General features: G+C 40.4%; 2 protein-coding genes across 6 annotated transcripts; one reads left to right on the top strand and one right to left on the bottom strand.

Annotated features, from left to right (window-relative positions):
• Positions 1-21,229: 21,229 nt before the first annotated feature.
• On the top strand, positions 21,230-51,570 carry CPM (carboxypeptidase M). 3 transcript variants are annotated; one of them, XM_015628352.3, is made up of 9 exons: positions 21,236-21,317; positions 21,461-21,617; positions 36,826-36,923; positions 44,094-44,266; positions 45,720-45,904; positions 46,155-46,325; positions 47,130-47,282; positions 48,311-48,459; positions 49,107-51,570. In XM_015628352.3, exons 1-9 carry the CDS (start codon positions 21,300-21,302, stop codon positions 49,344-49,346), a joined length of 1,344 nt encoding a protein of 447 aa, XP_015483838.1. In that variant the 5' UTR covers positions 21,236-21,299; the 3' UTR covers positions 49,347-51,570. The 3 variants fall into 3 exon arrangements, with proteins under 3 accessions (XP_033370741.1, XP_015483838.1, XP_033370742.1); XM_033514850.1 differs by lacking the exon at positions 36,826-36,923 and having other exon boundaries at positions 21,230-21,317; XM_033514851.1 differs by lacking the exons at positions 21,236-21,317; positions 36,826-36,923 and having other exon boundaries at positions 21,390-21,617.
• MDM2 (MDM2 proto-oncogene) lies at positions 51,031-69,134 on the bottom strand. Of its 3 annotated transcripts, none has more exons than XM_015628349.2 (11): positions 69,042-69,134; positions 68,447-68,519; positions 65,731-65,805; positions 65,233-65,366; positions 65,024-65,073; positions 63,665-63,732; positions 63,428-63,521; positions 60,721-60,881; positions 59,594-59,749; positions 58,153-58,230; positions 51,031-56,636 (listed from the first exon to the last, which is right to left on the bottom strand). In XM_015628349.2, exons 2-11 carry the CDS (start codon positions 68,513-68,515, stop codon positions 56,067-56,069), a joined length of 1,455 nt encoding a protein of 484 aa, XP_015483835.1. In that variant the 5' UTR covers positions 68,516-68,519; positions 69,042-69,134; the 3' UTR covers positions 51,031-56,066. The 3 variants fall into 3 exon arrangements, with proteins under 3 accessions (XP_015483835.1, XP_015483837.1, XP_015483836.1); XM_015628351.2 differs by having other exon boundaries at positions 60,721-60,878; XM_015628350.2 differs by lacking the exon at positions 69,042-69,134 and adding an exon at positions 68,611-68,704.
• Between the last annotated feature and the right edge of the window lie 2,726 nt (positions 69,135-71,860).

Genomic DNA, 71,860 nt, shown 5'->3' with positions numbered 1-71,860 from the left:
TAGCTTGTACTTCTACCCTTCTACTCTAGAAGCATTCTTAGTACTATATACTGGGAGCTTGCAATTATGATAACTGGAGACACTGAAATAGTTTTCCTTTGCATTCCAGGGTGGCTGGGGAGGAAAGATGACTTTAATGTGTACTTTTAAAGATACTTTGTAAAAACATTTAAACTCTCTGCATCATTAATTGGAGTAGTTAGAATTAATACTGTAACTTCAAGAAAGGCAAGGATATTGGATGGATTTCATTGGTTTATACAACCAGGACTTACAATGTAGCAGTGCGTACATTATTTAATATTTATCCCCAAAGACATTGAAAAAAAAAATTTTATATCTCTCTAACTATCCATTGCATAGTCCTAGAATCCCAGGATTACCCAATAACTGAAACTGGAAGACATGCAAGGAAGTTTCGAGGTTTTAGTTTTAAGGTTTCTTTTTTGTTTCTCATTATCCTACTCTGATCCTACACTGTTAGGTAATAAATTTAATACATTTCCAAAAGTCAAAGCTGTTTTGCCTGAATCTCTACCCACAAGCCTCAGGAGGGGGGTGATGGAGCAGCTTCAGTGGGCACCTGGCATCTAGCCAGGGTCAACCTACCACATGGTGTATGCCAGGGAGCCAGTATTGTTTTCAGGAGGACACACAGGTCAGAAGCATATAAGGCTTCATGTTGATACTTCAAAATATTCATACCAGAATTCCTGAATTATGTCTTTTAGCTGTTCTGTATGTGTGTAAGTATGTATACTTGTGGAAGGATGAAGAGAAGGCAGAGGACTGCTGATTAAACAGAGTGCCTCAAAAATGTCTAGCTGGCCAACATCCAAACCAGATTAATGTCTAAAAAAGGCTATAATCTGTACATTCAGGTGAGTATTTTATGATATGTAATACAAGAAACATCTGTGGCTCCAGCCAGCTGCTCATGAAAGGAAGTTCTGATTACAAAGCTGTCACAGCAGTCTAATGCTAATCTTTATGCTTAATGGAAATTTCAAAGAGAAGAGAACACTGAACAGTTCTTACCCTCTGGAACTGAGAACTGATGTGAATTGCAAGCCTTCCAAACCCCAGAGACCCCAGAACGTGATGATTCACAAGAGTAGTTTAAAAATAGAGGGGGTTAAAAATAGTAAAAGTTCTTTCTGTTGATATGCTGGTTTAAATCCATATAGGTTGCATTTTCTGGCTACATAGGCTTGAAATCTTTTGAAAAATGCAGCTACTTAAAAAGCATATAAATAGCAACTGAGGACATTGTATAATCCCCTAAAATCATGAACTTGGTCTTATACTGATGACCATGGTTTTGACACTGTAGAAGTGCCCTGTTAAGAGTCAGGATCAGGAGTTTTATTCCACCCAGATCAATACCTTCTACAGGAGGATGATAATTAAACCCACAAAAGCTAAGGCATGACTTTCTGCTTTTTATTAACAGGAATCTCAGCTGAGAATAAGGCTGATGGTTTCATCTGAAACACTGAATTCCTGATCGTGCTGTACAAATCATCTCTCTTTCCTAAGTCATGTAAAGGGGCCAGCATGAGAAGATGGATGGGTCTGACATGGACAGCCTTCTGCAGGCTACCCTGCACACCCTGAGAGCTTACCTGATATCAGTGCTGTGTGCTACAACTCCAGTTTGTCCTTGAAATGCCCTTTGCACTGTGATTTGATGGGGTTACTGGAAAACGGTCCTACAGCTGTTTTCCTGAGTGCCTGTCTGTGCTCCAGAAACCTTCTCAGTTACAGAGTGTTTAGGACTCTTCCAAAATACTTTTCTTTCTTTTTCAGGGTGTAAAGGTTTTAGGGTGCCAGTGAAGCTCTTGTGACAAGGCAAATCCTAACATCCTTCTTCAGATGTCATTTAGATTTGACTTAGTCAAAACTCCCACTGACTTCACTGAGCCATTTGAGATTTGGCACTAGGACATTAGCACATTGCAATCAGCTATGAAAGCAGCAACAGAACTGAATCCCATAGAGTCACATCAGAGTAACATACTTTATTTCCATCCAAGTAAAAAGGTCTTCCGTGACTTCCTTTTCAGGCCAAATCTAAATCTAAACACATTATTCATCTGTGCACAAGTCTGTTTGCTTTCCAAGCCAAAACTCACTAGAAAAACAGGAAATAAGATATAAAACTAGGTTGCTCTGCTCTGTTAATTTGTCAAAGCCACAAAATGTGTTTTTCATTAGCTTTCAAGCATGGGGTGCTTGTGTTTAGTGCATGTTTAGTGCATCTGTCTACCCATCCATCCATCCATCCATGCATCTTATTTTTTCTGAGCAGAGCAAAAGTTCAGCACAGTTTTCAGCTATATTGCTTAGCATCTTTTGTTTAGAGAAAGCAGCAGACACCAAAATTTTAATTGTGTTTTGATCTTACAAATTAGTTTGTCCTTGTGAAAGGGGAGCAAAACAAAGTCAAACTTGTGCTCATGGATCTGTTGGTGGCAGTCTCGGTGGTTCAGGAGGCATAGTCCTGCCTAAATGCCTTCCTAAGGGCAGCTGAGAGCAAAGGAAAGTCATCAGAAGAACCCCATCAATTTCTAAGTGCACTGCATCACTCCCTAGAAAACAGTGTTCACCATTTCCATACCCCTTAACCTGCAATTCCTTACCAAACCTCCATGCAGTAAGACATCCCTATATCTCTTCATCTACTGACTGGGTTTCCAGAACTGAATGAAATTATTTGGTGACTGATAACTTCGGGTAAACTCTTAGAGCGGTTGTAAAGGTATGTGTACTGCACCTAAACCTTGGGAGCTTTGGCAGCTTTGGCAGCCTGTGCTGAAAATGGAATTCCATAAATTCAACATAGTTGTTTAATTTTGTAAACTTTTTGTAAACTCCAAAACTGTATAGATGTGGGAAATGCTCATCACCGAGTCTCAATACACCCAAACACTCCAGTTTTAAACAACTAATTTTACTAGAAATATGTGGGGGTGTTTCACTAAGACATCTATAGTCACTGTGTTTGTAAGGACTCTATGTGAGAGGTCAGAAAGTCCCATTTACTTGTAGGTATATTAATCCTAACTATAGACCTAGACACCTCTAATTCAAGTTTTCCTCTTAATTGACTCAGCTGTGTGTTGCTAAATACCATACACTCCAAAGAGTGCCCAAAAGTCTTAAGCAATTCCACTATTCTTCACAGAAGCAGAGTTTCAAGATACAACCCAGGAGCAAAGCCAAAATATGTCCCAAATTGTGCCAAATTTCTGTGGCAGGAACATATTCTTTTAATCGTAATTGAGATGAGTTCAAATGTGGTGTTGTACTTCGCCCTGGATTTTCCAAATCTGAACCATTATTATGATTATCTATTGATGATCACATTTGTTCCTGAGGCTGGTAAACCAGAACCTGTGAAGAACTTTGAACCCATGAACACCAGCACCCAAATTGTTACCCTTCAGACCAGGGCTCAGATATGACCTGATGGGAGGTCTCTAAAATCCTTGGCTTTTCAAAGGTTTTGAAGGTTCAGCCTCTGTACATTTTCAGAAACACTTCAGCTTTCACAGGGCTCAGCAATTTTTCTTCTGTCTCATGCATGAACTTCTTGTACGTCACCAGAATTCAGAAACAAAAGTTTCTGTGCTGAGCTGTGTCTGGTGGTCTGCTCTCAAAGCCTCCTCTCTCATGCACCAGGAGGCACAGTCTTGGCTACTATTCCCACTTAAATCATGCTAACACCATGGACTGTCCCAGAGCTGTACTTCTCTCCTTTGCCTGGGAGCATTAAAAAACTCCTATTTCACATCTCTTTTAGAGACTGCCTAACCACTAATCTGTGACTTACTCCACCTTCCAGTTGTGTTTGTGTCCCTGTGAATATAAGAATTACTCATTTCTGATGCCTAAGAGAATACCCAGACAGAGCCTGGCTTTGTGGGTAGAATGCAACTTGTCTGTCTGTTGGCTGTACATGAGCAGTACAGGAGCCATAAGGCCAGTATGGGAAGGGAACCTGCCCTAGAGGCGACTCCTATGATACTGGAGAGAGCCCAGTTCTCACCAGCTGTTGTTTCTCCAGACAGTGGCTGAGACTTGCCACTGGCAGCAGTGGGACAGCTGGAGAAAGCTGGGAAGAAGGACACTGAGGGGGTGTGGGAGGGTGGGGGGGTGGGCACCAGCACCAATTGGAGACAACTGGAAGGGGCTATAAGGAGGCAGAAAGCGTATCAGAGATATGAGTGTGCCCTCCTTCCTCCCCATCCTCTCTGCTCCTTGCAATCTCTGTGACAAACACAACAGTGTGGCTGGACCTGCTGGCTAGGGAGGAAGGATATCAGAGTTTGCATGTCAAGTAATGCAGCATTGGTGAAAGCCGCTTGCTGCGGCACTGATTAAACCACAAACAGCTTTCTGAGCAGTTTTTGGAGCTGAGGTGGATGCCCACCTGGGCAGCATTCCCCCTTTCCACTGGCATTTTTGCTGCCCTTGGATGTTTCCTGCACCACTGGGTGCTGAGCACTCGGGTGGTGAGCACATTGTGCAAATACATCCACACTTGCCAGGCATGCTCCCTAACTGAGGATGTGTCTGGCCATTATGTTGTCTCTGTGATTTATCATTTTCCAGACTGAATACCCTCATCAACATCCTTGTGTTCTCAGTGAGATGTTATGTGCTGGGGGCGTGGGAGGCTTCATCAGAGTCCTCCTTCCCCATTCTTCATAAGCAGGCAGCCTCTTTCCTTCTGCCATGCAAAGCAAAGGTTCAACTATCAGGGGAAAAATCTAACTTCTGGGACAAATTGTAAACTTGCGCAGCAAAAAGCACGGACAATTAAGTCCAGTGACTGATTCTTTATTATAGACTTTTCACTCCAGGTTCATGCATGGGAGGTCTGGATTCATGTGGTGCATGAAACTGAGCAAAGGAGCATTGAGAATAAGGGATTTAAAGGGAGGCTGGGGTAGTGGAAACTGTGGGAGGGAAGAGCATGTGGGAAGAAAGAAGGGAGGAAGAAAGGGGAGATAGGAAGGTACAGGCAGTTGAAGAATAGAAATAGGTCAGTGGGTGATTGTACAGATGGTGTAAATCATCATGTGCTGATCTCTTCTTCCACTCTGCTGACTGCTGGAGCTATCATTTAACATATTATCATGATGTCTTACTGAAAATAGAAGTAACTCTCCTGTTTCCAGAAGGTGAGCTGTTGAAAGTTAAAAACTAGAAACTAGTAGCTTTTGGAAGCAGCTCCTCATTGATCTGAAAGTAGAAACTTCCTAATGAAGTTTATGTCCTTGCCACCTAACATGTTTCCTGCTTTTTAAAGGGGTGATTACAGTCTCATAATGTGTTTTTCTAAATTGCAGGAAATTATTATTTTTAATGTGTCATCCCCAAAAGAATTCTTTTGACCTCGTTCTATGTTTTTGCTCTCACAATTTGAGGTGTGTAAATATCAGTACATGGTATTTCCAATTGTAGCCAGATGCAGAGCTTTCCCTGATTTAAATTCACCATCTACTAGGCTTCTGAGCACTTTTGTGGAACAGGAACAGGAACAGGAAGACAAGCTTCAAGGGTTTGTCTTTCCTCATGGGCTGCAGGATTTGGCTAGTTCAGAGGATATATCTGTCTGAAGACTTTTCTGGATCTAGACTGGGATCTCTTGTACTTAATTTTCCACCACAAATATCCCCCTTGAGGTTCATTTGTCTGTCCCAGTAGCGTTGCCAAGAAGAACTAATTGAAGTACCGTCTAACAGCATTGTTGGACACTGTGATTTTAATTTCCAAAGTGACTACAGTAATTTTTTTCAGCTGGGCCTTGCTGCTCTTGTTGGCAGCCATCTTGTTTGAAATGATGACTCTTCATTCTTCTTGTTGATGGTCTTTTTAAGTCTTGAGGCACCAGCTGGTCTAGTTTGGAGGATTTAGATGAAATCTCTGGAGGTAAATGGGTATCCAGAGATATCTGACCCTGCAAGGATATGTCTCTCAGGGCCACACAGCCCACGTGGAATCCCTCCAGCTGTGCACGGAACAGAAGGTGGCTTTATTTTGTTTCAGCTGCCAAGTGTAGCAGCAGCCTAAAGGCAGGTTTTACTATGTGATTGTATAATTTCCTATACATTATCATTTAGAGGAAGTTCTTTTGACCTCAGTTTTGTTGATGAACCACCAGAGTCACATCAGGCATTACAAAGAAGAAAAACCCAACTAGATCTGTACCTGTAACATAACCATGTGTTAGAAGGAGCTCTGTATGTACGCTGTATCACCAGGCAAAGCTCCTGTACAAACCCAAACAAGTCAAGCCCACTCAGGTACTGCTGGTAAGGCAGAGCAGAAACAGCCTCCACAGTCTCTGTGTGTCAGATGTACCTCTGTGACTTTGGAATGAAGAGTTCTTGAAACCAAAGAGATGTGTGATCACAGAAGTACAGTTCATGGCAAATTTCCAAATAAAACTAGAAGAATCATCACATTAGACCATTTAAATTCTTTATGTCTTCTTCATCAAGTTAGTTTCTCTAAGAATGAATTATCTGTATCTCATAAAAAAGGATAAATAATTGATAGTCATGATTGGATGGATAATGTTGCATGGGCAGCATTCTCTTGACTCCAACATCAACATGTAGAACTGCTGTAATCCAGACCTGGAACAGTTCAAAAACAGTTTTGTAAACAAAAACAGGCCCTGACTTTGTTCTTGGATTTTAAACCTGATTGCAAATCCTTTTTTTTTTTTTTTTTCTGAATGCTGCTCATCATTCCAGTAAGACTGGAAATCTTAATTTATCAATTGTGATTATCTCCAGGAAACAGTTTCATGCTGTGAAAGTTATTTCCAGGGAACAGTTTCACAGTTTTGCCTGCTGTCAGAAATTTTCAAACTGAAGATGTATCAACTAAAACGATATCATATGTTCCTCATAACTGTGTGTGTTGTGACAAAAAGATAGAAGAGGAAGATTTATTGGAAGAAGATTGCCAGATGCTGTCCAGAGAGTAGAGAAAGCCATTAGCTCTAAACTGGGTGAGTCCCTGTTCTTTACCAAGCCAGTAAAGCCCAGGCATTGTAACAAATGCTGCATGTGTATTTGAAAGTTTGAGTGGGAGACAATGAATAAGAAAATATCTTAATTGGATGGGGATAGAATTAGCTTCAAAAGTCAAAACATAAGGGTTTGGGGGTTTTTGTTAAATTAAGGTACATCTCATTTTTTATATACATATATATACACACACACACACACAAAAGTATCTTCAGCATTCAAATTATATTAAAAATGTGTCTTTTGTAATTTATGGAGGCTGTGAGTTTTAGAAATCTGTTTCCCATTTATCCCCTTGTTGCTGCTGGAATAAACTAGAAACTTTGAGTTCCCAGGTAACAGCTAGGTAGCAATCAGCTAGTGATCAGTACAAGTAGTTCATATGAAAGATCAGGCTTGTTCCTGAGCTGACCAGGCTGCTCTCTTCCACTAAACACACAGACCTTTCAGGACAAGAACATAAATTTTCTACTCCCTATTCTTAGAGTAAAAGGCTCAAGAGAGAAACCGTGTGAGAAACTACCAACAGGAATACGGAAAGCTATATCAGCCTGGAGAAATATGAGCATGTAAAAGAAAACCTCCAGAGAAAGGAATTATCTAGTATTTATAGAAAGAGTCTGCCTGAGGCCTTCACAGTAAAAATTTAGTTGCTGTTAGGTGTTCACCATTCTAGTGGAATTTTGGGGTAAAAAGTGAACAAGAAATTCTTGGAAACTGCTGCATATTAGGATATTTTTTTATTGGCTTCCAGATATTGACTTATCTAGCAGCATGATGAAGAAATCTGGATACAATACATCTATTCTGATCTTAAAAAAAAAATAAAAAATAGTGGTAGATGAAAGAAAGAGAACCATTTACTTTTATTTGGTCTTTTTTTTATCTTTTCATTTGCTGATTTATTTTTGCACTCATAGAATCTATAACATGACTTCCAAAAAGTTTTAGAAGAAAAAGAGAGCAAAAAGTTCCCAGTTGTCAGCAAATTTTAGGCAATTAAAAGGAGGGGTTCAAAGTAATCAAATATGAGAGTTATCACAATAAAAAAAATTGTTCAGGCTTAATGACAGTAGCATTATGAAAATCAGTAATATGTTTTCAATTAAATATGTGAATACATGCATAAAGGAGGTCTGAGAGGAGTGTGTACATCAGCTGCACAATAGCCAGTGGAAAGAAAAGAGAGATATTTAAAATGAGAACCCAAATGAGTTCTGATACTGAAATGATTAAGCGCTGAGAGAACTGTGGAGATAGCACTATGAAAAAGAAAAAATGAATCAGTTAATGATAGAAATGCTTACTATGGAAAAATGTACTTGGTGTAGCATCGTGTGTAGTTTTGTAGCATTGAGGTTAGAAAAGAAAGTCACTTTGTGCAGGGCTATATTGGGATATTTTAAAACTGTTATGGGAGAAAACTGATGGAAAGAAAATATATGATCAAAACCAGAGACTGTGTGTTTGGGAGGGTTTTTGAGGGTTTTGGTTGGTTGATTGTTTAGGTTTGGTTTCTTGGGGTTTTTTTCTCTTTTTTTATTTCTTTGTTTTGTTGTTTGTTTGGCTAAAAGCCTAACTGTTGTTAGAAATGTACAATAATATTAAAAGACATGTTGCCATTGGGGTCATACAACTGAGAATTGACCTGTTTGCTCAGTGTGGTAACCCAAAATATGTACAGTTTTAACCTTGTAGTTTATCTGTCACAATAGATTAGAGCAAGAGAATTTTCTGGATGGTTTTACTACCCAGATATTGCTGTCTTAAATTGCAAATCAGTATAGAATATCTGTCAAGTCCTGTACATACAGCTGTGAGATGATTGCCTGTATTTAACTTAGTCATATATGGCTTTATAGATTGTTTAGAAATGGATGAGTAGTGTATGGCAATCTTTGCAATGAAAAAAGTGACAAGAATTTCTGTATTTGTAGTATAATCTGCATGAATATCATGATTACAATAAGCACAGAAATTACCATCAGACTCCATCAGATAAAGGCAGTTATTTGTTAACTTTAAACTAATGCCTTTAGGTACCTGCTAAACTACTGAGGTATGTGCTAAAACATCCTACCTTTACTGGATTCATCAGCTAGGTACCTTTCCAAAAATGACAGATTGCTCATATTGCAGCCATGGTGGGAATCCCTGGAATCTCTCCTAATGGTGGCTTCCCACAGCTGCAGCCATTTTCAAATGGAGCTTTTTCTTATACAGTTGTCATTTTAATTGTAATAATGACTTTGTTAGCTGTGCAAGTTGTTTTGATGATAAAAACAAAATGCTTAGCAAAATGAGTAGCTGATTTCAATACAGAGAGGCTCTGTCTTTACAAGATAGGAGGAAACAGCAGATAACTCCTAGGACATCCTTTGCTCAGTCCTGATCAGAAGCTTTTAGCTAAAATGATTTTTGCCATATCCTTTCTGTTCTTGTGACAAAGCTACAGTTTGCAGATTACCCGAAGGGGAAGCTTTGGCTGCCCTTACTAACGCTGAGTATGTAACGTTAGAAATAATGGAGGGGGGACAGTGAACCATGTGTCATGGGCTGTCCCTGCAGTGGTTTCACTTGGAGTCACAGACTTCTCTGATCATCCTTGCTTTTCAGAGCAGCAAGTTTGTGATGCAACAGGACAGATTTTGTAGAAAATTCCCTTCAACTTAAAAAAAAAGATTCTAAGGTCAAATTCATGTGTACCAGTATGGAAAGGCAGTGATGGTGGGAAACAGTATCACAAAGCATATAGTCAGAGAAATGGAAACAAAACTGCAGTGTCCCAGACCTCAGGGCAGTCCAGATAACATCAGTGAAAGGACAAGACTGGCTTGGAGTGATGTGCATCCCAGAAAGACAGGACAAAAGCCCTACTGTAGCTTATTTCTGTGAGTACAGAGGACTAACGCAGTAACAGCCCGTACCAGAAGGCAATATTGATGTGCTAGTGGCTTACAGACAATATTAAACCTTTCAGAACATAGATAAATAACCCTGCAAAGCAGGGTGATTTTGAAAAAGCTGCTAGTGAAGGGTAAGGCAGCATGATGTGTCAGTCTTCTCAGGAATTTGTTCAAAATGCTGTTTAGAGAGTCCTCGTCATTACAAAGATATGTAATACCTAGGATCAGCTTGAGGCAGCCCACAAACCACCAGAGATAGAGATGATTACTTTTTGATGAAGGACAACTGTTGTGTGACTCTTCACTCAATGTGTTCATTATTCAGAATTATTTGCACCATAGTTTGCAAGACCCTGGTGTTCCCAAGCTATCTTCAGCAGTCTTAGCATGACATAAGAGTGAATTTAACAATCTGTTTCACAAGGAAATTGAAGGGCCATCTTAAACTTCAGGGTCAGGGCCTTATCCTGTACTACTGGGCAAATAGCCTTCTCAATTGTAACAACACTTTTTGGCAGTTGTAACAATATTTTAAAACTAGTAAATCCTCCTGAATAATATGTTCATACATTTTAAATCCCCTGTCTGCATTTTTCTTTCTTTGCCTTACCTTAAATTTGTGGAGCTACAGCAGCATCAACAGAGCTACAGCATTTACTACAGAATAAAGTGCAGAGTGTCTGTAAGAAAAGATCAAATTGAATACATGGGAGTTTAGGCAAACAGCAGCATTTTCAGCACTCCATGCAGGGCTATAGCAAACTTACTCTATTTTTCTGTGTTTGTTTGCAGGCTGTAACCACAGTCACTATATGCTTCTTGTGTATTATAATTTAGTGTCTCATTTTGCCAAAGCATTGGGCAGATCATTTTGAAATGTTTGTAAAAGATGCCTTTTAAGCAAACAGAGCAATTAAGAGAGCCAAAGGTGAAACAAGGCTGCTTCAAACTCTGTTCTGTGCCCTGGAGCAATCTTACACTAGTGGGATAAGCAATTTATTCGATAATTCAATTTCAAGTATTTTCTGAGTGTAATGAAGTGACAATATAATTCTGTGATAGGAAAGTTTGTTATAGGAAATTTTAATGAAAGCCTCTTTTGTTCTGCCTTTACTATTTGTAAAATCTGCCAATTTACCTCATGCACAACCAGTGTTTTAACTAGAGATGAACCTAATGTTCTGCTTTTTGAATCTTTTTGAAGTAGGATGTACTGAGTTGTCCTTTTTACAGAGAAAAGGATGAGTCAAGATAGCTATTTCCAGGAATGCATTAAGTCTCAAGGTCTGAATTCCATGACTTACCAAAAAAATTTAGTCTATTTGCCTTTGGTTTTAATATTCTAAATTTTTTTCCTTTTTAAAGTATTCTTACTTTAATGTCCTGATAATATAATTTTTCCACATACATCCAGCCATTCTTTATATTCTAGCATTTAGTATAAATACTTTCTACTCCATGTATCTCCCTCTTTCAAAACTTATGCCTAATCTGTTTCAATTTACTTCAGGCCTTACATAAGTGTATGTATGCCTCAGGAACTTGAGGGTTATTGCTTTCATTTGTGGAAATTTGAATTTGACCATCTGCTTTCCTTGCAAATAAGGAATAAATAAAAACAAGGAGTTTAGGCCATTATTCATGAACCATGTCATCACAGAGTGACACTTACCAGAACAAAACACTTGCTCCTTGTTTGAGATTCTTCATGTGGAAACTTAGATTAAAAGTCCCTTCACTAAAAGAGTATCATTGAAAACTAAAGTGTCTATGCAGCCTTTTCCTGGATTTTCCTTCACACTCCACAGGAGTCAGCTCCCAAAGGCTGAGGACTTGTGGCCCTTTGCCAATCGCCTTGTCACTGCCTCCTTCCTTAGAAGGTGATCCCAGCTGCTTGGTTCCCCTGCCCCCTCATTCCAGGCTCATAGCCCTGTCATCAGCCCAGCATCCAAGCAGTCAGGTGATCACCTGGGTGATGGCTGAAATCTTTTTGCATATCCCACAGCTCTCTCAGGGATAGGGATTGAGTGGTTCCCTCTTGTTCTGCCTCTTCCTCCTATTCTTGGGATGGCCCTGCTTTGTTCTCCTTTACTAAACAATCTCCTGTGTCCATTTCTTCTGGTGGGAAGGGGTGACTGACACTGGCAGGGGTTGGTGCTCTGGTTCAGGTGCAGGGCCTGGGGCCAGGGTTGGAGCAGCTGCAGTGCCTGTCACTTTGTCATCAAATCAGGGAGATTCTTTTCCCTTGAGGATCCTGAATAGTGCACGTTGCAGTGATTTGTGTCTCTGGAATTGCCAGGCTGATTGCATCCTTTTTCCAATTATTTTCTTAGTTTTTTGGATCCTGCACTTGTTCAGGGCTAAGTTCCAAAATGCTGGAGGTACCCACTGTCCTAGGCACTTGCCCACACTATCCCACACACCCATCCACTCAGAGCTGTCCAAGCTCAGCGCAGATCTCTGGGTGGTTTTCTTAAGTAGTTGTTCAGCAAGACCTGGAACACAGACAGAGGATGTAGCAATAAAACTTCTGGTTTGAGCATCTCAGGGATATCTGAAATTTACAAGAGCTGTAGTAACTAGCCTGGAGGAGAAGGGAGGTATCTACTCCATGGATTATGTCCCCCACAGTGTGAAGAAGAGGAGAATCAGTAAAAAGGTAAGACTTGTGCATTAAGGGAACAGTTTAGTAGTCGCCATGAAGTAAAAGATAATGATGATGAAAAGGAAGATAAGAAGAGAAAGAGGAATAAATCCCAAGAAAGACAAGTGATGCACAATGCAATTTCTCCCCACCCACTGACCAGTGCCCAGCCAGTCCTCCAGCAATGATCAGCCCCACCTGTCTGATTTCCCCCCACCTTATATACACTGAACAGGACATTCTGTGGTATGGGATTTCCCTTTGACCAGTTCAGGTCAGCTGTCCTGGCCATGCGCCCTCTGGCTCCTTGTGCACCTCTTCACTGGCAGAGCACAGAAAGCTGAAAAGTCCTTGACTTAAAGTAGGAATTAGTCAGAAACAACTAAAACATCTTTGTGGAATCAACAACATTCTCACACTAAATCCAAACCACAACACTGTACCAGCTACTACTTGGCCACGGTCTTTGCAGAATATCAAATGATGGTAGAAATATTCTCTGCAGCCCAATCAGTAAACCACTGCCAAATGTATGGGAAATGCTGATTTATCACTTTTGCACACACTTCAATTACTCTATATGCATAAATGACAACATAGGACAATGCAAAACTGAGTCTAGAGAATCTTGAATGGAGCAAAAGAAAAATCATTCCCAGTTCTTTAATTCTCAAAAGAGATTGGACCAAGATTTTTTTCCATGTTAATCAGTTCTGAATAGAATATAAACAGAGAAAGGAAAAAAATGTTAAAACAAGAGTAAACTATGATATCATATTTTAATCAGATAAAATGTTCCTTTGAGACAGCAAAAGTTTGTAAATCTCTATTGGCCTAGCAATTTATTACAATTTTGTTCCAAAAGAGTATGGGAGAAAATAATGGTGACCAAAATTATGAGCCCAAATCATTAAAAGAAAACACAACAGAAATTACAGATGCTTACATCCAAGGATCATCTCTGTTTTAATATAAAGCTTTGTAAACTCTACAGAATGCAGACCTTTCCAGAACAGTAGAAGCCCTAATTGTGAAAGCTCCCAAGCCTATTCCATCTCCTACAAGATAGTACATATCAGCTGTGACTGAAATAAAGACAGCCTTGGCTTAATAAGTTTAAAGTTTTTGAACATATGCTTGTGTGATTTACTTGCTCAGATTCTCTATTTACAGCTGGGTAAAGGCTGGACAACACATTGAGATAGAGATCTTTTTTGTAATTCTAGATCTAGAAAAAAGTACCAAAATTACCGAGGGTAATCAGGACAAGAGTGGCTGGAGAGGAAGAAATAAATTTTGTTCCTCTTATAAGGAATCATGTCCTAGATATAAACTTATACAAGGGATAATATATTTTGTGTTTTCACATGCAATGAAAAGAAAGAATTCTTTGTTTAAAGACAAAGACAGAAGTGACCGCACATTTTGGTTACATTTAGACTACAAGGCAAAATGCAGAGGTCCAATCTCATAAATTATGAATCTAAGGAAACCAAGAAAATAAAAAAACCTGAGTTTACCTAAATATAACTTACATCATAGGATCAGGGGATGTAAATTCTGTCAACTCAGATTCTCCTTTCAGTCTAGTTTTAAAGATTGCTATAGTTAAAATTAAAACAAGAGCTCTCTTCAATTCACATAAGAACTGGCTAGCATTCCAGTCCTATAAAACATCTATCTGCCACCTCAAATCTCTGTACCATGACTCTGTAAAACAGCAGTCACATTAGGCTTATATTTGTAATTGTGATAGTTACTTTGCTATAATGCCAGTCCTGGAGCACAACAGATCTATGAATATTAGAACAATGTGAAATAATTAATTATTGCAATCTATGGAAATGTTTGTAGCATACAATGGAATTTGAAGTATCAGCTTCAAGATAGTTTTAAAGACCAAGTACTTCCCTCAACAGTTCAATCATTGATCAAAGACACTCACCCATGAAGTCAGGCTTACATGGGAGCAGTCGTGCAAAGGAGAGGCTCAAAAAAGCTACTTTGTGTATAATGAAAGCAGCAGATCGATGCTCCATAAATATCCATTAAAAACCCTGTAGGATGAACAACAATTAAAGTTATACTAAAAACAATCAACTACCAAAAAGGTTTTGTCAGTCTTTGCAGTTCCTGCAAAGTTCAGCCTTGCTATCTGTTAGGGGGATTTGAATACATGCCTTGAAATGAGGATATCTTTCAAGTTATCATAATTTAGAGATCTCCTTACCAGAGGCTCTCTGGGACATTAAAGTTTTTCTTGTGTATTTTCAGGCTTCTTGTGTGTGAGACTGCCAACAATGAATACTTATGCAAATGAGATGAGGCTACTCTTTCTTAAACACTTGAAATCCTCATGCCCAGGAGAGAATTTTATGTTTACACAACCATATATTAGCAAAATAAAAATGAGGACACTGATCACCACTGAAAATTTGTCTCCTTCTGTAGCTGGTACAGGAAATTGTTCCAATCTGGGGTTTACTCAGATGTCAGTTTGGTGCCTGATGACTCTGCTTAAGCCTGTTGTAATGTATGTTGTTCTGAAACATCCATACCAGAGATGTGCCAAGAATGCTAAAGCATCCTCTTTGTGTGGATTTGACAGGCAACATTGCTGAGGGGTTACTTTTGGGAAAGCACTGTTGTAAAAAAAAACATTTCTTTTTTCATGATCTAGTTTAAGTACAAAACATTCTAAAGCAAGAAAGCACTTTAAAGTATTTGTAAACAAATTACATTGGAAGTTTAATTGTTTACAAATTCAGTGAACCAAGACAAAAGTAAAGTTTACCTTGTCCTTTTTGTTCCATATCAAATCTTGTCAACTCTTATATTTTCTGATAATTCTGTAAAAAAATGAACTAGTGGGTAAAAAATTCTCTGCTGTCAGCAAAGAAACTTTTTTATCCTGATTTTGGATTTTCTCATTAGGATATTCATGACCTCAAATAAACTACTGGCAAATCCTGAGTATTGAAGGATTCTTGCTGTATAGGTTGTGTCTTGATAAGGACTGCTCTTCAGGTAGCCTCCACAGCCACCACAGGAGCAGCTTTACTCTTACTTGTATGCATTTGTGAATTGAAGTTATTATTTCCAGTGCTCTTCATGCAGGGTGTTGTGTTTATAAATACTGGCTGTATCAAGATAACCTTAATAAGGTTTCTGTCATGACAGTTGTCTTGGAAGGCTCACGTGGATGGAGCAGCTATTCATATATTATCATCATTTTATAGCCAAACAGGCAACAGTATCAGACTAAGAGTAGCAGAAGTTTCCATATCTGTAAGAGGGTTCTCTTTCTCAAATTTCTGTTTAATTGGTGTTACAAGACTGCTTGACAACACTAATCAATCTATAGTTAAATTCAGCATTAATATTCCCATATCATCAGTGGGGGAGGAGAGTAACAGCACTTCATGTAGCTCTAGGGAACAAGCCATTGCCAGAAGAGAGGCAGAGCACAACTTCTCTCTTCTACATGCTCAGCTTATTCCTCCAAAGAGACTCTCTTCTGACCTGTGGCATCCATACATGCCTCCCCTTAGCCAGCAGTTCACTCTCCCTCTCCAGGAGCTATCTGGCTCTTCTGCTCCCCCAGCAAAGGCCAGTGCCTGTAAGGATTAGGGAGCTGAGCCAGGTAAAAACAGATTCTTTTGATGGTGTGTGCCTGTGTTTGGGTTAGCTTCCAGATGCAGCAGATCCTCAGTCCAACTGGCCGCACAGCTGCTCGAGTGCTCACACTGGCAAAAGGGAGGCAGCAGGGTGGCCTCTCTCAGGGACAGCTCAGTTTTAGGCTACTTTAAGCTGGTTACAAAACCATACCCATATCTTCAGAGGAATGGAGCCTACACAGAGCCATATGGTTTAATAAATGACAATCTAACCAGTCTAACCACAGCCAGTACAAATTAATCCAAGTTTTGTCATCTGCTTTCACTGCGGTCAAACAAGTGGCATCTTTGCACCACTAAACATTCACTTCTAAACTGCCAGTCAGGAAATTCATAGCTATTGTCTATCTGGAAAGCTCCCTTTTCATTTCTTTCCCAAAAAAAAGGTTAGTGCAAAACATCATAATATGTACTTTTCACTTACAGGAGAGTCCAGTGCACACTGTTTACTCGGTTGTTTGTGTAGAGGCCCATTATGCATAAATCAGTGCAGAGAAACAAAGGATTGTTTTATTACACAATGAAATTTTCCAAAAAGGATCTTAATTTCCTGTTCAAGAAATGGCACCATTGTTTACTTGAAACAGATATGCTAAGAGGCCTGGAGAAATCTTGTTTTTAGGAGACGGACTTGCCATCATGGTGAGTAAGAGTGTTGCATAGTTCTTGACAATGTCAATTAAAATGTATTTTGATTGGAAGGTAATTGGCAAAATGCTATTTCAAAGTTTGACAAATTTTCCAAATGGCTAAATCTGAAATGAGTCCAGTTCTTGGGATAATTTTCAGATTGCTCAAAAGTATTGCTTAATATCAACAAGAAACCAGCTATGAAGAAGCTCTGTAAATTCCATGCTATTAACAGCTATGCATTTCATATACAAATGAGCAGACCTGACAAGATGTGTCAACATCTTAAATCCCTCAAATTTTGTTACCCTGATTAGCAAGATATTAGTGAGCAAAAAGACTGATCTTAGTCTTTTTCTATATGAACTCACCTGCCAAATCTTCTCAATTGCTTTTTCTCAACCACAGTATCTGTGACCCTTCCACCTTCCAGGCCACTCTCACCTCCTAAAAACCTCTATGGACATTCAGCACCTTCCTCCTTTTTGTTTACTTCCCTGAGATGCATCTGTCCACAGGCCACTGAACTTTCCACCAAACCTTTCTGGCTTTCCCTGTTCTTACTCTCATGCTCTTACCTGCCCAGGGACACACAATGCCTCAGGTGCAAAATTAGGTTCTGCCATTCCAAGGATAATTTATTTTGAAATTACATCTAATTCTGTGTGGATTGTTGAAGGGGCAAGTTTAAGCAAATTTAAGAGGAGAAAGATAAAGCTGAAAAATGTTGCAATTGTATTGCAATACCCAAGATGCAACACTCAAGACCTTTGTCTTGAATGAGATCATATTTCCAATTTTCGACCCTGTGTGGAGCAGAACTGACCTGTTCTACCATAGCACATGACAACACCTTGTCATCCAGTAGCTCAAATTCTCTGCTGTATGCAGATTTTGCTGTTTGCAAGATGGGATGAGTGAGAGGATTGTCAAGCAGCTGGTTGTGGTTCCAGATTCTCCAGTTGAATCAGTGCTTGTCTGGACAGCTCTAAGCAGTACCAGCTGCTAATAGTTCCCCTTGGGATCATTTTCTAATTGCAGATTACCAGACACAGCAGGACATCTCTTTCTTCTCCAGGGGTAATTCTTATGCTGGGATGGAGGGGAGGAGATTTATGAACCAAATAAACTGTGAACTGTCAGTGTGGCAGAGACAACTAATCAGTTCATGAAGGTCTGAGAGATTTCTGATACTTCAGTGCTCTTTCTTGCAGGGAATCTATCTTTTGCCATAGTAATATCAGCCTGTTAACTCATCAGTGCAGATATTATACACCAGAATGATTTCACTGGTGTTTTTCAAGTGATTTGTATCTGGGATTATGCTCACCCAGGACTGTGCTGTCCTATCAAGTTCATGTGTCTGTGTCATCAGTTGTACTGAGCTCACTTGCCTGGTCCATCACTTGAGAAAGCCTTTATCTTGTGATTTTCCCCCAGAGAAATCTGATTGTCAGGTCCTTAATGTTACATCAATGTAAAGAACATGTAGCTGTATGTCTAGGATGTGATTTCAGATGAGAGTTTCAATAGCAGTGGTGATTCTTAAAAACTTAATATTTGTTAGTGACCTCTTTTCGAATTCCTAGCCAAAAAGATTTTGACACTTCAGTTATAATGTGGTGCACCTATTTTTTCTTACTGATCCTTGGAAAGTGCAGGAATCCTGCATGAAAGATGACAAAATACTGATTAGGATTTCAAATTCCAAGGCTCTCCAAAGCCACAATTTTTTCCAGAAGATCCTTTTTGCTGCCGTTGCCTATCTCAACTGTGTCTGTGAAGCATCAGCCTTAGGATGGATCCTAATATTGCGTGAAGAGCTGTTCGTACCTGTTGCTTGTGGCAGGAATTTCTGTGGCTGGCACTAGAGGGCAACGCCGCTGCTCTCAGCATCGCTGAGCCCCTGCCAGCTCCCTGCTGACATCCCGGCTGCTGAGCTCACATAGACTTTCGGGTTTTTCTCCACAGATACCACTCTCAAGTGCTAACCTAAACTATTACCAGTTGAATACTTTTGAATGGCCGATCCGGAATGACATCGAGAGGAGAATAATGCTTCTTACAGCAAGAGGAGATGGCTTCTCTGTGTATCCCACTTCTTCATAAGGGTCACTGCCCACTGCAGTGTGAGAACCACTGCAATCAGTTTTTGATTTTGAGCTACTGATGCTAACGGGAGATTTACTGCTAGTTTAGTTTCATTCAGGATTTGATATTTGGTACTGACTTTTACCCACAACTTTAGTTTATACAGAATATTAACAGCCCAGGCCGGTTTAAACTGACCTTGTGAAAATCAATTCAAATTTATCTCTGAATTTTGCTGGGGAGGGGGGTGGGGGGGAAATGTTTTTTAATTCTGTCACATGTAACTCAAATATTGCCAAACAGGCTGGCTTGTCTTAACTTGCAGGTACCTGGCACAGAAACAATCTATCATTTTGAAGACTCCTATATGCAGTAATACTCTCATTTAACCATGACTGTGCTGGCTACATTAGAGGGTGGTGTAATTTCCAAATGAGATAACGCTGTGTGATTACCCAGTGTCAAAGGTGACTTTAGTTTTTTCATTAAGTTTTTACACCCCTTGCGATTTTTACAGTGTTGCCAGCATCCTAGTCTGTCTTGAAATCAGAGTTCTCTGATTTCATGTGATTACCTTGGGAAGGGTTCCAGGTATGTTTATGTGGGATTACCACCTGAGTGTATTTTCTTCCCTGCTTACTCAAGTGGTGTGTCCAGATCATCTTTCAAGGAGCCTATAAATATGTATATTGTACCCAAATAAATTCAGATATGAAGCTCACATACTTGACTTCTCCCTTCTGCTTCTCTGGTGACATGTTTACAGTGTAACCCCACAGTTTCTCATTTGACATAGAAGGTAACTATAACCAAAATCAACTATCAACTTTTATTTTTTTTTTACAGAATGTAAAAGACATTCATATATAAGTCTCACAATAATTTTGTTTTGTGAATAAAAGAGAGAAGGTCTTGTTAAATTTCAAGACTTCAAATGAGGTGGAGTTAGGGTATTGGAGAAAGGCTCTGGGTCTGTCCCCTCCCCTAGGGTACCATAGTGGTAGGGACCCTGTTCAACAGAAATATAATATTATATATCTCTTTTAATCAAGTAGCCTCATAATTTGCATACACTCCTTGTTGTATGCCATATATGATACAGAAGTGTGGTCTGGATGTGGACATCATGCATTTTTAGATATATATGCCACTGGTACATTGGGATACTACAGATAGTTGCATTAAAATATTGTTTCAACATTTTTTTCTTAAAAAAAAAAAAAGGCATTTTTAAATTTAATTTTTTGTTCAACAAGAACTTTTGTTAAATATAGTGTCTTCTATTTGGAGCACAGGACTTGTTATTTAGGATCAGTTTATAGGTTCATTTGCTTTAACGTCCTTTTCTGACATTAAACAGCATAGTAAATTTCAGAAGAAAGCAGATGAAATCCCACTGGTGGTTATAACTTTTTTCTCAGTAAAATTATACAGAATTTACAAGCAGCTGTTTTCTAATACTCAGCTGTATCCACATTCATATTTTAAAACAAATGCAGACACTATCCTAATTTTTGTTGCTGGAAGCCAGCTTAACTTTCTTTCTCTTAGTTCTTTTCAATCTTCAAGACAACAAAAGGTGATGAAAAAGTCTTTGTGGTGAATCCCAAGACCAAGATATCCCCAAGGCAATGTGGTTAGTGCAGAACCAAGAAAAGCACTTAATCGTGTAGATAGAATCCTTTTAGTAAGCAAATACGAGCCTATTAAAAACTCATCTTGAAACAAAACAAGCCAAAGCAAAAAATAGCACTAGGTAGAGATTTTGTTGGATTTGCAGATAAATTCTCTCAGTGCTCATGCAGCAGGCTTTGTCTCTGTGCCCCAGGTGCTGCCGTCCTGATCACACGCCAGGACCACACAGGTGCTGAGGAGGAGCTCGGTTTTATATAACAACCCTTCTCGTGAATCGAAATAATACCGAGAGTTAAAACGTGAGCGTTTGCACCCCTCCCCGGTTTGTTGTTTGGGGTTTTTTAATCCCTACAGGCACCTCTCCCCCGCTCCTGTAAGAAAACCGAGGGGAAACCAGCCGTGGCGATGAGAAGAAGGCAGCGCGGAGGGCCGGGCCGCTCGGGAGCCGCGCCCCGCAGGTGAGAACCTCCGGCGGGGCGGGAGGAGGAGGGGACAAGGGACAAGGGGAGGGGTGTCCCCGCGGGGCCCCGACCCCTGGGCGGGCCGGGGGAGCTGAGTGGCCGCAGGCCGCGTCAGTCAGGGGCAGGGCGAGGCGGGCGGGGGATGGCGGCCCCCGCCCGGCCCGGGGCGGCAGTGGCGGGGCGGCCGCGGCAGCATCAGCATCAGCATGCGGGCGGCGGCCGGGGTAGGGCGGCGGCACCTGCTCCCGGCAGGGCGGGAGACGGCCAGCGGGACAGGGAGGGAGGGAGGGAGGCATCTCCGCGGGCTGGCCGCTGCCAGCAGCACGGCGACGAGCCCGCGGATGGAGCTTCATCTCTTTCTTTCTAGGACGTGGTGGGCATCCTCATCCTCTGCCTGGTTCCTGCGGCGGCCGCGCTGGACTTCAAGTACCACCACACGGAGGAGCTGGAGGCGTACCTGAAGGGGGTTCATGCCGCCAACCCCTCCCTCACCCACTTGCACAGCATCGGGCGATCGGTGGAAGGTAAGGGCGGAGGGACGAGGGGAGAGAAGGCTTTTTCTTCTAATTAAATCGCGGCGGGTGTAGGTAAAGGTGGCGTTTCGTGGGCGCTTGCTGGCGGCGGGGCTGCTCTAACAAACCTCTGTGAAGTTTCGTCTTCCTCTTGCTTAAGCGTGAATAACACACTCTGGCTGAAGCATCGTACGTGTCATCAGAGTAAAAGTTCTCCCAACACTTATGTTTCTGAGAGTTGGAAACGTCCTGAGTGGCAATTTCAGAAAGAGGGCCGTCTCTATGGAGCGTAGAATATGTGGGACCCCTTTGCCAAGTGTCCGTTCTGGGTGGGACTGTAATTAAAGACGTGTGTTTTCTATCTTGTGGTTGTGTTAAAAATACCTTCTGATACAAGGTCCTGTGCTGTAGATGAAGAATAGGATTTCAGTCTCGAGCCTCACAGGAAAATGTACTGAAATCAATAATCACCTTTCTGACCTTATATAAATGTTTTAATTCATCTCTCTATGATTGGTACTTTTTTACTATAAATTTGGGGAGGAGTGGCTAAGTTTTTAGAAGAGATTTAAAAGATTAGTGTTTATTAGCATATAGACTTTATTGTACGCCTGTTTAAGAAAAAAAAAAAAAAAAAAAAAAAAAAATCCCCAAAGAAACCAAACCCAAAAGGAAACCCCAAAAAACCACTAAAAAGCCCCCCAAACTGCTTTATTAAACTTGAATTGGAGAAACTAAATCACTCTGAGAAGAGCTATAAAACTACACAGAAAATCCACTCTTTAGAAAAATCATCTGTTCCTCTAATTCCATTTTGTACCACTGGAAGCATTTGTAGCATCTATTATCAAATCCATGCTTGTGTTTCAAAAAATAAAAATCTGTATTCTCCTTGGTAAATGATCATGAAGACATTTTCATGCCTTCTCCCTTGTTTTACCATCTATCTCAAAGCAGACAAGGAATCTTAAAGTTATATATACTGTGTTGGTTTTGGTTTCATCAAAGGCAGAATTAGATTGGATTATATTATTCATCCATTCAAGAGGCTAGTTCCTGTAAGGACAGTTCCCTCCAGTACAAACTAGCAATTATCCACATCCTCATTTTCATACCTTTAGAGAACTGAGCTAGTGTTCTGATGATAGGACTAGATAATGACTTTTATGCCAGCAACTCAATGGCTTATCTTTGTGCAGGTAGGCAAAAACCTTTCATCCAACCTGAGAGATTGAAACTTTGGCTTTTACATATCTAGATACCTGAAAGCTGATAACATGAGGTGTTCAACTTGTCTGAGTTCCATCAGCATGAAAACCGGAAAAGCATCATCTCTTGATGGTGATTGAGCAATACACATCATTCAGATTTTGATATATTGCCTTTTGCTTTGCCAAACTCTAAGAGAACTGTGTGGGCTCTCCTTGCTGTTATTCTCAGTGTCACGTAAAGCAGAATGGCAGTGAAAATTTTTAGTGCTCCTCTATTCTTTCAGTTTTCTCTAAATGTTAGGAGATTCCTGTCTTTGTTGAGAAATGAGCCTTCAGCTTCGCCCAGAATATGGTAGGGAGCAGTATTGAATTAGGGTCTAATTTGTTTTTTTTCCTTGTACTAATATAAAGTTTTCTGTCAGAAGTGGTTATAGAATTTTGGTGAAAATTAAGTTTCAGTTCTGGTCCATGGGTTGAAGTTCTGTTCCTCTATTCTCAGCTAAGCTGACGTGAGCAGGACTGAGCGTGCCGACGCTTGTATGGGTGTCCTAGTGTTGTCTTCCTGCCAATTAACTAAACCATGATAGCAACATGTACTTCTTGATAGTGAGAAACAGAAATTAATTTAAGTACTATAAAACTGAGATCAATGTTATATAGTAAGTTGATACTCCTGATATGAAAATTCTTGATGATGAATACAATATCCCATGGATCAAAGTAACACCTCTAAATCCAATATTTTTTTGTTATTATCATGAATGGCTATTGTTCCCATGTTATTTGTTAATCTATGTTTTACTCCAATTTTATCTAATAACTGAATATTTTATACTGCCATCCAGACTTGGATTATGAAGAACGTGAAGTAAAGGCCTGACTTTTGGTCAGAGCTCTGCAAGAATATGAAAATCCACTCTTAAAAGCCCAGCTGTGGAGAGTGATAGGATCCTATGTATTACCACTTCAGAAAGTGATTGCATGTATTCAAGAGAAGTCTCTAAACCCTCTTCATGTCAGAAGTCTCACCTGCTTCAGGCAGATCATAAAGTCATTTAGGTCTGGAGGCTATCTAGTCTGAGCTCCTGTTCAGAGCCAGGCTCACTTGAAAGTTAATTATGATGCTCAGGGCCCTCTCCACTCTACTTCTGAATATCTGCAAGGGTGGAGGTTCTACAGACTCTTTGGGTACCTGAGCCACCTTGCAGCCCATAGGCTGCACAGCTGCAGCCCAGCCAGTCTGCAGTCTGTACCTGCATGAGGTTATTTTCTTGAGTTGGTAATCCAAACATGGGGTACTTTTGTTCCAGGTGCAGGATTCTGCATTTATCTTGGCCAAACTCCATGAGTTTGCTGTCAAGAAATTCCTTCAGCTTACCAGGGGCCCCCTGAATGGCAGCCCTGGCCCTGATGAAGATATTAAACAGCATCAGCCCCAGTAGTGACCCTTGAGGAATGCTGCTAATGATTTGTTGTCTCTTGAACCACCAGTTGCTCAGTCCAGTCAGCTTCTGATCTTACTGTAGTCTATTCCTCTAATCCATATTCCCATCTTGTTTGCAAACACACCATTAGGTTGACTAGACACTGGGATAGGCTGCTCAGGGAGCATCCTTGGAGGCACTCAAAAGCTGTCTGAACACAGTCCTGGGCAGCTGGCTGTAGGTGGCCCTGCTTAAGGAGAGGATTTGGACAAGGTGACCTCCAGAGGTCCCATGCAATTCCTGCATCTGTGATTCCACTGAAAGTCTTGCTAAGGTCAAGACTAAAGAAATAGGGTGCTTTTCTCCCTCTCACTAAGTTGGTAATTTCTGCATAAAACCCAAAAAGTGTGATTTGTTATGGATAAATTTGAGGTGAGATTTACATAGTGTGTTTATTTGATGCATGTAGGCTGTAATAGCAATGTGCACAACAGAATCTGTATCAAGATTCTCAATGGAAAATGAATGAAAAGATGCCAAGTTTGTTTTGTGGTGGTTTACATTGCCATATAGAAATTCCCCCTGCCAGGTTACTGGGAGCACCTCTGCCAAATTCCTGGGAACAATGTGTTCTAGACAGGCAATAGCCTGTTCAGTCTCCAGATCTGATTTGGAAGCTATGATATTTAATGATGTATCTCATCTGCCAAGCTACTATCCTTAAATGAGAGGAGAAAGGAGTTTAAAATATGTAGCTCAGTGGCTGACAAAACTGAGTGTTACCTTTTGCTCTAATTTAATAGGAATCCTCAAATCCCTCAAGATTTGTAGGTGATTTGTTTGTGAGAAACCTGACATGGTCTTAGCAGCAGATAGGCAGAGGTATGTGATGGCCCAGAAAATACCTTAATTCTTTTATATTGTTTCAGGTGTGTTGTTGAGTAAAGTTGCAAAAGCTTTTAGTCAGGAGTTCAGTTTTCTAATATGTCCACTATCAGAACAGTGCGTGCACTCTATAATAATAGAGGAATCTGCAGAGCTGCATCAGTCTGGGATGGGAGAATGGGACCTGGTGTCATATTCACTAAACATGTCATATTTAATCATATTAACCCATCCTGCCTAATGCCACCCCAGTGAAAAACAGACAGTCTCTTCAGCAAGCAAATCTTAGAGTGCATTACCAAAAGGAAAATTGTCAATGCATGTGCATGATCTGTGGCTTTGCATTGTTCAAGATACAGTGCTGCTGTTATTCTTTGGAAAGAAAATGAAGGTGGCGGGAAGCCGACTTAAGGATTCTAACAGAGCTGATGACCTCCTTAGGAGGACAAAACCAGCCAGGTATTGGAAGAGTGGAGTAACTTTTGTAGTAGATCTACACTCTAAAAAGTCTTTTCAGATACACTCTGGATTAAGATAAAGTGATAGCATTCTAATTACAGCTTGGTTTAGATCTAGGTTTTCTGGAGGCCAGTCTGCATTTTTAGAATTCCAGTTGACTTGGGACAGTTGTAAACATCCTCAGGCCAGATTCTGCTCACTGAGGGTAAGGTTGTGTATGGTTAAAGTACCCATGTCTTTATCTAGTCAAGTTTCAAAGTTGACTTTATATATTAGTATTCCTTTGGCAGATTTTATCATTGGAGAGACAAAAACTAAAACAAACTGATTCTGTTGTGGTTCCACCAGAAATTCTCAGAAATACCTTGCAAAAGAGCTGTCCTGAAAGACAGCTTTGGTTTGGTTGAGAACTATGTGGTTTAGTCATCCAATTCTGATGAACAGAATATTGGTGGTGAACACCAATATTCAGTTGCTCTCTCTGTTGCTCTTGGACAGATACATTCTATCCATTAATCTTAAAGTGCTAAATTTAGGGGAGTAGTAAATCTTGCTTATTATCATTTTGCTATCCCTGCTCTGTAAACAAGAGAGGCTGCACTGTGCAGGGAGTGTGTGTATGGTTGCTGTGAGTTTTACAGTGCGTGCAGGACTCTCCCGTGGCTGCAGCCATGGCCTGTGCTGTGGACTGCAAGGGATGGTGTGCTCAGCAGGGCTCCCAGCAGGCCAGGTTTCTCAGTGTGCCTGTTGGAACACATTGTGTCTCCTTCCTGCCTGCATTCCTGTGTTTTCCTCCTTGGCAAACAGGAGGGAATGAGCATGCCCAGGTTTCCATCTGATAAGCAGCTGTGACTTCAGCAAAAGGGTGTGCTAGGGATTGAGACTCAGGTAGTGCCTGGTCATACAGTCATACAGTAGAAAACCCAGGCAATTAACCTGCCCATCGTTCCTCACAACATCCGTGGAATGTGTACCCAAAATGTGCCAGAGGTCAGCTTGAATCTCCTGACTCTTCTGATACAGTGCAATTAAAACCTTTAGGCATTTATGGGTGGCTATTGAACAGGGGAGTATTGATTTAAGGTTCACTGCACTTCAGTGAAAATATTTAATAATAAAAAGTCAGGCACTGTACTTATCTCCTCTATTCATTAATAGTCTGTGTATGTAGCTGGGAAAAAATAGGAACTCATTTTAAATTATTTATTGTGACACAGTATGGAAGAAGCCTTAGTTACTACCATCAACAGTAGAGTGCATTGTAAATTCTATTGAATTTACACTACAGACACTTTTATATTCTGGATGTTTTTACTTTGTTTAAAGTACTAGAAAACAAGTTTTACTGCTGGAGAAAACAAAGCTGAAACACGTTATCAATAAAATGTTTGTATTATACTGGAATTATTATTGGGTAGGCTTAGGGGTTCTGGCACTGCCCAAAAATAGAATGAGAAGGTTTTATACAGCCCACTGTACTTTGAGGTAAGTCTCTTCATGTTACCCATTATTAAATGCTAGTACCACTGTTTTTAAAAGAAGGAAGAAAAATGAAAGGTAGCACAGGGCATTCTTTTTGTCTTAAAATAAACAAATTAGATAGATGAAAATCCAAAGTAAATATGTTGTCTTTAAACACTTTATTGCAGATTTTTTTTTCTGTGGTTACATTATGTGGGGTATATTTGTGTAGAAGATTATTACCTTAGGCTTGTTCCATTTGACGGCTGCGGATGACTTTCCTCCTGTCTCCAATCCTTGTTAATGTCTCTTCTTCCCTTCCCTCCTCCTTATCCCCACCCCACAGATTTCCTTACAGGCTCCTCATGCAAGTATGCTGTGTATAGATAATATAAGCATTGAGGTTTTTCAAAGTTTGTTTTTAGAAACAAGAATGAATGAGACATTTTCCATTCTGAGGGCCCCATGATGCAAATTATACTAAAGTTGCTTGTCTCCAGTCCAGAGTTCCATGTAAAAATGGGCACTCTAAAACTTACTGTGATAGTTAAATTCTTATCCATGCTTGCCTGCTTCTGAATTTTTTTCCTGTTATGTGTCACTTGCTCTTTTTCATGTCTTTGCTCATAACCATCTTTGTTCTTGTCTTTGACAGTATGTGGGGCATATAAATGTATGTTAACTATGTTAACAAGATTCTAAGTAGGTTTATGTGTTCATTTAATTATTAAAAAGGCGTTTGGGTTCATGGGTGGGCTTGATATTAATAGCCTTGTAAACTCTATTTGTAGCACATTATGTGAATCACTGTGATGGGAAAGAGAAACAAAACAGAAGGAGTACTGGCTCCTTCCTGGTTTATCTAGTAAAAGCTAAATCATGACTTTAAAAACAAGAAATATTAGCTTGTATTCTTAAGTCTTCAGCTCCCAAGTGAGCTTTGCTTTGAATCATGTGTTTAAGTAGAAGTCACCATTACTATATTAGCTCTAAATTCGAAGCCTGTTTGTCCTAACTGAAGCTAAAAGTTCTTTTAACACTGAAATATAGATTCTTATATGATCTCACTGCATCCTCTAGCAGTTTGACTTCTATGATGCGACACAAGTAGTTTGTGTGCAATCAGTCCTCCAACAGCCAAGTGCTAAGATTTTATCTGGTAATAACTTAACTTTGCTTTCCTTTTTTCCTTTTTTCTTAACTTTTGCTTTTCTTGTTCTATTTTTTTCTTTTTTGCTTTTTACATGAATCATTTATAAGAAGCATGTCATTTGGTCAGCATCAGATCTTTAAAAGATTGATAAGCTTAGACTTTACTCTTGGAGATGCAGTCACTGACTCTGAGCACATTCCTATTCTCTTGCAGTGAAAGTAAAATGACTTGCTTAAGTCTTCTCTTCTTTACACTTGCTGTGAATTGGTCAATCATTTGTCCTGCCTTCTATGATCTCTCCTACTTAAATACACTCCTTGCAGAAAATTTTGTGGGAAAGTTTGTTTGTTTTTTTCCTGTGGAACATGCTGTATCAGAGATTTCGGTCCCAGCCTAAATAAATAAATAAGTGTGAGGGGAACCTACACTAACAATATTAATCAAACGTTTCTCATATATAAACTGTTGTCTGGTACTGAAATTTTCATGTTGTAACTTCAAAATGGAAAGGTCTGATTTAGAAGTAGTACGCTGTTTATGTGAGCAGCATTTATTTAGAATCAGCCTTGTGGGAAAAATCTCTGTTCTCATGCGTCCTCTCTACCTTTTACTTTGTAGTTCTTTGGTTGCAGGATATATTTGCTGAACTTTTTTTCAGGGCAGTAATGGTCTTAAGGCTGCAGCCATCCAGATTTCCATCAGCAAGACTTTGCAGCTTTCTGTGTTTGTTTAGAACTGGGGAGAATTGACTACTGGATATTGTAATTCACACCAGTGAAGTTAGCAATGCTCTGGAGCTCATGTAACATAGAGTCAGCAATTGCAGCTGGTGGATGCAGTATCCATATCCTTTCCTGGTGTTGAGGAAGTAAATATGTAATACAATTTATATTTTGGGGGTTTTGTTTGTTTTAAAACTAATTAAAATACAGAGCTCAGGATACTAACAATGGTGCACCATGGACGTAAATCAGTGTTTTTTCCCTGCCTCACTCCTTGTAGGAGTCTGCATTTTGGAGCATTGTGCATAGGTTTCTAGCCCTGTAAATGAAATGTGATTCTAATCACAAACTTAAAGAGATTAAACTCTTATCTTGTGCTTCAGTTTTACCCAGATGGTCAGTTTTCCTGTGTTCTCCTTTCAGCTTGAGGAGAACTTGATAACACATCCCTCCTCCCCCAGACAATGAGACTTTTTAGCAGAAAAGCATTTCTAGCAGCTTTCCATTCACTTCCCACAAAAGAAGAGGAGCAGTGTGCCCTGCATCCCTTCTGCCCAGCCTTTCTGCCTAGGACCTCTGGCTGTAAACCCTTGAAGGAACCAGTCTTGCCTATTTTCAGGGCTACCTAATTAAAGGTTTGCTGTGTGTAGCTATGGCATATTGTGTTCACATAAGTACATGGAGACCTACTTATGGTCACGGCACCAAGCCTGACAGAGTTCAAGAGGCATTTGAACAATGACTTCAGGCAGATGGTGTGACTTGGGACTATCCTGTTCAGAGCTAGGAGTTGGACTTCAGTGATCCTGATGGGTCCCTTCCAGCCCAGCATATTCCATGACATTAATTAATTGTTTGCAAGACTTCTTACAATGAAACATATGTTCATTAGACAGTTCTGTACATGTTTTTGTGTAGAAGATAGCTCTAGATAGTTTTTAGGGCCAAGACTTTTCTTTGAATGAAATCTGAATGTACATGTGATTCCTAAACTTTCTGAAAGTTACGCTTTTGGAACTTTCTATTAATTAGAAGCTTAATTTCATGAAGTGGATATAGAAAAAGATAATACACTGGACTGGCTCTAGATCTCTTCCTCTCACATCTGAGAGAATACCTTCCCTGTAAAACTGCTCAGTCTTATAAGCTATGTGGTGGCTCAAATGTGAGAAAGAGGTTAGAGGATGTTTCTAAGCAGATGATTCTGCAGTTTGATATCTAGGAAATACTTGTTGTTATGGGAAAGGTCAGACCATGGCAGTTGGAGTTGCTTAATTAAATTATTGTAGCTGCTACGTAACGTGCTGAGCTCACAGTGGATTTAGGACAGTTGAGTTACATTTCCTGTTTGTCCCTAGCCAGTGTGTTCTACATCCATGGTCTTGCAGTTACCTGGGGCATTTACACAGAGCTTGAGCACATCTAAAAAAGTAACATTTATCCTAAGTCTAAAATAAAAGCAAATTCTGTTCTCAATAAGAAATGTAGTCCCAATGTGTCAGTTCAAAAGTTCAGTCTGGTCCAATATTCTGTTTTCCAAAAAACAGCTAGAGAAACTTATGGGAATAAGGTAGGCACAGATGCCTTCCCTGGTATGCACTTCAAGCAATGTGCAATGTGCAGGATGATTCTGATGAAGTATATTTCCTGCTCATGGTGTGCCTAAAGTACAAAACTTGCTTTGATACACAATTGCATTAGGCTGATCTCAAAATCCCAAGAATAAAGAGAGGCCATCAGAACATGTTTGTTCAAGAGACCAAGGACCAATTTCTCGTAGCTAGTAACACAGCCTGATTCTTAGCTGTTGCCTTGTGTATTTGTTACTTTTCCTGAAAGCCAGTTGCTAATGTTTCTACAGAGACATTTTGTTACCTGTTTTAAGAGAGAATCTGGAAACAACTGGTCAAGATAATGTAGTTCGTTAATTAAACGAGACACAGATGATCAAGACAGAGACTGGTTTATTTGAAAAAATTAATCTAGCCTCCATTTCTTCCCACCTTTATTGAGTTGAAAAAAAAAAAAATAGGGGTGGGGAGCCACTCAGTGTCTGGATTTGTCTGCCTGTCAGTGTTGAGATGTGCATGGTTTTGAACTTCCTATTCTTAAGGCAAAGATAATGTCTGAGATCTCACAAAGGATTTTTGCAGGATAGGTGTAGCAAGTCTCTTGGTGAGGTACCTCAGTGAAATGAAATTAGAGTGCACCAGTAGCTTGTCAGCCATGTGTGAACCACAACCTGTAATGTAGTCCCTCTGTTACCTTCAAGTGGCAGAAATAATTCTGACTGCATCTGGAGGTTGCACTTTAAAAGAAACCACCCCTCTCCCTTATGGCTGGCTTGTGTTACAAGCGATCACTTTATTCATGATGATCCAATGGTACTGCTGTGAATGGGTAATATTATTGCTTTCATGTATACAATAGCTTTTCTGAAAATTACTAGATGCATACCAGTTTCCCAGCTTTCTCAGAAAATAAAGTACCCCTTTTTAGAACTAGGTTTTAAAACCCTCTGGTGATAGAAACAAGAGTCAGTGAAAAGGGAAAATAGTCTATTTGGTTTCTGGGTGTAAATATGAAAGCAGTCAGTGTAAGTAGTAGAAAAAGCCTGCTCAGACTATTTCTGTGTGTCTGTGGTGTTCTCATCTTAGTGAGCAATACTGAATAAGTCTAGTATAACTTAATTTAAAAACAGTATTCCCTCTGGGTGGCTTTTCTATGGCAAATTTATTTTTATTTCTTGATTTTTGTTCAAATAACCTGTAAGGTACTATTGTAGAGACTGGGCTCTGTATTGGCAATTTTTAGTGGTTTTGTGCATAAAGAGTGTGTTCAGCTTGATTATGAGAACTGGAAATGGTGCAGTGATGACTCACATGCACATAGGAAAGAAAGGCTTGCTGTTCTCATAAGATACAAGTCTTGTGAAAGTGTCCAAAGCAGCTATGGATGTCCCAATCAACCAAAGATTTGTAAGCCTTTAGGAAGATAAGCAAGCATGTGAACCATGAATTGTTTTGACTCCCTTCCTTTCTCAAGTGCTTTGGATACAAATAAACAGTATCTAGTGGTTTTTGGAGTTGTTGTTTATTCTGACAGTTTATTCTGCTTATATGGTGCTGACTCTAATTTAGAGTGACTGGTGTAATCTCTTGGAGTAGATAGGAACTGATTAAATAGTGGGAAAATGATACTTGTATTTACTTTTTGCCAAGAGAGAGTGCCTTATGTCTGTAATAAGGGATTTGTGGGAAGAGGCCAGAAGTATTAAGTTTAGCAGTGGCACCCACATAGTGGGTGACACAGTGGCTGTGATAGACCTGTAGCTGAATGTTACCTTGGGTTCTTTTGGCTTTTTTTTCTGCTTACCTAAGCACCATGCTGAATATTGCCAGATATGCCTGGCTGATATATGTGATTGATCTGTATCTCTTCATTCTTTAAAATACCTTGAAGACTTTCTTATATTTAAAGTTTCCTAGCTCTTCTGGGCATATAAACTTTGTTCATTACTAGTACCACTGCTACTGCAGGCCAAGTCTTTACATAATCTGTTCTCAGTGGACTATGGTACACCTGAAAGTAAGGACAAATACTCACAAAATAATTTGATGTACCAGTTGTTCTTACAGGTGTTTGTCTGATCTCAGCTTCAGATATGTAGCTTATTTTGGGGGTGTTTTGCTCCGTCTGGCTAGATTAAAATCACATGTTTGTTCATGTTTGTAAGCTATTTCTGCAATACTGCTACATCAGTCATTCCAATTAACCATTTCTGGTTATACAAATAATGTACTGGTACTTCAAGTTCTGTTAGAATCTGAATCAAGCCATATGTGTTGTTGGGCTGTCCCCTTGCAGAAGAAAAGTTCCAAAGTGGCTTTAGATTTTCCAAATTGACTTGGTGATGACAAATCAGAGTACCTCAGGGCAAGGGTGCTGCTGGTGATGGTTTAGCAAAAGGAATTACACTTGAAGTCCTTCATTAGCTGTGGTAGTGTTTTACTGGAAGACAATGTTGCCCCAAGGAGGCTCATCTGCCTGGAGAAGAGAATGCTTAGGGGGGAATCTTATCACAGAATTCTGGTATTTGAAGAGTGGTTACAAAGTGTTGTAATGCATTTTTGAGTGGATCCTCTCTCTTCGCAAGGAGCCACATGGAAAAAAGGGGCACAAGTTGCACTATGAGTGGTTTCATCTCAATATAAGAAAGTTTTTTACAGTGAGAATCATTCACTGGAACAACTTCCCTGGAAATGAGGTAGAGTCCTCCTCACTGGTGGTTTTAAAGATGCAAATGAACAAAGTGCTAAATAATCTTATCTAGGTTTCCTTTCCCATGTAGGGTTGGACCAGATGTTCTCTTGAGGTTCCTTCTAACCTGGGCTGTTCAATAATCCTGAGATTGGTTCTATGATTCAATTGCCCTGGAACCTTGCATTCTAATGAGAGTTAATCTCTCTTTCCCTGTTCTCTGTCCTGCATCTTTATAGGTAGGAACTGCCTCAACACAGATGAGTATTCCTCAGATTACTGCAGTTCCTACCCATGAAGCCAGTATGCAGCTCACGGCCAACCCAGGAGGACTGTAGTCAGTCTATTGCTTTTTCTTGGACAAACTGGTCCTCCCTTCAAACTCCTGAATCAGTACCCTAGCCTGACTGGTACTGACAGTGGGTCTCAGCCATTCCCCAGTCATTTCACTTCATTTCCTAGCTGTAACTTCCTTTGAAATGACATGTTTTTCATAAATGAAGCTGTAAAGAACAAAGTGAAGAAAAGCAGAAATAAAATTCAGAACAAAAACAGGGAGCACAATCCAGTCTCCAATCATCTACAAATTGATTTCCCACTGGATCTGGAGATCAGCTTCAATTCTTTCTTTTAATTACCAGTTTTTGTACATATGTTTAGAATACTTGACACTGCATTGCAAACTAGTGGCAATGCTAGAAAACTTTGTAAAAAGTTAAAAAGGCTTCTCATTCTGCTAGAAGCTGTGTGGTCTGGCTCTGCTCCAAAACAAGTCTTGTTACTTGTCCTGAGACACACAGTTAGAAACACACGTTTGTCTTCATCACTTGAAATATGGTTCACTAATTAGTTGACGTCAGTTTTGGTTTGGCAATTTGGCAGTGAGAAGTGGCTTTTCAAAGCATGAGAGGAAGCTTAGCTGTTCCCTTCAGGTACCAAACCATAGTTATCTAGGCTTTACTGATTAAAGGAAACCATCCATATGCTGAATCTTTTTATATGCAGTTAATTACAGCCGTATGGAAAGAAATCTTACATCATCCCTCATAGATACACTATCCAGTACTGCAGGCTGAACAGACCCAAGAATGTATTTTAATTGTTAATGGAAGGTTTAGTACTTCTTACAAGCTGGAAATGCCAGGAAATAATTGGTATCCCAGTTCATGGGAGTGTTTATAGTGTAGATGGCCCTCACACAAACTCTGAACAGTCTGAACACTAATGCAGGAAAGACCAATTTACATCAGGACTTAATATCAGTCTATACTTAGCTCTTCCTTGTGTTTCCCATGAGTGCAATTCACAGTGAGAGCAGCAGGAATGAGTACTGCTGATGGCAAGACAGGGGAAGCATTATTTTCGTATTTGAAAGCAGAATATGCTATTATTTGTAGAAAACATTAAATGATGGAAACATCTAGTGCACTTTAGCTCTACTTGGACTCTGCTTGAGTATATATCATGAGCTGCATGTTGTAGGGCTGTAGCAGCCACCTTTAGGTTTGGGCTGTGGTGGAAAGGCTGCAGTCACCGCTGTAAGCAGGTGTGTTCCTCTTAGTGCAGGAGTCCACATGGCAACTGACACCAAGGAGGGATGTCTGAATTTGCCTTCCAGTAGAGGGAATGAGAGCTGGGAAGCAGGGCTTAGAGGGCATTATGACAAAGAATCATAAGAGCATTCTGGAAGGACTTCCTTGGTAATTCATTGCAAGTTGCCCCAGGATACAACTATAGAGAGAATGACACATTGCAGAGCTGGAGAGCAAGTTGAGGTGGCTGTCCACACTTGATTATGAATAACAGTTTTTTCACTACTAGGATTGTTTTCAGTTCCAAACATATTCTACTGCAGCAAGACTTGTCATCTGTTTTCACGGAGCTGCAGGATAGTTGAGATTAGAGGAAGCCTATGGAGGTTTTGGAGAGGAGAAGGGCTAGGGTGAGATGATTTGTGTTCTCTTTCTTTCCTTTTTTAAGAAGAATGTGATTTAAAGTTAGTATCTTTGGGTTCTCCACTTTGCAGCTTGTCTAAGCTTACAGAAATCGAAATTTTTCTTTTTTTTAATGAAACATTGGTTCTACATACAACAAGACCAAATAACTAGCTCTTAGCAAATCAGTTGCACAAAATTATTTTTAAAGTATGGACTGCTTACTCATGTTTGTCCTTTAATGAAAGAATCAGTAGCACCATCTGACAGCTTTGTGCACAGCATGGTTACAGGGGTTGAACACCAGTGTCTTCAAGAGCAGCTGTAAAACCAGGGGACACTGAGATCACTCTTTGTTGAATCTGTCAGCTCTCAGCAATGTCTTGCTGCTTCTTGATCCTAAGTCTAAGACTCGGATTCTGTTAACTGAGAGTTTAGTTTGGCAACCACTGTCTTCAGTTTTACCTCTCTTACAACTGTTTCAGTGCATCTTGCAGTGTTGCTTCAGTCCTCTTCAAGTTTTTCTCCCGCTCCCGAAGCCATGACCCTTGTGGTATAGCTGCTGTGAGTCAGCTGCATAGCTAGAAAAGAAAACAAAAATGCTGTGGCATGTGCATGACTACAGGGGTCATGCCTTCAGGAATGGGAAGCTGATATGCTCCAGAGTTTGTTTACTTCAGATTTGATGATCCACAAAGATTTAGGAAATAATGCTTTTTATAGTACTGCGTATAGCAGCTCCTGCGTTCTTCTTTCCCGCAAGTAGCGGTGATGGCTGGGCTCCTCCCAGATGGGCTGTGGGTCCCAGCAAGCCCTCTGTGGAGCTGGGGACAGCTAGCATGCTTGCAGGGTCTGGGCATTAGCAATCCATAGCCTGGCACTGCTACTGTCAAGGAACTGGTCCAGTTTCATTGCTGCCATCTACTGAAACTTGAGTTTTCCACCTCACTGAGCAGACTAGTGGGAAGCACAGATTTGCAGATGAAGTCTGAAATGCCACAGTATCACTAAAAATAGTAACAAAAACTGCCCTCTCCTCTCCCTCTCCCCCCTGCTTAAGTGTGGACTTCCAATATGTGTGTGTGTGTGTTTATTTTGCTACTTAAAGTTCAGCTTCGTGTGCAGCTTTAATGGTCCTAACTAATAATCTTTCTGCAGCTATTAATTCTTCCCCTGCTAATATATTTGAGATATGTCTATGATACAGCTCTTTCTCATATCTCCTGTTTTCTGAGCAATAATGCATGCATTTAACTTTTTTGTGTTGTCTTTAGTACAAAACCAGATGTTCTTTCTTTGTGATAATGAAAACTTCTGTATATATTTTAGAAAATCCTTATGATTTAAAAATGGAGGGGGAGGGAGGGGGAAGAGTGGTCTTATTTGCTAAATTTAATTTGCAAAGTGTTTATTACCAAAAAAAAGAGCCTTCTTTTCTAGTCCTGGTTAAATGCTTTAGAAATTGCAGGGTTTATTACAGACTTGGGCAGAAGGCAAGGCATATTTATTCCTATAACTAATATTGCAAATATTGATAGAATAAAAGATCCCCACAGTCTACTTTGATATGTTGTATATGGGACTGAGTGGGCACCAATGAAATATGAGAAGTTTTACAATGGTCTCAATGACCAACTCTTTTTATTCTTCTAAGGCTTGTATGATTTTACACTTGTTTTAAAAAATGTCTTTTCCCCTTCCCCTCTTAAAGGTAGAGACCTCTGGGTTCTTGTTCTGGGAAGGTTTCCAACCCATCATAAGATTGGCATTCCAGAGTTCAAGTATGTTGCTAATATGCATGGGGATGAGGTACGTTTCAATTTTTGCAATGTCATTTATACCAAATACACTTACCAGAGGTTTAGAGTGAGCTCCTCTCAGGCATGTGCTTCTTATTACTGAGGTATGACATAACTCAAGGAAGACAAAATATGTGTGTATTTATCGAGGAATTTTCAGAATAAAGTTCCCTTGTTTTGGTGGAAGGGCCTTAAGAGACCTTACATCATGCTGAAGAGTCCTACAATCCTACACTCAACACCTCTCTTAAGTAGAGAGCTTTGTCTTCTCCAGGTGAGTAAACCCAGAGGCTTTAAGTTGCCTGGCAATGAGTCAGATGCAGTAGTTTGCTTGTACATTGTTACTGCCTAGGCATGAAATATGACTGATAGAACTCTTCAAATACATACTAAGATTAAATAATAATTGGTGTGAAGCATCAAATTATTTATTGTAGGAAGAAAAATTTATCTTGGGAACCTTAAGCTAGGAACAGCTAGATTCACCTGAGATAACACAGAGTACAAAAGGAAAAGCAATGCCAGAATAATAAACTTGCTCTGGGAAGAATGTCCACTTATTAATGATCAAGGAAAAATGGTGATTATGAGCCTACCTAGTGCAGTACTTGAATCTGAATCAGAAAGAATCAAAGCTTCACTGTACAATACTTTTTTGCTTTGTATTTCTTCTATTCTTTAGCTTTAGCTGATTATATTAGTCATCTTCAGGAGAGGTTTAAACCGTGCAGTATGTTTTTATGCATTCTTTCATGTGCAGGTTAAATGATATAACAGGAGGAGCAAGATATATATGTGTATGTATGTGCTAGACTGTGAATTCCCAAATCTAAGGAAAATGGCTATAGAAGAAAGTGTATCCTGTGCAAAGGGTAACGTGTCACGAGTTGTTGCTGTTAACAATACTGTGTGTGAGCACTTGCACGCCTACAGGCACTTGTGGCATGATGTGCCAAGAATGTTCCCCAGGTTAGACTAGTTTCACCTTGTTCGACACTGGCCTTGCTCAAAGTGTTGCTGGGAGTTTGACTGCTTGGGAATTTAACTCTGTGTGGGAGGAAGCTGATTCACGGTGTCAGATGGGTACATTTGTCACTGGGTGCCCACGACAGGGTTTGCAGCTCCTAGAACCTGCTGTGTGCCACCAAGGCATCTAGGAACTGAGGCTCCATACTGCAGTCCCTGCAGACTGCTGGAGGGGATTGCAAACCTGTGACTGGAAATCACCCAGCTTTGATGGGGAGGAAGTGGAGGGCAGGATATGATCTCATCCAGAATGGGCTGGCTTGCAAATCCAATATTGCTGGACTGCAAAAGGCCACACATACTGAAGTCTCCACAAGGAAACACCCCTGTCATTATCACTGCCCAGCTGGATGAGCATAACAAGCTTTGACCATAGAAACACACACTGTTTGCACATCCACAGGGCTGGGAGTTGCTGGGGATTGGCAACTCTGATCACTGCCTAGGATCTAAGTTTTTATTGACAACATGAGGAAATGGCAAGATTTTCTTTTAAAGTCAGACACTGTGCCAGACAGTCTGAGCAGGGTTGGTCCTTGAGCTGCCTAGCTAAGAGGTCCTACATTCCAGTTGTTTGTCAGACCAGGCTCACACCTAGGGAACATTCCAGAAATAGAGCTATTCCTCCTTTTCAGGCCCTGATGGTGATTTTTGCCATATGGGTTATTTTGGAGCATACAGGTAACACACAGTTGGTGTTTGGGCTTTTTTTTTATCTGATCATAAATGTATTTCAAATGGCAGGAAATTAATTCCTCATATAGAGAAGCATTGGTGAACTTGAATAATTTTTTCCCATAATCTAAGATTCTGCTGGACCAGTCACTGGGGATAGATTCAATTACCCCTACAATATATTAAGCAGATAAATTTTGCATTAATTATCCAACAAGCTTCAGCTTGTATGCCAGAGTCTTTCATAAATTGGAATTACAGGATTATGGGTTCATTGACTGGGTCTTCAGTGCTTCAGTGACGTATTCCACAAAAGATACCAAGTGAGACCTTCTGTTCTCAGGTGTTGTTTGGTGATGCTGCCCTTCTAACCTGTTATGATCACACATGTGACACTTAACTTTGACTCAGCTGGCCTACTGCTCCAAAATCATAAAAGTTGGGGTGGAACCTGAATTACATGTGTGTGGGCTGTTCACACATGCTGCTGGAAGAAAATCTTGCTTATTTGGAAAGCTGCCCAATAGGGAAGTTGTAATAAAGTAATGTGAGTACACAATACCAGGAAAGGAGTATTATTTTTTTCAGAACTGAAAACAATTATTTTTTTTACTAAGTTCATTTTTCTTGGTACTCTAAGACATAACCAGCCAAGATTTAAAATATTTTCATTTGTGTTCACTGTAGCCAGATAGAACGAACTTTTACCCCAGATCCACTGAGAGGCAACAAAAGACTTCTCCCATTCTTTGTGTTGCCTGTATGAAGCTGGACACCATTTTTAGCAGTACTTTTTATATAACCTGAGCCAAATTAAAACTGATTTAAGCTAACTTTAATCAAGATGGTGGTCATTGGCTGCACAAAATGCATAATCCTGTGAAATGTTAGTAAAGTCTTCAGGGGCAAGGTGAAGGAGAGGTTGCCTGATCTTCTGGGGCAGTTCCCATTCTGAATTAGACAGCAGCCTCTCTTACTTGAAATATCTTCTCTAAGTCATGCATTTCTCCCTGGGGAAGAACTCCTCCTGCTTAACATTGACCACAACCAAACCCCTAAATACTCCTAAGTCATAAATGGAGCAGAACGATCACCTTTGGACCCTCTGTGCCAGTGACTTAAATCCATTCTATACAACTGAACAAATAGGATCTAATTGGAAACCTGTTCCTAAATCATGTATCTCACTGCAGGAAAATCCTGTAGGGAAAAGCACATCTGAATAAACTGCAAATTTCCTGTGTGTTTCTGCTTCCCCCCTTTAATGTACTGAATATATGGCTTTAACTTTCTGCAGCTGTAGTGTAACTGAACAATCACAAGATTAAACTCTCAGGATGGCAGTGCTGATATCAGCCCTATTTTCCTAAAGTGTCCACTTCTGATCTCTTTATTTTCTGAGTATATAAAATAACAACAATGCAAACAATATTAAATAATACAATAGCTTATTCATAATAAAGAATAATTTGTAATAATATATACAAAACATTAATATATGTAATATAACAATATAGTAGTACAAAATATTATTTTAAATAGTAGTATTTTTCCTCTTTCATTATGTGAAACTGAGTCTGTACTGATAGGTACTGATAGCCTATGTGAAATGATGTGTTTATCTGCTGCCTTAACTTGTGAAATAAGTTAAAGCAACTCTACCCAATTTTCCATGTCATCATAGACATAGTCACATTCACAGTAGGGTTTCCTAAAATATTAGGGCTTAGGTGAATAAAGACTGGAGTAGATTGATTCATTTGTGATCAATATAATGGAGTCTTAAAAAACTACCAAACAATAAACTAAAGAGTCTTGTGGAGAATTTCTTATTCTTATTTGTAAAAAAAAATTAATGGAAGCTTCATTGCACTATCAAAATACCACTGTGGAAAAAAGGCTAGGTTTTTTTTGTCATCCAATTGCACGAAAAGAATACTGCATATACTGCACAACCTGCTATAGGGAATTATAAGCCCATAGTCCTATGTCATCTCTCCTGTGTGATATACTATTGAAGTGATATGCAGGGAAACAGTATTTTCTCTAGGGAAAAAAAAAACCCTATTTATTGCATAGTGAACTTTTTCCCACCTAGTTTCAGTATTAGCTGATGTACTGTGAAAAAGGTCAGAAGCACCACAACTTTCAAAATTCAAAACAATCGAATCTCAGTGCTAACAACAGACTTTGAAAAAAGCTGGATGTTGCTGAGGTCTGTTTCAGCACATTTTAACACTGCCTTGCTGCAGTTACTTTTTTCCTTATCTTTCTTCACACTCTTCCTGAGTGGTAAAAGAAAAAGATATCCACGTCTCAGCCAGGTAAATCCAGAAGCTGGTGGAGTTTGTCCTGGTGGTAACAACTTATGCCAGTTACTAGATCAAAAGCTGGCTTTGTATTGCCATTTTCCTTCAGTAATAAACCAGAGAACTGCACTTCCCTGTCATACCCATGGTATTTCTCAGATGTCCATAGGGATTGCTGCTGTAGAAATAAAGGGATGTGTGCCAAACTACTCGCACAAACAGCCACTTTAACCCTGTGTTAACCTACCGGGGTGTGTCCTAGCGGTGCATAACAATTAGTGCTGTACAAGTGTTAAAAATAACATCTTGCAAGTGTGGCATTTCAGTGGGAAACCAGGATGGCCTACTGGTTTCTCTGCTCATACTCCGCTTCCTTAGGTGGGGTTGTGGCTGGAATGCTGAACCTGGCCTGTGGAGCAGCTGGGGCTGGAGCAAGGAGGCAGACAGGACTGTGGTGCCCTGAAACAGGTCCTACCTGATGGTTTGGATCTTTCTTTCAACATTGTTCAACTTAAAAAACAGGCCACGTTTAAGGACAGAATTTTAATAACAAAAATGTCCACCCCTAGTCCCCTGGTGTTAGGTCTCTCTCATGTGGTAACAACACTGTTCTAAACCCAGCGCTGATGCAGTGAAGTGGCACAGTACAGGTGCAATTGCAGCTAACCTTAATCTCCTAACTGGCTGCTGCTCGAGCTTCTTGAGTAATCCCTGTGGTAGCTGAGCAGGGTGCTGACACAGCCCTGCCAGCAGGCAGAGTCAGGAACTTTAGAGGATTTGTGTACAGAAGCAGCAGTTGCACCCTTTTCTACAGTGCTGATCCATGTCCTGAAACATGCACGCTTCTCCATTCAAGGCTTCCCCTGAGGATCGCTGAATGCCTTTCCTGCTGACTTTCTCCCTTTGAGGCACAGGAGGAAGCTGACATCTGAAAGTGTACAGAGAAACTTAATGTCTAATTGTATCCCTAGAGGTGGGAGAAAGGGATTTCCTTTGTTTTTCTGTCATCCTTCCTGTGAAATACAGTAGTACAATCCACCTCAGCATCTCCCTTGGGATACTGTAATCAAAAACAAATGTTCGTGTCCTCTCAAAGCCCCAGAACACATTCATGCTGTCCCCTGCTCTTCTGTCTATCTTCATATTAAAACTGAGGCAGGTGAAGGTGTCTGCCCTAGACTTTACTGTCAGTAATCTACCTACAGTGTGTCTAGATCCTTTATTTGAAGCTCTAAAATAAAACTGACTCATAACTCTTATCCAAAGGCACACCTGACCTCTGTAGCAACAGGGCAAAGCTTGACTGAGCAGCAGATGCTTTCCATGGCCTTGATCAAAACTTGACCTTGAACTTTCCCAGAAACAAAAACTTTCCCTCAGATACTTCCAGATGTGCTTTCCCAAGCAATGCAGGCTGCTCTGGACCAAAACAAAACCACCCCTCTGTTGCCACACCAAAACAGTGATAATAAGTATATTCTTTCCTCACTGTGCAATCACCCAAATGCCAACACTTTTATGATAATCTGAATCACCTAATGCCCTGAGTACAACAACCAGGAAACCTATAAAGTAGTTTGTAAAATACCGTACAGGTAAGTAAGCCTGGGATTAGCTTTTAAATATGAAGAAGGTCATCTGTGAAAATCTGGTCATCTTTCATTCTTTGTAAACATTGTTCTTTTCTACCACATTCTTCTGTTACTTTTCTTTTCCCCCCTTTCTGTTCCTGCTTCTCTACCCTTTCTTTTTGTGATTTCTTTTGGTCAGGCACTGAAGAGAAGTACAGTAGGAGATGAGCACTTTCCCAGTTTCTCCAGCAGCAGTCCAGCCTTGTCTGTAGTTCAGCTGTCTCTGTGGTAGAGCCATTCTTGCTGATTCTGAGTCTGGTAACTTCACCTATCATGCCCAGGGCCATGATTTGGCTGATTTCTCTCCCCTCCTTTCTTCCCCCACCCTTATATGCTTCCCAAGATGTCTATCACTCTTTTCAAGAGCTCCCTGTACAAGACAGGTTCTGTTGCATCCCTTCTTAAATTTCACAGAGTATGTTTATCAGACCTGCAGAGCAGTCTGTTTTCACATACTCGGGTGCTGGTTTAGATCCTGTTGTGATATACCAGGCTTTGTTCTTGGAGATAGAGATAAGTTATTTCTTGAACTCATCTACTTGCAAGTCTTGGTTTGTTCCCTTTCCAAGCAGGATTTAGGAACCCTAAAGCACCCTTGAGGCATGGTGCTGTGGAAAGTGCCCCTGGAAAGTATGGTCCAGTGAACACTAGCAGTGGTTTCTGGGGTAGAATAGGATGGTCCTTAACTCTGAATCTGGTGCTTGACACTATTTTGCCTAAAATCTGAAAGACTAAAGGGAGATGTCAGCTTTCACGACTTACACAAATTTATATGAACAAAAATATGTGTTTAACTTTTTCTCTGCCCCTGCCTCTCCTTGATCTAAAGTCTGTATCCAAATGTCTTTCCGTGTCTTTTTCTAAGGATTTATTTGGTTTCCCCAATGCACACGTTCATGACGTTAAAAGAAAGCAATGTAACAGAAGTATCTATGTGGCCTCTTTGATCTTGTATTAATATTGACTTCCCATAAAAGAGGATCAACAAGAAAAAAATCCTGCTCTGTGGCATCCTGGAAAACTTGTGGCAGACTTGTCCTCCCTTCCTTCTGAAGCACCAGTGCCAAGCGGTGCCACACAGCGCTGGTGCTCATGTGCAGGGTCATTGTGGCACCAGCACAGAGCTGGGACCCTGCAGTGGGACTGAGAAAACACAGTTTTTGAGGCGTTCTCAAGCCCACACGATGTTTATCAGGCAGTTTTAGTTTTTGTTATAGCTGTTCTTTATCCATGTGAGATTTAAGCAGTGCATCTGACACAGTCAGTTTCCCATTATACAAAATGGTCTGGTTGATCTGGGTTTAAAACCCTTGTGAAAACCCTCCAGTGATTCCTTTTATCTATTCAGTTACTTTAAATATATTTAAGGGAGGGCATAAAACAAAGCATTGTTGATCAGAGTGCTCTCATATGCCTGGTATGCCTGTGTAGTCCATAAGAAAAACCTCTAAGTTCAAGGTGGGGGATCTTTATTTATTTATTTATTTTCTTCTTCTTCCATTATCAAACTTAAAGTAAAATCTGTGCTTCTTTACACAGACTGTTGGGAGAGAAATCCTGCTCCATTTGATAGATTTCCTGGTGACCAGCTATGGACGTGACCCAGTTATTACCCGGTTACTCAATAATACCCGGATTCATATCATGCCAACGATGAATCCTGATGGATTTGAAGCTACAAAAGTGCCTGATTGTTATTACACACGAGGAAGGTAAGGGTGGCTTAGGAGGGTGGGAGAGGTAAAATAAATGGGTGGGGAATAATAATCACAGATAGCCAGAAGACTGAATCATGCTTGGTGGAGAGCAGAGTCTACAGGATGTGCTTGGGCTAATTTTGGCTGTGCTCTTCTGAAGACACATTGTTATGGCATAGAGTTTCTGGAAGACTGAGTCAGAAGGGTATTTATATGTGGTGTGGCCAGAAAAAATTGGTCAGAATGGTATAATGACCTCACCTTCTAGGCAGGAGACCCAGATTGCGAATACGAACACAATTCCCTATTTTGTAGCACCTTTGGAGTGCTACAAGGAAAATTCCACCCACAAGGATCTATTTCAATTGGACAATTCTGTAACCCTTCTTAATGAGAAAAGGTGTGTCTAAGCTTATTGAATGGACTTCAGCAATGTGTTTAAAAATCACGTTGAATGTGGATTTAGTAAGGAGCTACACAAGCAGAGTTGGTATAATAGGTTCTGTGCTAATAGTAATGGGGAGGAAAAAAACCTACATAGAAGAAAATATAACTTGGCATTGCATCCTGTGCTACTTTTGCACTTTTTAATGTGGCTATTGCAGAGACCAAAAAGGGGATGAAAAGCTTAACAAGCAAGAAGAGGGAAAGGGACAGTGAGAGAATGGGAAGAAACGCCCAAAGGACAAATTTGGAATGTGCAGAAAAAGCAAACCCATGAGCTAGAGGTTCTCTTGGATCACTGGCCTTGGCAACCTCAGAAACAAGAGAAAAGGAAGTTTAGATAGTTCAGTTCTTTAGGTGACCAGAGTAGGCCAACCTTTTTATTAGGAAAAAATGTATTCCTCAGCAAATAGATGGGACTTGTATGGAGGGGGGTATTTTTTATCCCCTCACTATTAAATAGGGTTGAATAGATTGAGGTAAAGAATTAACACAATCAATGGTGAATACCCTCTTTATTCCTGTACTGACCTATCTGAGTGAAAAAGCAAGAGAGCATTTGAACAGAGCTGGGCATTAAGGTTCAGGGAGAAGAAAATGCATCCTGTGTTTGACTCAGATTTTTTTCTGTCTGTTGAGATTGACGGCAGCCCAAGGAATACAACTATTCAATAGTTACCTTGGCCTTCTTTACAAGCAGGAAAAAACACATACAGGAGGAGGACAAAGTCCTTCTGACCTGGCTCTGGTTTTTCTAATTCACTTATGAGTAGATGTGCATTCTCTGTGCATGTTAAATATTCTCTGTTTCCACTTGAATTGTTTTATTGTGGCCTATGAAAACTCCAGAGCTGCCAGAAAGCAAATTGAAGTCCATCACTGTAATGCTTGAGAAATAAAAAATGGTCATCTTGCCTGTTCCCTGAAGATACTAGCACACCACAGATCTGGAGTACTGGGAGGCCGGTGATGTGGAAGTATCCACAGGCAACACAGTAATGGGAATGTCTTCTCTCTTTCAAAGGTACAACAGGAATGGAGAAGATCTGAACAGAAATTTTCCTGACGCCTTTGAGAACAACAGCGCCAGAATTCAGCCAGAGACTCGAGCAGTAATGGACTGGATAAAAAATGAAACATTTGTTCTTTCGGCAAACTTGCACGGGGGTGCCCTGGTTGCCAGTTACACCTTTGATAATGGTAACCCAGGTAAGCTGGTGACAAACTCTGTTCTCCTCAGCTGACTGGGTTTAGAAATGTTGGCTGCACCAAAGCACAATTTATAAGGATTCATGCAAAGTTCTTCTACCTTTTGAGCTGGGATGGGCAGAATTTGATAAACCTCATCAAAATTCACTGCCTAATATATCCTTTTGGGAGATGTTTATCCTGTATGTAAGCCACCACTGTGTATTGTACCAGTAATGAGAGTTGCACAATGGCTGTCTTCACTCTGCAGTTACTGGCTCTTTGAATGGCTATAGCAGATCTCCAGATGATGATGTCTTTATTCACCTGGCAAAAACCTATTCTTCCAACCACGCCAGCATGTACAAAGGGACGGGGTGTGACAACAGGCAGACCTTCCCAGAAGGCATTACCAACGGGTACTCCTGGTACCAGCTGGAAGGTAAGAATGTCATTGACATTTCATTCAGCTGGTAAGATGATCTCACTTTCTTCTGCCATCTCTGATGATGAAAGGACAGTGATTTTAGTCAGAGTTAGAGGGCTGATGAGGGGAGCAAGTCAACTCATTCACACAGGTTCTGTGAGCAGGACATGGGTGTTTTCAGACTCTTCCAGCCAGCAATTACACAAGTAAACGAGGCAGTCACTGCTGTTTGCCTGATTCTGTGCTTAAGGCCTGCAGTAGCTGTAATACACATAACACACGTGCACACATTGCTTGGCACCAAGATCTTCTCCTTTCAGAAAGAAGGAATTCTTCTATTCATATGTCGTCAATTTTTAAATGTTTAATTACTGAAATAAATGTGAAAGAAATAAATTCTTTATGTGCAGCCAAATAGAATATGGGGCTTGTGCACTGTGTATGTTCTCATTGTCTGAATTCAAATACTTAAAAGGGTCTTGGAATGGCTTTGGCAGTAACAAATCCTATGCCAGCCTATCTGTCCCTTTTTAGCTGGGAAAGCTTGAATGAATTTAAGTCTAAGGCCCACTCTTTCTCAGCCACAATCATCATCATTTCCAAAATGAAGTATGCTTTAGAAAACAACACTCTATGAGTAAATAATAAAGATTTTTCGCAGGAGGCAATAAATACAAGTGTGGCATTGTGGAATAACTTATCTGATTTACTTTTCTTACAGGTATGATGCAAGTACTAACGTTTTAATTCTCCTGTTTGTCTTTTAATTTGACCTTAGTGTTTCTTTGGACCTGAAAACCCTTTTATTTCACTTTTAAGGTGGAATGCAGGATTACAACTATGTCTGGGGACAGTGTTTTGAAATTACATTGGAGCTGTCATGCTGTAAATATCCTCCAGCAGACCAGCTGGAAAAGTTCTGGAGAGACAACAAAGTTGCTCTGATCGAATATATCAAACAAGTACACCTAGGTGGGTATGCCAATGGGGGCAGAGTGAAAACTGAGGCAGCTTAGAGGGAACTCCTCAGCAGCCTGGGTCAGTGTCACAGCTCACAGGGGAGAAATCTGGTGTTAACTTGGGAGCTCCTGAACTGGAAGTGCTACAAAGCCATGGATGGGTAAGGCAGGAGAACTTACAAACGTGTCAGGTGAGGGGCAATGGGTGCTACTACAGGTGTGCAAGGGGCTTGAAATGTGGGGCAGGAGCAAGAGACAGACCCTAGGGGCTGTCTGACCATGCACTCCCCCCCTCCCCTCATTTTTCTGAGCAGCCTTGGGACAATCATTTATATTAGAGGTTTCTAAGTGTATGTGTGCCTCAGCAAAAGTGTCACGGGTCTTTGCTTGCTTGGATTTTGTAAATTTGAAGGCTTCTCTAGGTGTGATCTGACTTCATATTTGGAAAAAAATGCTGCTTAGTGAAGCTGTGGTGCTTAACAATGAGTTGAAGGGTTTGCACAAACCTGTTGCTTATCTTGCATTTTGTTGCCCTAAATATCTGACTGCTATTTTATCTCTGCCTAATGTCGGTGCTGCCTTGAAGATGGTGTGTGGGAATTAAGGGAAACTACTTCATAAGCAGACATTGTTGGTATTCTGCCTTTGGGAAGTACTAGACAAGAGGCTGACTTATTTTAAATCACAAAAAAAGAAGGGTGGGTGGGTGCAAAAACTGCCAAACCTGTACTGAAGATTGAAGCCCTTCAGTAAAGGGCATAGAGTAAGTGTGCATGATGCCTTCAGCAAATGAGATTTAGAAGAGGAGATTACAATACTGCTAATTTAACATGAGAGTAAGCTATTAACAACAACAGCCAAGGATTTTCTGGTTTAATTCCCTTGAGCAAGGCCAAAGTGACTAGTGATATTATTAGATGTGCTGAAACGTGGTGAAATAGCCTTTGAGTGCATCCAGCAACAGAACAATCTGTCTTTCTCAGAGAAGGAGGCTCACCAGTTGCAGTTCACGATCTTTCCCTCCTCTCCCTTTTTTCAAAGGTGTCAAAGGCCAAGTTACTGATAAGAATGGGAATCCTATTCCCAACGCCATCGTGGAAGCCAAAGGAAGGCCACATGTCTGCCCCTACAGAACAAATGAACAAGGGGAGTACTTTCTTCTCCTTTTGCCTGGGACCTATGTGATCAATGTGAGTATGCAGCCTTACTGAAGTATTGTTTCTAATTGCACTGAGTCCCTGAGCACAGTGAGACTGCAGCCTTAGAGCTGAACTGCTAGGAGGTGTAAAGACTCTACAGCAGACTTTAAAAAAAAACAACCTATATATTTAAATATTAGTCAGCAGAAAGGATATTTTTTGATACAGTCCTCAATGTCCAGAGATAAGCACTCCTTGGACCCTGATGGTGGAGCCAGCTGGGATGAGCATCTGGAGCACAGCAACAGGAGCTTGAGGTGTTTGAAACAAACCACAGAGCTCTTGCAGGGTGAGAGGGTGGAGCCTGGGATCCGGGCAGCAGCGGGCTGGCACCACCATCCGTGACTGTCATTGCCTTGTGTCAGAATGGTTTCTTGTGGAAGTCCAAAGAACACCCAGGATGGACAGGCTCTGCCTGCTGCCAAGGGCTTAGGCTTAAGCATTGCTGCAGGATTCCGACTCTTGCACAGCTAGAGTCTTTTTGCTATAACATGAAAACTTTACTCTTTTCCCATTCCATGTTCTCAAATGTATCTTTAGAACATTTCCCCTGTACATTTAAAGTGTAAACAATTACTGTTTCACAGTTGAACTTAGTGTTTCAAACCAAGGAAAAACACTTTTGTGTTTGTTCTTAGGCTACTGTACCAGGATTTAGATCGATGCTGAAGACAGTGGAAATACCTGACAACACTGGAAACTTCAGTGCTTTGAAACAGGACTTCTCTTTCCCAGAGGTCTCAGATCAGATCAGATCAAGAGTTACTTCATGCCCCAAAACTCCCCTCTACCAAGAGCTCACACGGGCTTCATCTGCTGTAAAACCAACTGTACACATCTTGGTTTTAATGACAGTTATGCTGGTAATTTTCAAATAAAGTCAGGAATGACAAAGGCAAAGGCAAAATCTTCCTGCACAAATATGGCTTTTCGGAGAAGGAATTGTATATGCAAAAGAATGTATGTTTTTACAAACCAAATTCTCGGATTCACAATCATGTTTACTGTATTTTGTAAAATACTGGCTTGACAACTGAATGTTTTACTTTAGTTACAGCAGATGTATTTTTAATTGTTACAGACTCATATTTTTCTATGTATTTTACTCTGACACAATTTTGTACAGCCTATGGAGATAACCACAGAATTTTGATGCAGAAAGTACAAATACATTTTAAAGACTTTTCCCAAATTCAAAAACATTGAGGATTGTACTGCAGTGTTTCATGCAAGCTCAGGGTCCTCATTGAGCCAACAGCTCAGGTACCACACAACTGTAAGTCATCAGCTCAATACTAATTTCTCATAATAAAGCCACTGCTCTAAATGAAGAATGGCATTTTTATATATGCTCTTTCTTACCTGGACAGATGGGACTGCTCAGGGCTCAAATGAGGTAAAAACCACTAACACAGACATGTTTTAAGACAAGAAGATGAAAATTAAATGTATCTGCCAAAGGGCCATGCTGTGGAAGCTGGATGATAATCTGCACCAACAGGGAAAAGGGAGGAATTTGTGGCTCTGAAAACAGTGTTCTCCTACAACAGAGCTGCTGAAAACAATGTGGAAAGAGTCACTGACAGCTTTATACCTTCTCCATTTTTAACTGAGTATGTTGTGGCACAGAACCACATACAATTCGGAATTCTTCGAATAGTTTTAGCAATGGCTTTATACTGTTTCAACAGCTCCACAGCCCTGCTACTCCACTGCTGGGACTGTTTTAACACCCATGCCAGGAGCTGGCAGCCACACTCAGCAAGGCACAAGCCAGCTCCAGTTACAGAGGGTGGTTTCAGTGCTCCCCTGGCTGCATTGTACTGCAAGACAGGATTAGCAGATTCCTTTTGCCTGGCCAGTTGCAAGTCATTTTCAGGGCCCTTTGAAGCTGCCCAATAAACAGAAAATTTATCAAGAAAAGCCAGTTAGTACCGTCTCCTGTGTTTATTTTAAAGCTTTATCTGCCAGTAATTTTCTTAAGCAATTTCAAAAGTAAACCAGCGAAGATTATCTTTGGAAACATCAATCTTTTCCTGTATACAGTAAATAAAAAATGCAGGAATGCAGTTAATCCTTTAATGCCTTTTAAAATCTTTCCTGAGGCACTGCTGCCTGCCACACCAAGCCCTACCTGCTGGACTGTGGAGCTTGGGCATCAGCCGCTTGTCTGCCAGACGGCCGCATTCGGTGTGAATCCACTTCAGAACTTGAAACACCAATGCTGATAGCAATGACAGCTGTGTGTGCAAGAGACTGGTTTTTGAATGTCTTTCTCATAGCCATTTGCATTTTCTACCTTTTCTCATCCTCTGATCTGCTGTGGGTTGTTTACCACACAGAGAAGTAATTATCCACTAAATCCCATCACTGATCCTGCCACTTGTAGCAGGAAGAACGAGATTCCTTGAGTTTAAATTTCCCAAACCAAAGAAATCTGATAGAATTCAGCAGTCCAGGAGCTGAGTAGGGGCAGAAAGAGCCTGTGTAAGAATCTTTGTGAAGACAAAGTACCAGAATGCCTAACAATCAAGTAACTGACATGAAAAAAGGAGCACCATGGAGTATATAAACAAATCTTTATTTAAAGCTTTTAAATGGAACAGTATTCAATTTTCATCAGAAAAGGAAAAACTGAAAACTGAAAGATAAACACAACATGTGAAACTCTTCATAAATAGGTCTATACTGTGTGCAATTGGAGTGGATATTTGCATTTTAATGGTTACTGACTGTGGTCATATATGCACTGGGTAGCTGGAAAGCAATGCACCAGGTCAAGCTCTTGAAGGCGTGTTGCATAGTTATTTAAATTCACGATAAACTACTCTGTTCAACAGTCATCCCAGCTATGTGTAGTCAGACAACAGAGATTCTGGTTTTAGAAAAACAATTTGTATTTTAGGTGTTCAGTTATCATCATCCTAACAGCCACGACTGTCCTTTTAAAGCAGGCTGTTAAGCTAAAACAACATCTACTCAAAAGGAGAGCCACCACCTTTTTAAGTATCACTGACAAATTTCACATGTATAATATAGCTATAGATACACTAAAGAACCATTCACTTGAAGCTTTCAGTGCATCTGTGCTAAAACCCCCCCCCCAACAAACCCCCCACACTTTAGTTAAAATTTTTCATGTTCAGTAAGTGCAATCCATTGCTAAAATCTTAAGCTGGGGTTTGTGCTCTGCTTGTGCAACCTTTAAAGAGCAAAATGTGCCTTGGACTCTGGTATGGAGGAGCAGGAAAGGCAGGGAATCCCCTGAAGAGGAGAGGGCTGATGCTCCAGAGCAAGGCTCTGCTGTGCTGTGGGACCAAGGCCACGCTACAGCCCCACCACAACAATGCTGCCCACCCACAAGTCCCGTGTCCAATGCTCCTTCCACAGGGAAGCCCCACAACAGCAAATGCCCTTTTCAGGCCAAATGTTGCACAATAAAATGTTGTATCTTCCTGGGATAAGGGGTAAGTCCTGCCCCACCATGTGTGACAAGCCAATATGCTGAATGAATTACCTGCTTTAACATATACTCTACCTAAAGTTATGCCTTAACACAACAGCAGCCTTAGATTAAGATGGGGAAGAAAAAAATCTTCACCCCTATTTTCATCCTATTTATTCGGTTTATTCAGTTTCATTAAGCTCCTAATAATTTTCTAATCTTTCTTTTGTAAGATACTATTTTTTTTAAACTATTCTTGTTGACACTTTCTGTAAGAACGAGGAATTTTCTCTTCCTCATATTAGTCATAAAAGAGAAAAAAAAAATCTGCCTGAAGTCCTGCAAGCATCTTCATACCCATAGACACTTCAGAGACAGTGACATTTGAACAAATGTGCAGCAAAGAGAACTCAGTGATAAAAATAGTACCACACTCTTAGAAGAAATGTAAGCCTTTCACCAGTGAGCATTTTGAAACACTTTAACCCTTCTAAATCATCTGCTAAGGAGAGAGGCATAGGATGGCACAGCCCACGATCCTGCTGGTGTGGGGTAAATTTCAATACTAACATAAAGGCAATACTAACAAATAGGTAAATATTTAAAGACTTGTATTTAAACAAGTAGGTTCATTGTACTTCCTAAAAAAAAAATAAATTTAAGTTTTTGCATCATTTGTACATAACTACTGTCTACCTGATGTGCAAGAAGGACAAGATGAAAAAAATTACTGAAAATCACATACAGCCACATCCTGTGGGCATCTGGCCTCCCCTGCAACCTTCCTGGTCACGTGTGAAAAGGCAAAAGCCATTACCACCTTTGCAAATTAACCTTAAAGACTCTCATCACCGGGTCCTGTGTCTCCTAGACCATCACCCCCAGTGTTACCAGCACCCGGAAGCAATCAGCTCCTTGCCTGCACTGAGGGATGCAAAAGCATTCCAAAGGAAAGCAAAACACCACCAAAATATTTTCACTATGCTAATGTTGCACCAGCTCTATCTCTCTTTAATAAATCTTGTTCATGTTCAATGCAGAGTTGTTTTAAGTGAAGGAAAAAAGGAAACATAGCCATTAATCTTCCTGTGCCCTTCTCAATCTGAATATAATAAAGAGTATTTCTCTGTATTTTAATGCTACATTTCTTAAAATATTTTTCTTGTGCCTGTGATTTACTAAATAAGTATATTTATATAACTATACACGTACCAGTAGACTAATTCAATAAATTAGAGCTCAAAACATCAACTGTGAGCACAAGGATATTTACAAACAGCAATAAATTAAAGATCAAAATGTGTGCGATATTAAATAAGGATCTCAAACACCTCACCAAGGAGGAACATCTTTTGTACCAAAACTTTACTGATTTTTGTGCCATTCCCCAAGGCCAGGACCGTGTTTAAGGGCCAGAACAAGCAGGGTGCTCGCTGCTTGTGCCCACACACGGAGCACGGCCAGGCTGGGAGAGGGGGTGGAGGCAGAGCCGGGAATCACCAGGGGAGTGACTGTGACACAGCCCCCGGGCACCAGGCCTGCACTGGCACTCCCAGTGTCCCCAGCAGGAACAGGCATCAATTCTATCACATCCCAGCACTTCCATTTGGAAGGCAAGCACCCACACCAAACAAACTAAAGTTGTACTAGAAGTCAGTAAGAATATTAAACCATAAAATGTAACTGAAGCCCAAACACTTGACACAGTGATTTGCAGATGCAAAAATTAAAATTCCCCGTTTCCTCATCACTCATAGTGAGTGGAAGGTATTTCCAGGGCTATTCTCTGCAACAGAAGGCGTGTGACTGGAAAAGAATGCCAAGAGTGGGATGGTACAATTTGTCCCAACAGGAACTAGGTAAGGACAGCTGCTCCCCCAGCACTGCAGTTACACAGGCAGGGCAGAGAAGGCATCGTTTGGAGAGAGGAGAAGACACGGTAGACAATGCAGTGGACAAAGCTTCTTAAGATGTAACTTTTTAAGTACAGTCCCCATGTTATTGATGCTTCTGCATATACATATCTACAGTTCTCCCTCACCTGCAGGTGCAATGAAGAGCCTCTGGAAGCCTCACTGCACCTAAGTTTATCAAATCAAAAATTAAAAAAACATTAATTTCTAATTAGTGCAAAGTAAGGCAGGTAGCCCTCTATTAGTACTCCTACTTGGAAAAATTAACTACCTACCCAAAGGCCTTCTCTAGCTCAGGCTGAAGGATTATCAAATCCTATAAAACCCATTAAAGGTTTCTGCTGATCAAAAAACTTCCAAGAACTTCCAGCTACCTGCTGCCCCTTTAAAAACTGCAGGAGGCAAGAAACTTGCCAGTAAGAATTTGAATGTATACAATTGGGGTTTATGTTTTGTTTAGTTAAAATGAACTATGTTAGAACTTCAGGTATACCAATATCTTTTAGCGGTATTTTTAATGAAATAGCTCAAATGTATGAACAAAATATGAATGATCCCAGTAATTCAGTCTTTACCTATGAAGTTACTACTTTTCAACCAAGTCACAACCAAGGATTTACTAAGTCTCTCCTGTCCTTGCTTTAAATCCTTTTCCTGGGCACTTGCAGGCATTTGCAGCCCTGGAGCCAAGGAGAGCAGCAGAAGTCTCTGTGCCAGCACACAGGCATCAGCAATTTTGTACTGCTGGTGTTAGGGAAGCTGTTGAGCCTTGGCCTGTAAGATGGTAACACAGCTCAATTCCTGCACTTGGACTACACCTCCACTCTTGACACTCCCCTGACTGTTCAGCTGCCATTCCCTACTGGACAGACAATCAGCAACCACCTGTAAAAATAAAACGTGCTAAAAAAATACAACTCCTCTTGTAACATAGCTTTCCAAAGGAATAACTATCACTCACTGGGTACAGAAACTCCACATGAAAAGCAGCTGAGTGATCTTTACTGCATCCTGGTTCCCACACTCACACTACCTCGCCTGAAGGCCCCCAGAACTGAGGCAGACTCCCTGGGCACAGAACTGTTAAGTTTCACAAAGTTTCTGACAAAGTACAGCGAGGAGCTGTACAAGCAAAGTACAAGAGCTAAAAGCAGTAAAGAACAAGTCCAATGAGACCAACTTTGAGTTGGCCAATGATTTTCAGATTTTCAGAATTCTTGTGATACAGATAAGAACAATGAGTTGGAAAGACAACTGCACTTGAAGATTGTGAACAGGAACTGCATAGCTCAATTGTTTCTGCAGATGAAGGTGGATTTTCTTTCCTATTTTTATTACAGTGAATGCAGCAATGCAGCTGAATGTATTCTGCTAAGTCAGAAACAAGTGCAGAAAAAGAAAACAACTGTCCCCTAACACTGCCTGACATGACAGTTCATAGCATATCCTTCATTTATCTTGTCTGCCTGAGACTTGTTCAGTGCTGCTAAACTAATAATTACCATTATCATAATCAGTACAGACCTACAAACCCACAAATGTCAGATTCTCAGGATATCTGAGAGAGAATGGTATGACTGAGCTTGGATCAATGACTTCTCATGGGGGACACGCAGCCCTTAAGTTTACAATTGCAGACTATAAAAATAAAAGACACACAATACCCTTTTCTGTTTCCAAAGTATTAATTATTTTCTACCACATCTTTCTCTACTTCCTCGTAAGATCTCCCACAGAATTTGGTTACTTGGAGGAATTTAAGATTATATTTATTCATTTTATTGACTTATTCAGAGGGGTCTGATTGTACCTTATGCCTTCACCAGGCAACAAAAACAGGAACCTGGATAATCATCTATTTTCTTAAATGAGAAACTTGCAGAAATAAACACTTCAACATGTCTCTCCTCCAACAATCACTGAATTTGGGGTTTTAATGCGAGTATTTAATTCAATAAAACAAATGTCACTAACTTGCAAGGAACATTAAACACTTGGAGAGGCAGGTGGTTTAGAGGACCTGGTTACTTCTACTGAGAGGGATTTAAAATCTCCAAGTTGACTTACGAGTATAGGGCGAACCTCTTAATAACTCCAGTGCATTTATGTCAGCAATTATTTTTCACACAGAACGCCAAGAGACACAAAATATTAATTTTCCAATAAGCATACAAAAATAATTTCTTACTCTCTTAACCAGTTTATGAAGTTTCTTTTGCAGCTTTCCAGTCAACATATGTCTAACTAAAATAAGTTAGTACAATCATTTGTATGGGCTGCCTGCACACTGGGCAGGGTTTGTTCCTCTTCTTGAGCTTTTTTGCACACGTAAAACATGACATGAGGTGTCCTGTTTTGCCGTGTACTATGCAGCCATTTTTAGGTCTGCTCTGACATATGACACATGGCTCTATGCTGGTAACAGGCAGACTGGATTCCATGCTTTCCTCTTTGTCTTGTGTTTCTCTCTTCTCAGGTTCCTTAAAGTCCTCCTGACTGCTACAGAACATGCTGCTTGATGTTGATGGCTGGGAATAACCTTCACTTTCCTGGGACTCAGAAAGCTGTACTGCTTTATCCTCATTCTCATCCATAGCTGGCTCTTTTTCTTCAGTCATTTTTGTTTTCTTGCAGTCAGGAACATCAAAACCTTCTACAGACTCCGCAGGAAAGGAGGCTTCTAATTTGCTCTTTTCCAATTTCTCACTCTTTTCCTCTGGAAGCCAATCCTCACGAAGGGCCCAGCATCTGTGGCAATGTCGTGGAAGCGGAGGATTCATCTCATTACATTCGGGACACTTCCAATAATCCTTTAGTGAATCAAAGGTTGGAACAGCTTAAGCTACTTTTGAAGTATTCAAATTCAAGTACAATTGTAGTATTCAGACATTATAAATAACTTATTAGTGCCAAAATAATTATTATGTCGAGCTATCAATTTGTTTACAATTTTAAAATTCCATTCAGTGGTTTTGGCCCCATTTCACAGTTCTAAATTAAAATGGTTCCTATTTTAAAAAGCCCTTGGCCTTCCTTTGTTTTGCAGTAGGTTTGTGAATAGAACAATTTATTATTTCTTATGCAAAACTGCAGGAAACAGACCACAAAATTCTTCAGGATAAGAATTGAAAAACGTGTTAAGAAGGTAAAATTTCCCTTCGACTACGGACTTCTGTAGCTGGGACCATTCCAGACTGAGGGACCCCTCCCCTGCGGTTTGCGGAGCTGCTGGTGCACAGAACGGCCGCGCGAGGGCGCTCCGACACAGCCGCAGGACACAAAACATCGGCCAAGGCGAAAAGAGACGGAAGAACGGGGAAAGGGAAAAAAATAAAATGGAAAAAAACGAAGTGGTGCATCAGTCTCTCAGAGGCTACTCCATATAGTGCAATGAAAATAAACCACTATTTCGTTAAAAACACATTTTCTTTTTAAGGACAGAGACCCTTCTTAGAAAAAATGCAGGCTGTAGGGGAAATCAGAACAACAAAAAAAAAAAACCAACCCAAAACTTACGTAAGTCCTGAATAACATCAGTAACATCAAAAGCTTGTAAGACCAATTTTAAATCCTAAAAAAAATGTACAGGTCTCTTTTTCCACACATAAGCACTGCTACGTTTTCAGAAGGTGGCCAGCTCTTTAGCACACAAAGTCCCTCAGTCCAACAGACTATCAATGGACTGAACACTTCACAGCTCCATGTAAAACAGCTTTAATTCAAGCATCAAATGTGAAAAGCAAATATAAATAAGGAGATAGCACACTCTAGAATTAAAATGCAGTGTCTTTTCACAAATATCTCCATACTTTGCCACAAGACTGTAAATTTCTTCCCACTCTTCAAGAATGGTCTCACAGAATGTAATAAAGGCCTCTTCTACAGTAGTGCTGTGGAAAAAGGCTTGCCTTCACATCTGCATATTACAGATACCTTTGTTCAAGCTGGACAATAAAATCAGGTACTCTAACTTATAGGAAAAGTTTTTTCAATGTACATGACTAAGATTTAAATTTTTTTCCATTTTGTAGAGGAAGTCAGATTTAGGCTCTAAATAATTTACTTCCATTAAGTCAACGAAATCGTAAATTAGCACGGGATTGGGTTTTTTAAATGGATTAGGAAGTTTATTAATCATTAAAAAAAACCTCCAATATTTCTTAATAATCACATTTTCAGTAATTAAAATATTTGTACTGGAACCTTCCCACACAGAAGTTAATTTAATTCTTAAAAAAATCACTCACAGCAATAGAATTAATCTATACTTCTTCATCTATTCTATGTCAGTTTACCAAATTTGTCACCAGACAAGTTTTTACTCACAGCTAGAGAAATCTCTGGATCTTCATCAAAGGAATCAGCATCACTATCTTCGTCCTGGTAAATAGTCAGCTGATAAACCTGGTTTAAATTTAAAAAATACATAACTGGGTTTTGGAGTTTAATTAAAAACCCAAAATATTTTTAACCTGATGAGATTTTCAGATAGCAAGCCATTGGAGAGTCTCCAGGGATGGGCTACTGAGATTATTAATGGATTAGAGGAACTCTCACGTGAGGAAAGGCTGAAAGAGCTGGGACTGTTCAGCCTGGGGAAGGCTCAGGGCAAGGGGTGCCTGATCAATGCACGTAAATACCTGAAAGGTTGGCATCAAGAACACAGAGCCACGCTCTTTTCAGTGTGTCCAGTGGCAGCACAAGAGGCAACTAGCACAAACTAAACACAGGAGGCTCCCTCTGAGTATCAGGAGACACCTCTTCCCGTGAGGATGAAGGAGCACTGGCACACGCTGCCCTGAGTGTCTATGAAGCCTCCATCCCTGGAGATATTCAAAAGGCACCTGGACACCGACCTGGGCAATCAGCTCTGCCTCAGCCACAGCAGATGTTTAAGACAACTTCCAGAGGCCCCTTCAAACACCAGTCATTCTGCAATTCCCAAAACTACTCTCTGGAGTAGGGGCACACCTCAATCCTGTCTTCCTCCAAATTACCATCCCCTCTCAGGGTGCAGCTCTGCACTATACTACAGCTACATCAGTACAGTCAGTCCCATTCAGCCTCTCAGGTACCACAATCATGTATGTTCCTGGTGAATTCTGCCTCTGGTACTTACCCAAGCTTGCCATGAGCTGATTAACCTCTCTTAAAGTAACAGAAAACTAACCCAGAAAGAAAACTCCATGTATATTCTCACTTCATTCCCAACATTCCAGAAATCTCTTGAAAATTGCGGTAATCCAAATTTTTCTGTCTTCTTGCCTACTAATAATGATTTTTAAAACTTTGGTTCAGCATCTCTATGAAATACTTACATTCAAAGAGGCAAAAAACTTGGACATATCCCTTTGGAAAAAGTTACTGAGAAAGGTTTCCTTTGGTATCAAGTGTTGCCAAAGCTCAGCACACACTTCTAGAACTAAAAATGCAGAAAGACTAGAGTACACATTCTGCCACAGACTCCCACAGGTAGTGAGAGAAGTTAAGCACCCAGACTTTCCTACCCAGCCTGTTTCAGAGCCTACAGAAAGCCTCAGCACCATTTCAGTCACTGGCTGGTGAGCTGTATAACGGTGACCCAAATGCATCCATGTGTAATTTGATTTAATGAACGACTGGGTGCAGACTGTGACACCAGCAGTTCAAAAATACACCTGAAGAGTTCTCCTTGGAAACTCTTTTCATGACAGTAATTTTTCATGTTGAAATTACTTCTGTTTATCATCCTGTACCCCCAGGGTCAAACAAGGAAAGCAGATAGTACCTCATCATCTTCATCTGTGAGCTCCTGCCCTTCTTCATTATGGCTATAATCTTCTGAATAAATAGACTCAACTTCAAACTCAACACTGAACTGGTCTGATACAGAACTGTTGTCAAACCAATCAGAGTTTTCACTTAATGAACTACCATCAAGATCCTGAAAAGAACAAAAAAAAAGAAAGCACACATTCAACTTCACCAGTCCATACATATAACATTACTGTTAAAACAACTCTCAGGATAAAAGCTGTACTATTCTGTATAATTAGATATGGAAGGGAAAGGACCAGCTGCTGTGAGACACAGTACTTTCTATGAGATAAACAAATTACAGGTGGGTAAAAATAAAGCTAAGTCTGGAGGCCTTTTGTTGGCTCTGTAATAAGAAACTGCACTTAGCTTACAGGCAGCTGAAAGGCTGCAGTTATTTCAGAAAGTCCCTCCTAAAAAGTGAAAGAACAGATGCAAGAAGATGGTATCTTTTGGCTGCATTATGTCATTAAATTCTCTATTCTCATAAACTTTGTTTAGTCTGAGAGCATGGCTTAACAATTACAAAACAGGAAGACTGAAGACACAGTATTAGTTCTGTCAATTTAGAACACAGTATTTAACCAGGAACACTGTTAGTTCAGCTCTTCATGACTTAATCAAACCACAAATAATTTGCCTTGGTGTTTGCTAAAAACAGTATAAAATTTCCAAGAAAGTGGCATGGCAAATGAATACAATGCACCACCAGCATCCATTCCACTGGATACAGTACCATTTAGTACAGTTACCAAAGCTGTACCAGAACTACCACCTAACTCTGAATTATGGGAAGTCTATGACTCTTTTTGTCTCCTAACATTTTCCATACTGTGCCAAGCAGCAAGGATCTTGGTTTTTAAAGAATATTCAAGGTTAATATTATAAGAAACTTCACTTCACATTTGCCAGCAGACCTATGAAAATCCCCACCACCCACACACCTACTTTTCTTTCAACCTCTTTTCTTTCCTCAGACACCACTGAAGGCACTGATGCTTTTAATTAAGAACACTGTGTTTTCAGATGCATGTTTGCACTTGTGGCATCTGCAAAATTCATACCACAAAAATACTTTACATTTCTATTTCGACTTACAGGAATGGAAAGAGAATCTGTTGAATCACTGCTATTGCTTCTTTCATGGCACAGACCACTGACTACACACCATGAGAGACTTTCATCAAACGTCAACGAAATGCTGTCTGACTTGTGTCGCTTTCTTCTCTCACTGTGCAGATCATCTGAAGAATTTTCTTCTGGGCATAGTCAAGAATTTTTTTATTACTCAAAAACATCTATGCAATGTGCAGTTTTGAATATTCTAAACAGAAGCTTAAAATATGATTTACAATAAAGAAATCTAATAATTAAAGTAAAATATTTCAGTATTTTTTTTATGGCACAAAAAGGCACTAAGACTTATTTTAAAAGACACAATAACACTTATTAACCCATACAGTGTGAAACATTTCTGAAACCAGTGTTTCAGGGGCTGGCTTTCCCCATTTGTCCCACCAGTACAGCTTATGAATGGCAGACTCTGCATGGAAAACAACTGCAAATTTGAAAGAATTTTTACTCCACACATGACATGTTAAACCCTTCCTAATTTTAAGAAATACAATAAGAATTTTACTTGTCCTCACTCCCTCTACCAGCAATAAATAGAAAGGCATTTTCAGAGAGCTTTTGAATCCATCCCAGAATTTGTAGAGACAGAGCAATTAGCTCCCAGGTCACATGCATACAGAACACCTTGTGCTAAGCAAGGTAAGTTCAGGTTCAAGTTTCAGACACCTCAACATATTTATCAGTGAATAATTGCACTATATGTAATTGTATTTACTCAACAAGACTTTTGTAACAGACTATTAGAACTGTCATTGCACCGCAGCAAGAAAATCTTCAAGACATACTATGCAAAAGCTGAACTCTGAAAGCATTGCTTTAAGCTCTGCTTACTAAGCATGCTTGGTTTGAAGGCAAAAAGACAATGCTTTGTAAATACACTGTGTTTTAGAACAACCAGCTACAGCAGCGCAAGGACTAAGGGTAGAGCATTTTAGGGGTAGACAAGTCAAAATCCAGCTCCATTGACTTCTAGAGCGTTTGGCAAAAAATGATTTTATATAAAAAAGTGTTGTAAATTCAGAATTTCAGTGTAGCAGAGTAAAACCTCCTAAGTTGCCAACAACTTTTGGTTCTACAGGCCTTGTTATGAGCCTGCCGCCCCCACACAGGTGCCTTCTGCACCCACCCTCTGCTGCCCAGCTTCTCCCTCGCCTTGCAAATCACACTGTGACAATCCACAAGTCTTCAAGTCTTGAATCTTTCATTGAAAAAAAAAAAAAAAAAAGGAGAACAAAACACTTGTACATACTTTGAGACTTCTCTTACTTTCCCTTGGTGCTTCTTGGCTCAGCCCCTCTCTTTTCTTTTTTCCGCCCTGAGAGCCCCACCAAACTTGGTGCCCCCAGGCCCAAAGGTTGCTCCTGTCCATCGTTGTCCTCATTTAGTTGTCATGGCTCCATGCCGTACTGATACTGTATCACCACAAGGTCTCTACACACTATTTAAGTGGCTCCAAAGGAGCCGCTACCATCCCAATTTAACAAGAATAGTGGTTTAAAGGGAAGATTTCCTATAAATTAGAAAAAAAGTGTATATAAAAACACTATATTAAAAGAACTCTTAAGGTTGTAACAAACTAATAAATGGATGCAAAGACAAGAGTTAATAATCAAACCTACAATAAATAAGCACTACACAGGACTTGATGTGCTCTGTGCCATGCCTAAATATTACAGGTCGTGATATTTAACTGAGACTTTCCATCCTTTCATCAGTTTTAGTTACAACATTAAAATGTTCTTTTAATTTAGTGCAAACCGCTCAGCAACGCAGCACTGGATTGGGACTGACTTAATGTAACAGTGGCCTATGAGGGACACAAAAAATACTACTTGAAAGCTGAAAAACGTCCCTGAGCAAGTGAAGAAAAAGAAGTTCTACAGAGTGACAGAAGGGTATCACTGTCCAGGTAACTACAACTACCAAGTCATGAGGCAAGACAGTAAGTGATGGAACAAACTAACCTAAGAAATTCCAGAGAATAAATTTAAGTAGAACCATAGAGAACACTTCCATTGAGAAACTTACTCAGGTTTATGCTGACCAGATTGCTATTGCTACTAAGCAGAAGAAACATTTTGTATTTTGAAAATGTATCTGCCAGTGATTATTGAATAACCACAGTAAAGACAAAGGGGAGGCAAATACGATGCTTAGGTCACCAGATGTTTTAACAAGTGCTTAATGAATGGTGAGGTACCTGAATATATCCAAAATCATCCTGTGTTACTACCACACCTTTGATGCCTCTCACCAGTTGAAATCCAAAGAAAACTGGCTTTTGTTTAGTGTACCAACAAAATGTCAATTTTTGTGGCTTTCTACAGAGGGAATTGAAATTAATTTGATGGTATCAGTTGATTAGAAACAAAAATGTTCTCATCATGAAGATAATACATCTGATAAAGTCTTGCTGATGTGAAAAAGTTTAACAGCTGTGAAGCAAGTTATTCCATCATCTTACTAACAATTCTAGAGATCGAAACTGTAACATGATACTGGAGCAATGCGAGGAATTGTGTTCTTTCAGAGTGAACGTTTTGTTTTAGATAAGCAGAGAAACACAACTAGTATTTGTCAGCATCTTTCAAGTCAGCAAGGCAAGAGAATGTAGCTTTCCCCCCTAAGTGGCCATGCTACTGAAAGCTCTTCATCATAAATCTCCAGATACCAGATTCACTGTGTGTCCTCCTCCTAGAAGATGTAGTTGGTCGGGAAGTCACATTTGATGAAGTCTGCTTCTCTTCTAACTCTTGCATAGACTCCTGATAACAGAAAGACTGAGTAAGCCTGAGCATGAATATGAGGTAAAGAGCTAGATTTGACTTACTGCATTAAACCACTGACACTACGCAGAACTGAATAGAATGTTTGAATAAAATTCATTCAAATAAAATAAAAATAGCACCTTAATAACATTTTCTTCCTCGAGCGGAGATACGGCATCATCTTCAGGTGTGTCACCAAGGGTAGAGTCTGCAACCAAACCAAAATGAAACCCATAATACAATATAGCAGAAAAAGTCTATTTCAGGCTTGAAGAATAAATTCTAAGTAAAACTTAAAATACAGACATTTTGCAACAATGGAAAAAAACACTGCTCCTTTGTTTTTCAGGTGTGTGCAGCATCTTCCCTGTAACATTACTCAAGTAGAAATGACGAGAAAGAAGAAATGTCAACTGAAAGCAGGTCAGAATTCTATTACAAATGGCTTCAAATGAAGTCTGTGCATAAACTGTGATTCTGCAGATATGAAATAATATAGGCATGAAATGTAATTACTTGCTCCTCTCCTAAGTGCTTTCTGCTACTTATCTTATGGGAACCCTGAGTTAAAAAGACATATAATAGAAGAAAAATTAGCTATCATTAATGATTTATGCTTACTAAGACAGATCCTGAATTAATAAAGAGTGTTTAATGAAAAAAGAACTGAAAAATAAATTTAAGTTTGCAAGCTTAACAATGGGGATGACAAAGACAGCAAGTTTCCCATCTTCAGCAGCTGAACACTTGCCTCTAGGAAAAATTAGAAACAAAGGGTATCCTTATACAGATTTAGAGGACAATTTACACAAAATGGCTTCCATTGTTCAACTTCTGTTTCATACCCAGTATTAGGCAAAAAAATTACAGCTACATCGAGCATTTTTATACTGCAGGACTGTGTATAACAATTCCCCATTGAAGGAGTGGCTTTCCACAGCATCACCACAAAGCTCTATTTTTATTTAAACATATACAGCCCATTTAAAACGGGGTTGAGTACAGCTAAGAATGACAAGTTCTAAATGTACTTCACATTCAGTTGTGAAAATTGAAAATTAAAATAGAACTACAACATTAAAAAAAAAAGAAAAAAAAAAGAAAGCCTTTGCCCTGATTTCATCAGTGGTGTACGTTCAATAAGCTAATTTTTCATATTAAAACTTTATATGTTGTTGAGGGCTTTATCAGTAACAAATACAAGCACATTACTTCATTTTGTAATTTAGCAGCCTTTTTTTTCAGCTCTGTGTTTTTTCTGGTTCTAGACAAAAAAAGCTACCCAAATGCTCTGTTCAGAGTATTTTTCTCCGCCTGAAGAAACAAGTGTTTACTTTGATTCACTATTTGTGATTGCTCTGGACTATAGTGAGCAAAGCCAAATAGCTAATAATGGGAGAGCTCACTGTTATCTGATCACTACCTGCAAGATACATTATGTAAATTATATTTTCCCTACTGCTGTTTCCCAAACAAATCACCTTCCTAAACAAGCTTACCTTGTTGATTGATTGCTATCAGATTTCTGGAAATCATTGAATATAGTCTCCTTAAACAGGAATAAAGAAAAATACGATACAAGTTAGCTACACGTAACCATAAAAGAGAGCTTACCATCTTTGTAGACGTGAAGAGTTAAAAAAGGGATATATGCACTTTGTTCTTCATTATTTCCCAACCAGATTCTCAGAAAAGAATCCCATTTTACCTGTGTTCTTTTACTGAAAAGCTTGTTACTCCAAATAAATCCCCCAGGAGATCATTTGCACAGTGTACAATATGCTGCTGTTTTTCATCATATAATTGCTTAGACATAATATATTGTCCAATATAGAATATTACCTGTGAAATAAATGAAACACAAATGTTAAATACCCAGGTTGTTGCTTCAAGTTTAAGGGTAAAAGACAAAGCATATTAAATACATTGTAATTTGCTCTTCAAACTCTGCCTAAAACTCTCTTTGAGCCAACAGATTTTCATCTATCATTCCAGAAGAACACTGCTATTCTACTGATCACCAGAAACTTTAGTTCAGATTTTTGAGAAACTTGCTGAATAGCCAGTTACAAGTCAGCAAGAGAATAAACACAGTGCCTTAACTAAATTTCTAGACAAGCTATGAACACTAGCTCCCCATTTATCCAACCCAAAACAATCTATCTGTACTCACTGTAGTCCACCTCTAGTGATTAAAAGTTCTTACCTCCTTCATAGTAAAAGTGTCCTTTTCAGCACCAGCTAACTTTAACAATTTCAGCAATAGTGGCTTTGGTTTAACCTGTGTGTGGAAGGAGAGAAACAGTATGCACTAATCAGAATTTATACAGAATACAGAATTTATTTATACAGGTTGTCTCCCTCCTTCTGTATTAATCTGATATGCAAACATACAACTGCATTAAGACCTATCTTCACTTAAGTTTTTCACTTTGCAAAGTTCAAACTTAAAAGCAAATAATATGAACCAAATCATACTAATCTTCTTATACACTGTACATCTTAGATCAAACCCCAGTTGTTCATTGTCCCCTGGTTTCAGCTGGGACAGTTAATTTTCTTCCTGGTAGCTAGTACAGTGCTGTTTTTGATTTAGCAGGAGAATAATGTTGACAACACATTGATGTTTTCGTTGTTGCTAAGTAGCAACAACTAAATCAAGGACTTTTCAGTGTATCATGCTCTCCCAGTGAGGAGGTACACAACAAGCCCTAAGGGAATATGGCCAGCACAGCTTACCTGAACTGGCCAAAGAGATATTCCATACTGCAGAATGTCAGGCCTAGTGTTATGAATACGGGAGTTGGCCAGGAGGTGCTGACTGATGCATGGGGGACAGGTTGGGAACCCATCAGCAGGTGTTGAGCAATTGCATTGTGCAACACTTTTCTTCCTTGGATTTAACTACTCTCCCTTTTCTTTACTATTACTCCTACACTTCAGTTATTAAACCCACGTGTTCTGCCTTTTTTTCTGATTCTCCCATCCCACTGTGAAGGACCTGGGGGGCAGGAAACAAGGTGCTCGATGCTACTTAGTTAGCAGCTGGGATTAAGCCTCAAAACATTGGTAAATACAGATTCCTTAATTTGAGCTACAGGATTTGTTTATTAGTTCCAAGTCCAGGGCCGGGTCCTCAGGAGTTCAGCTTTACTCTTTTAACCATTACCATGATTCCCAAAGGGGAAGGAGGATGGAAACAGGAAACTGTCAGGTCCAGACTGCAAGTCATAAACCGAAACACTTGTCCACCTCTTTCTTAGTTTCTTTCTGTGACAGTTTCTGGAGTTTTTGTTTTGCATTTGCCAGCTGGGCTGCTTTACCTCTGAAGACTTTTCTTCTCTGGGACAAGCACACCCTGTCCCTTCCATGATACTTCACTCACTCCTACCTCTGCAGTGGCCTCCCACCCACCGTGCCAGCAGTTTAATGTAAAGTCAGTCTGTGACAGTTTCCGAGGCAGAGGAAGGGAAGTTAAAGAAAAGTCACCTCCCCCATGCCTACAAACTGCACTGTCCCACACAGCTGTGCCAGCACCAGTGCAGCAGATGAGAACAAGCTGCAGGGGCTGACACAACAGCAAAGCCTGTGGAGCCACTGATGCTCCCAGCACAGTATGCTCTCATGTCAGCTCTTGAACAATAGTGTAACCATTCTAAAACCAGGCTAATATTTAGCTATCCTGATAAATTACCTAAAATTAAATATAAAAAATAAACACAGAAAGTAAAAAAAAAAAAAAAACACCAAAAACAAACAACAAACCAAAACAGAGAAGTGTGAATAAAATATCATGAGACAAGGAATAAATGTTTGAGGGAAGGGTGGAGGAGGGGAACTACCCTACATTACATTCCAAAGATCTGCTAAAACCAACCTTACATTTTAGTGAGTTAACAAGGTATTAGCTGCAAGAATTACACATAATGAAAAGAATAACTGAGCTTGTGGACAGCATTAACTGTCCATTCAACCCCTCCTAAGAACTGAATTATTTAAAACATGCAGCATATATATTAGAGTTTCATAAAGGAAGCAAACAACTTATTCAAGTACTACTGACAGCTAAGTGTACCAAGGCACAGTTTCAGAACTCTGAATCCACAACTAAGTCCACTTTTATTCCCAAGCCCTCTCCTCCTGACTCCTCAAAGTATGAAGAACTGCAGCCTTGCAGATCTGACAGCAGACAGCAATATCACGATATGGTGACATAAAAAAAAGGAAGACACAAATGAAAAAAAAAATCAAATTTTAACAGTCTGCTGTTCTGCAATTTCATTTTTGAAATTTTTCTATTGCAAAGTCCACATTAAGCTTTACTCTTCTACACAAGATAATCCAGTTCAACTATCATTGTGCATATGTACTTTATTAACTCGCATTTCAGGTGTAAAAGGCTTGCATCCTCAGAAAAACTACGGACAAAACAACAGAACTGTCATTGTATCATGGAAAGCCTGGAAATGCAAAGCCATAAATACAAATGAAGACTCGTGATTCTTACAACCGTCTTACAAATTCCAATAGAGAAGGGAGTCGAAAATCTTCAGATAATTTCAACAACAGTATGTTTTGTACGATGGAGATTTTCCACAGCTCTTCAGTTATGATCTGTTAACAATTTCCACCCGAAATACTTACCACGATCAAATCGGATCACAGGATCCTTTTTATTAACAGAAAGCAAAAAACATCAAACGTCTCCAGGAAACAGTCTAGATCTACACCATCACCCTGTACTCTCAATTATGATTAAGATTTGCTTACTACAGAACCAAAGAGAGACCACCCTTCACTGGCTGGACTTCCTGGCATTTCTCCAACCATCGCTCGCTAAGCACAGTGGTTCTTCTGAATGAGCCGCTAAAAACTCCGCAAAAAGCATGCAAAAGACACACGCGCCCCACAGAGCTACTGACCAGCGCCTCTTGCTCCGAAGCGGCGACAGAGGAGGCATCCGTAAGGGAGGACATCTTGGTATTGCACATTTGCCTGCAGTTAAGGGGAGAACATCCTCAGAACGCGGCACTCAGCCACACAACCCGGGCGGGCGGCAGCCACCACGCCGGCGGGGCCCACTCACCTCGGTGCCTCGTCCCGCCCTCACGCTGGACCCCGCCGGCGGTGTCTGGGCCGAGCCGGGCCGAGCCGGGCCTTATATAGCGCTGCCAGGAGGCAAGTCAGGGCTTAGCTCCCGCTCCGGCCCGGCCCGACATGCCTGAGCATGATCCGCAGCGCCGCCGCCGAGTCACCGCGGGGGGCGGGCGGGCGCGACGGGCCCGCCGCTGACTCACCGCGGCCGCCGAAGGCGGGGGGGTCCGGCGGCGCGGAGAGACGGCGCCCTGCACGAACCGCGGCGTCCCCGCACCCCCCGCCCGCCAGCCCCGGCGCGGCCTGGCCCCCTACCCCCCGCGGGAGCCCTTCCCCCAGCACCGAGGGCCGCACGAGCGACCAGCGAGACCCCCCCCGACTCTCCCTCGGCCCCGGTGCGAGCCGCGATCGATTCCCACGCACCGCCAACCAAGCCCGCTCCGCTGCCCGGCTGCGGGCGGAGCGCCGGGACCGCCGCGGCGCTGCCCGGGCCCTCTACCGCGGGCCCGCCGCGCCGCGCGCGCCGCCCGCCGCCATGCTGGTACCCGCAGCGCCCCCTGGCGCGGCGCGCGGGCACAGCCCCGGCGGGAGGCGGCCCTGAGGGAGAGGCGCCCGCTGGCAGCCCCGCGGCACGGCCGCGCTCGAGTGCCGGGGCTGCCGGGCCGCACGCCTCAGCCCAACAGCGCCTCGGGCACCGCTTCCATTTCCAGCGCCCGCTCATGCCTCCTAAGTCGTTTGGTTTTGGTTTGGGTGTTTTGTTGGTTTTTTTTCAGATATATTTAGGAAGTAGGAGAAAACACTGAATCCCAAAGATAATTGGATGTTGTCGTCCTAATTTCTTGTCATCTCCCATTCTATAATTTTCTGTATCTTTTAAATGTATGGTGATTGGAAGTATGTTACTTTCACAGGTACTTATTAGTTGCTACACTCCAACTTAAAGTGGTTCGTTTTTATTCTGCCTGCCTTTTCAAATTCTCAGTTTTTTTCTTTGCCCATTGACATTTTAAAATTATTTTTGAATAATGAAAAGCTTTGTCAGAGAACATGAGTGCTGCAGACAGTGTTTAAAGATAGGCTAGAGCAGGGAGAGCGTAAGGCTAAATTTTCCATGACAACTAACTTGTCCAAACAAGTAGCGGATAACTGCCTGGACTTGTCTGCTGGCCAAATACAGCTTCTCAGCAACCATGGCACCTTGTAAAAATTCCAGCAACGGTTTAAATCTAGATATTTGTGTGATGATGGATTTTCAAGATCACTTTGTTATCCCTCTAGAGCATAAAACTCAAGGTCTAGTGAGGGACAACTGAGAAGCTGCCAAAATTCTGCAAAGCCTGCTCACCTCCTTTTAGTGCTGGGATTTCAAGGCAAACAGAAATCTGTTTCAAGTGGAGTCAAGAATGTCCTTGCAGCAGACAAAGTCAGATGTCTGCTCTTTTCCACACAGCACCCCAGTTCCTGAGATCCTTAGCTAGCTAATTTCATTATTAGGAGAAAACTCCATCTACATAAAAATACAAGAGGATGGAAGTGAATAGCTACTAAACAGCTCTACTGATGCTGATGATCTTTTCTTCATGCAGACAACACAAAAACTATTTAATTCCAATGCAAAATATATTTTACTCAACTAAAATCAAATCAAACTCTTTATGTAGTTCTCCCCAAAATATCACATTATTGATCCCTGTCTTAAGCACAGTACCATTTTGCTATGCCTGTTTGGAAATTAAAGAGCTTTTTTAAATTGGCAATAAATTTTCTGCAGTCCAAGACTTGCCAAACTCATTACTGTGACCTGCTTTTCCCAATTCTCTACCAATAAGCATATTGTGACCAATGACTTTGAGACTATTTAAATAATAATTTCCCTTATCGACTCATTAACTGCTAAGGATAAAAAACCCCCAACAGTTTCTGTCTAGAATTTTTATCAGTCCTCAAGGACAATCTTATCTCTTTTCTCCAACCGCCTAATCTTGAGTTAAAGGAGATTGCAAGTAGGTAAAATATGCTGTCTGTGCTAGCTTAAGGAAAGAGGGGGATATTTTCTGATATGCAGTGGTGCAACACTTGTTTGTCACTAATACAGCTGGTGTTGCTATGTCATCAACATACATAATTATTTTCTTATTATTATGTGCTTGGTAATTCAGGACAAGTATAATTTAAAAGTTTTACTTGAAGGATGAGTAATAAGCTTGTATAGTTACGAGAGCTGGCTTCTCCACTATTTGAAGGTTGTAAAAAGAAAAGGAGATGTCACTGTACCTGTGTATTTTACTTACAATGCTACAGAAAATATCTGGAGTAGTTAAGACCCAGCTGCCTTAACTGGAGAGACTTACTTTATATTGTGGTTAACTAATATTGTATGAGACCCTTTTTAATATAAATTCAGATTCTAACTGTAGACATTTCCCTGATTAATGCTTACAAGCTAAATTATTTCCTGAGATGGATCTGGTCTCCCTATAGGCACATGTGCCAGAAGAAAGACGGGCCCTTGTGCTGCAGGAGTGCTCAACTCAAGTGAATGGATGGACCAATAAAACACTTCAATTTCTGATTTTTGTTCCTCACTGTAATTTTTTTGCTACCCCAAGATGTCCTACTTACCTTTTCCTAGCAGATCCCTGTTCAGCATCCAGCACATACATGATGTGTTCCTTGCCAGATGCTGATCAGAGGCATAGGTGGCCATGGTTTGCCAGGTCTCATCTCCAAGCCATTTGCTCCTGATCAGATAATGTTGTACTGTCTATGAACTGCACCCAGACAAAAAAAGAAATAAATTCAAAGCAACCCTCCCGGGCTTTGCACTGTGCTGATACACGCTTTCTGTAGCCTTAGACTACATCTCTACTACTGTGACATAAAGCTGGGATCTGGGGTCCATTGTGTGTTGCAGATTATCAGGCATCTCAAGGGAAAAGGACAAAGGAAGAAAGATGCTGAAATGCAGCTGGGACATGTGTTACTTAATGCAGCTTTCTGCCAGGGCTGCCTGCTGCAGCTGTGACCCCACGTGCCAGACAGTGGGGTCAGTACAATTCTGTACAAATACAGGAGAAAGAATTTTGTTGTTTTCTTGACACTCCTGTTGTGCAAAAAAAAGCACAGCAATAAGAAATCCTCATGGCAGTAATAGCATATTTAATTCAGTGAAATTGTATTTCATAATCTAACACCTATCCCAGTGGAGAGGTCTGTCAGCACCTCCACCAGAAATTCTTACT

The sequence above is a fragment of the Parus major genome, chromosome 1A (genome assembly GCF_001522545.3).
Source record: "Parus major isolate Abel chromosome 1A, Parus_major1.1, whole genome shotgun sequence".
Classification (NCBI taxonomy): Eukaryota; Metazoa; Chordata; class Aves; order Passeriformes; family Paridae; genus Parus; species Parus major.
The sequence above is the reverse complement of the archived record's forward strand: the minus strand, read 5'-3'. Positions and strand labels throughout refer to the sequence as shown.

Bases quoted from the DNA above. Each gene is read 5' to 3' on its own strand.
- CPM (XM_015628352.3), top strand. The intron at 47,283-48,310 runs GTGGGTATGCCA...CTTTTTTCAAAG, and splicing joins TATCAAACAAGTACACCTAG to GTGTCAAAGGCCAAGTTACT. The intron at 48,460-49,106 runs GTGAGTATGCAG...GTTTGTTCTTAG, and splicing joins CTGGGACCTATGTGATCAAT to GCTACTGTACCAGGATTTAG.
- MDM2 (XM_015628349.2), bottom strand. From the start codon at position 68,515: ATGTGCAATACCAAGATGTCCTCCCTTACGGATGCCTCCTCTGTCGCC. The intron at 65,074-65,232 runs GTAAAATGGGAT...TTCCTGTTTAAG, and splicing joins TTTTCAGTAAAAGAACACAG to GAGACTATATTCAATGATTT. The intron at 63,522-63,664 runs GTGCTATTTTTA...TTCTGTTATCAG, and splicing joins AGGAAGAAAATGTTATTAAG to GAGTCTATGCAAGAGTTAGA.